Raw genomic sequence first — 72,089 nt, forward strand, 5'->3', positions numbered from 1 at the left:
GTTCAGTGGCTGTAATTAATGTCACTCTCCATGGATCCTAAATATCTCACTGGGGGGGCTTCCCAATGTTGTTAATAGGGGAGTCACTACATTGTGTTACCTCATATTGTCAGCGGGGGCATCAGCTCCCTGAGGAACAAGGACTCGCGGTTATAAGACAGGGAGAGAGGAATATCAGAATCTGAGAAGAATATATTGGAATGTTCCAACAATGGATCAGATTCTGAGAACAATGGATTGGAATGTTACAACAATGGATTGGGATCTGAGGACAATAGATCGGAATGTTACAACAATGAGTAGGAGTTTATTGGAGGCGCTTTATGAACTTTCTAATTGTTATAATTGGATGTCAGTGGAAAGCCGGATCTATCGGGCACTCCATGTTATTCAGGCGGGTTACTATCCCATCCTCGCTATTATTGGCATTCCTGGTAAGTCTCACTGTATATGGCTATTCATTCTATATTCCATGTTGAACTGAATTATTTCTAGCTCATCAGAATTACAAGTGATTTGGAGATTGCAAATTTATTTATACAAGTTATAGAATCCAGGGGGACAGGATAATGATTAACATCCGAGTTCAGCAATTTCAGTAACATATTTAATGCCATTTTTTGTCTATCGTCTTCCACCATATCAGAGACATTTCAGTCTTGTATTGCATGAACAGTAGTTTCAATATGGCACTGAATGCAGCAACATCTTGGAAAATTTCAACGGCTTCAGGCAAACTGATACTAGTTATTTACAAGTATTCTGATTTTTTATTGGGAATGCTTTCATTTCCTGCTGGTCATGCGTCTGTCTCATAACAATGCCGTCCTGCTTTATGCAGCCACTGGCCGTTGTGTGTGGTTCAGTGACTTTCACATTTGAACGGTTTGTGGCCATGTCTTTCCAGAAACTGAAAAGTAAATATTGCACCGTGATATTGGCTCTGAGAAGAATGACTGTGCTGAGATTTTTAAAGAATATTTTCTGGTATTTCACGTTACCAGATTCTGGTTTGCTGATGAACAACCCATTATTTTGTTTTGTAATGTTAGAATTTCAGACATAGATTAATGAGTCACAGTGGTCTGCCGCACAGAAAAGTCGGCCCATCGAGTCTGCGCCGGTCAAATAAGTTCCTATTTCAACCCCATTTTGCAGCAATACGCCCATAGTCTTTATTGCCAGGGCATCACAAGCGCACATCCAAATACTTCGTAAATGATGTGCAGTATTCTACCCCGAACACCCTTTCAGGCAGTGAGTTCCAGATGCCCACCACACTCTGGTGAAATAATTCTTCCTCACATTCTCTCTAAACCTCCTGCCCCATACATTAAATCTATGCCCTCTGGTTATTGGACACTCCACCAACGGGAAGAGTTCCATCCCGTCTACCCTATCTATGCCCCTCATTTTTTATACATGTCTATAATGTCCCCTCTCAATCTCCTCTGCTCCAGCGAAACTAACCCCAGTTTATTCAATCTCTCCTCATAACTAAAAATACCCATGCAACATCCTGGTAAATCTCCTCTGCATCTGATGCAAACATATCCCTCCTATAATGCAGAATCCAGGCTGCATGCAATACACTAGATGTGGACTAACCAGCGTTTTATACAGTTCGGCATAACCGCCCTGCTCTTTTATTCTATGCCTCGTCTAATAAAGGCAGGTATCCCATATGCTTTCTTAATCACCTTATCTACCTGCCCCACTACATTAATTGACCGCTGGACATGCACACCAGTGATCTCTCTGATCCACGGTACTTCCCAGGATCCTAACTTTCATCATATTCTCGTGTCTTGCTTGTCCTGCCCAAATGCATCACCTCACCCTTATCTGGATTAAATTACATTTTAAAATGATCAGCCCATCTAATCAACCTGTCTCTATACTCCTGTAACCTAAGGCCATCCTTCTTACTATTTACCACCCCAACAATTTTCATGTCATCCGCGAACATACTGATCAACCCCCCTACATTCTAATCTAAATCGTTTATGTAAACCAGAAACAGCACGGGACCCAAATCTGACCCATGTGTAACCCCACTGGGCACAGGCATCCAGTCACAAAAAACACCTCTATACCATCACCATGTGCTTCCTGCCACTCAGCTAATACTGGGTCCAATTTGCTAAATTGCCTTGGAGCCCAAGGGCTCTCAACTTCTATATCAGTCTCCTGACCATATCAAAAGCCGTGCTGAAGTCCACGTAGACTACGTCAAATGCATTGTCATAAATTACATACCTGGTCACCTCTTCGTAAAATTCAATCAAATTAGTCAGGCATGACATCCCTTTAGCAAAACCAATCTGATTGCCCTTGATTTTCCCTGCCTCTCCTAGTGTAGATAAACTAATGCCCTCAGAATTATTTCCAATGATGTACCCACTGATGTTGGACTGACTGGCCTCTATATCCCTAATAAATCCCTTCCTCCCTTCTTGAAGAACGGTGCCACATTGGCTGCTCTGGCAACTCTCCTGTGGTCAGAGAGTTGTTGAAAATTATTTCCAGCGCCCCTGTTGCCTCACTCAACAGCCTGCGATCAATTGCATCCGGTCCTGGAGATGCATATTATTTTATGCCTGTCAGACCGTTCAGACATTCTGTGCTAACTTATTTAATTTCTGTGCAAATTTATTTAATTAGCTCACAGCCCTTCTGCATAATTACTATCGCCCCTTTCATTTATCAACACCAATACAAGTCATTCATTTAGAACCTGACCTACGTCTTCTGGCTCCACAAACAATTTTCCACCATGGTCCTTAATGGGCTCTATTCTTTCCCTAGTTATCCTCCTACTCTTAATGAAATTGTAAAATAACTTCGTATTTTTCTTTATTTGTCCTGCCAATGATTTTTCATACCCCTTTTTGCTCCACTAATTTGCTTATTAAGTTGCCACTTATACACTCTATTTTCTTATAGGCTTCTGCTGTTTTGAGCTATCGTTAACTACCATCAGCCTCTCTTTTTCACTTTATCCAATCCTGTATATCCCTCGATTTATTGGTGCTGCCCTTTATTGTTATTGGTATATGCTGGTCCTGCACTCCCCATAGTTCCATCTTGAATGAGTCACATTGCTCTGAAGCAGATTTATCTAAAATAAGCTGTTCCCAGCCCACTCTTGTAAAAACATATCTGACCTTATTAAAATTGGCCTTCCTTCAATTTAGAACTCTGGTTTCTGGCACTCCCTTGTCCTTTTACATAACAACATTAATCGAATGGAGTTAAGATCAGTAAGCACAAAATGCTCCCCCACTGATACCTCGTCCACATGCCCGGCTTAATTACCTAAACGTAAGACCAGGAATGCCCCTACTTTGTAGGACCATCGACGTAATGGTTTAAAAAGCTCTCCCGGTTGCTGTGTCAGTATTGATCTCCCTCTAAACCTATCACACTCTGACTAACCCAGTTAATGTTGGGGAAATTCAAATCTCCCAATATTAATACCCTTTTAATTTTACACTGCTCTGAAATCTGCCTCGGTATCTTCTCGTCCATTTCTCTAGGAATGTTTGGCGGCCTGTAGTACACTCCCAGTAATGTGATTGCTCTTTTTTTTTGTTTATTTCACTTCTATCCATATGGCTTTTTCGAGGAGCTTTCTAGGATGTCATTCCTCTTTACGGCTGTCACTGATTCCTTGACCAATATTGCGAAACCTCCTCCTCTCTTACCTCATTCCTTGTCTCGGCTGAAGACCCTATACCCTCGGGTTCTGAATTGCTAATCATGCCCTCCCACAGCCATGAGTCTGCGGCAGCAAGGACATTATACTTCCATGTGTTAACTTGTGCCCTCAAATCTGCCTTATCTGTCAATTTTATAGCATTAAAATAAATACCATCCGAACTTGCCAAACTCGCTTCTGCCTTAATTGGCCTATGTGTTCTATGTCTTCAAGACTCACTTCCTCTCTCTTCCAATTTTTTCGAGGTGCAACTCTCACTTCTGGGCAACCTCTCAGGACCCCATTCTCCTGCCAAGTTAGTTTACACCCTCACTAACAACACCACCAAACCTCCCCAAAAGGATATTGTTCCCACTGCAGATCAGGTGCTACCTGTCTGCCTTTTACAGGTCCCATTTCCCCCAGAAACCATCCAAATATGCGAGAAATATAAAGTGCTCTCTCCTGCATCATCTATCCAGCCACGCATTCTTCTGGACTAACCCCCTATTTCTATACTCACCAGTGCGTGGCACTGGAAGAAGTCCAGTGATCACTACCTTTGAGGTCCTGTTTTTTAATCTGCTTCCTGGATCCCTAAGTTCCATTTCTAGGACCTCATCCCACTTTTCAGCGATGCCATTGGTACACATATATACAACGATCTCTGTCCATTTTCCCTCCCACTTTAGAATGCCCTTCAGCCAAAGAGTGAAATCCTTGATCCTGGCACCAGGGAGGCAACATGCCATGCTGGCCTAAGAAACGGCTGTCTGTTCACAATATTATGGACGCTCCTTCAAGTATTGTCCTTCCCCTCTTTTTCCTTCCCCATTATGCAGCTCAGCCACTCAGTGCCATGAGCGTGGCTGCAATCCTCAGTTGAACCATCACGCTCACCATTTTCCAACACAGAAAAATGGTTATCGAGCGAGATGCACCCTAGGGATTTCCTGACTACCTTTCTGACACATCACTTCAGACTGATGGTTACCAATCCAACTCTGTCTGCTTTGGGGTCACTCTGACCTTTCCTTAGCTTAACCTGGAGAAAACGCTTCCCTGTGACTCAGCAATCAGCTCTCATCTTTGTACTTTCGTCACCTTTTCAAGCATCCTCGCATTCGCGCTGTTTCAGATCTCCATCTCTCTTTCGCACTGTTTTTTGATGTCACTAATCTTATTCTAAAAAAATATCTGCAGGATGCTCTTTCCAGAGTGCTTCACAGTGATGCTGACTGCAGGATGCTCTTTCCAGACTGCTTCACCGTGATGCTGACTGCAGGATACTCTTTGCAGACTGCTTCACAGTGATGCTGACTGCAGGATGCTCTTTCCAGACTGCTTCACAGTGATGCTGACTGCAGGATGCTCTTTCCAGACTGCTTCACCGTGATGCTGACTGCAGGATACTCTTTCCAGACTGCTTCACAGTGATGCTAACTGCAGGATACTCTTTCCAGACTGCTTCACCGCGATGCTGACTGCAGGATACTCTTTCCAGACTGCTTCACCGCGATGCTGACTGCAGGATACTCTTTCCAGACTGCTTCACCGTGATGCTGACTGCAGGATGCTCTTTCCAGACTGCTTCACCGCTATGCTGACTGCAGGATACTCTTTCCAGACTGCTTCACAGTGATGCTGACTGCAGGATACTCTTTCCAGACTGCTTCACCGTGATGCTGACTGGAGGATGCTCTTTCCAGACTGCTTCACCGCGATGCTGACTGCAGGATACTCTTTCCAGACTGCTTCACCGCACTGCTGACTGCAGGGCACTCTTTCCAGACTGCTTCAAACTGATGCTGAATGCAGGATGCTCTTTCCAGACTGCTTCACAATGATGCTGACTGCAGGACACTCTTTCCAGACTGCTTCAAAGTGATGCTGACTGCAGGACGCTCTTTCCAGACTGCTTCACAGTGATGCTGACTGCAGGACGCTCTTTCCAGACTGCTTCACAGTGATGCTGACTGCAGGATGCTCTTTCCAGACTGCTTCACAGTGATGCTGACTGCAGGACATTCTTTCCAGACTGCTTCACAGTGATGCTGACTGCAGGATGCTCTTTCCAGACTGCTTCACAGTGATGCTGACTGCAGGACACTCTTTCCAGACTGCTTCACAGTGATGCTGACTGCAGGACACTCTTTCCAGACTGCTTCACAGTGATGCTGGCTGCAGGACACTCTTTCCAGACTGCTTCACAGTGATGCTGACTGCAGGATACTCTTTCCAGACTGCTTCACCGCGATGCTGACTGCAGGATACTCTTTCCAGACTGCTTCACCGCGATGCTGACTGCAGGGTACTCTTTCCAGACTGCTTCACCGCGATGCTGACTGCAGAATACTCTTTCCAGACTACTTCACAGTGATGCTGACTGCAGGGTACTCTTTCCAGACTGCTTCACAGTGATGCTGACTGCAGGATACTCTTTCCAGACTGCTTCACAGTGATGCTGACTGCAGGATACTCTTTCCAGACTGCTTCACAGTGATGCTGACTGCAGGATACTCTTTCCAGACTGCTTCACCGCGATGCTGACTGCAGAATGCTCTTTCCAGACTGCTTCACAGTGATACTGACTGCAGGATGCTCTTTCCAGAATGCTTCACAGTGATGCTGACTGCAGGGTACTCTTTCCAGACTGCTTCACCGTGATGCTGACTGCAGGATACTCTTTCCAGACTGCTTCACCGTGATGCTGACTGCAGGGTACTCTTTCCAGACGACTTCACAGTGATGCTGACTGCAGGGTACTCTTTCCAGACTACTTCACCGCGATGCTGACTGCAGGACACTCTTTCCAGACTGCTTCACAGTGATGCTCACTGCAGCGTACTCTTTCCAGACTGCTTCACGGTGATGCTGACTGCAGGGTACTCTTTCCAGACTGCTTCACCGCGATGCTGACTGCAGGACACTCTTTCCAGACTGCTTCACAGTGATGCTGACTGCAGGATACTCTTTCCAGACTGCTTCACGGTGATGCTGACTGCAGGATACTCTTTCCAGACTGCTTCACCGCGATGCTGACTGCAGGATACTCTTTCCAGACTGCTTCACCACGATGCTGACTGCAGGGTACTCTTTCCAGACTGCTTCACCACGATGCTGACTGCAGGGTAATCTTTCCAGACTGCTTCACCGCGATGCTGACTGCAGGACACTCTTTCCAGACTGCTTCACAGTAATGCTGACTGCAGGGTACTCTTTCCAGACTGCTTCACAGTGATGCTGGCTGCAGGATGCTCTTTCCAGACTGCTTCACAGTGATGCTGACTGCAGGGTACTCTTTCCAGACTGTTTCACCGTGATGCTGACTGCAGGGTACTCTTTCCAGACTGCTTCAAAGTGATACTGACTGCAGGATGCTCTTTCCAGACTGCTTCACAGTGATGCTGACTGCAGGACACTCTTTCCAAAACCATCTCCCATTTGGACAGCTGTCGTGTTCCTCCAACACATTATTGTTTCATTCATTCATGAAACGTGGGCTTCACTGGCTAGGCTGGCATTCATTGCACATCCCGAACTGCCCTTGTTCAGAGGCTAGTTAAGAGTCAACCACATTGCTGTGGGTCTGCAGGCACATGGTTCCCAACAGATTACCTTCTCTAATTTATTGACTTTAAATTCTATCATCTCCTAGAGCGGGATTCGAACGCCTGTTCCCAGAGCATGATGCCGGGTTTCTGGGTTACTACTGCAGCAACAATCCCTCTACACCATCACCCCACTTAAATTGCACCCTCTGTGTCCCATTTGTCCTGATTCTGTTGCTCAATGTCCTCAACGACACAGACATTTTCGTGAACAGCAGAGCCCGTAGGAGACTCCAGGCTCACAGCAGTCGGAAGAGACCCAGAGATGGAGAGTCGAACAAAATCCATGAGTTTACTGCGCGTTATCTCAGCCACTTTCATCCTGTTGTGAGCCATGTTAATATTGATTTATATGTGGAGCCTGATATCATTCTTGGGGAATGTACAAGTTGATCTAGATTATATTGTGTTGGAATGGGGCCTCATGCTGCAGCTCCTGAGTTGCTGCACTAACACTGGGATTTATGCTGTCACTCAGGTTAAGTTCAGGGAGCAGTTGACGAATGTGCTGAAATATCGCTTCACTCCAAATCTTTACTCCATCGGAGAATTTGAACATTGACTGATTGAGACTGTCCATTACGTATCCATGTTATTTTTCTTTCCATTGGCAGAGGGGATGTTTGCTGGACTGACAGCAGGCAGAGGGCGGAGCGAGAGGGAGTGCAGTCGTTATGGTGTCAGAACCGCGGGCAGAGTCTGTCCCAAAAGCTGTTAATTGCCAGCGCTGCACTGAGACCCATACAGACTGTAGAACAGGGGTGACAGGAGCGTCATCAGTGGTCCCGCAAAACCCTGATTGTGATAGCAATTAGTCCATCAACAAAAGCAGCAGCAACAATGAGGAATGATGTCTATCGCTCGCAGGGGGAGGGATAATACAGGTACATGAGGTTGGGTGTATTCCAGGCACACCAGGGCAGGAAGGTAATATAGCAGATACAGTGGGGGAGGTACCTGTTCCAGGTGCACCGGGGAAGTGAGAACATATAAAATGTACAACTTGTGATTGTGGTTGAGATTCCAGGTTCATGATTGCGGTTGGCTGTTATACCAAGTACACCAGCAGCAGGACTGCACCAATGTGATATGCCAGGTATACAGAGGGAGGAAAGGTGATATACCTGGCTTTTAACTCAGCACTGGCCCTGTGACAGTGCAGCACACCATCAGTCCTGATTCTCCAACAATGCACCTGTCCCTCAACACTTACCCTCCGACAATGCAGCATTGCTTCTATGCTGAATCTCTGACAGCTCAGTGCTAACTCACTGCTGATAGTTCGATAGTGCAACAATTCCTCAGTACTGACCCTCATACAGTGCAATTCTCCCTCCGTACTGCCCCTCTGACAGTGCAAGGTTCGCTATGTGCTGACCCTCTGACAATGCGGCACTTCCTCAGAAATGACAGACCTCATGCCACCCCGCGCATTGACCAACCACACCCCGTCTTCCCCACATCGGATTTAATGCACAACATTGAGGTGCGTTCAATAAATTGCTCTCACTGTCAAAATTTGGATGCGTGAAGGTAAATTCAGAATCACAGAATGATGGAATTGTGATGGTGCAGGAGGCCATTCTGCCCATCGTGACAAGGCTGGTTGTCCGAAAACGCATTATTACTCAGTGCCATCCTCCTGCCATTGCCGCACAACCCTACTCATTGTTTCTATTCAAATTCTCATCTAACGCCCTTTTGAATGGCCCAATTGTACATGGCTCCACCACAATTCCGGACAGTGCACTCCAGACCATTTCAAGCTGTTATATGAAAGAGGCTTTCTTTCCCCTGAGGCCAAATTTAACAGGCCGGATTAGAAAGGTAAGAGGCAGAAAACAGCAGGTACTAAACAATGGATGACTTCTCCTTGGCTTTTTGTGTGTAGAAATGGCAGGTACTATCAATTCTATCAGGGCCGACGGTCGAGGGTTTTTTTTTGAGGAATTAGATCTAAATTAGTTCAAACATAATCGACGTAGACTGAAGGTCTGTAAGATCTATGTATTGCTTCATATCAGTGAAATATTTTCCATTTAAGGATACATAAAAAAAGGTCCAGTTGAGAAGACACCTGAAGATTCCCCTCGGAGATGTGTGCAGTATTGTGAGAATCTCTGGTTTCTACTGATCTGCCTCTATTATGAAATTGTTTAGCTGCAACTGGAACACGTGCCATCGAGAGTTCACTTTGAGAAATTAACCAGTTGATGACACTTGCTTATGCTTGCGTAGTGAGTAGTGAAAACTCTAAATCCAAGATTCATCACGTGGAATGCAAGTGAGGTCCATCTCAGTCTGGACTGCATGAAGAAAAATAATCTGCAACTTTGTCTGGTTTGAAACTGAAAAAAAAAATCTACAGTGGTTCTCACAGAGTCTTGTGACAAAATATGGCTAATCGTGGATTGACATACAAATATGGAGGAGAAAACTGAAACAGGGAATGAGTTGCCTAAATGCATGTTAATTGAAAGTCTTAATGCTGAGGATGGCTGGAACTGAGAAGGTATAAAGCAAGCGACAGAGCACTGGAATTCTGGGTGATCCCTAAAGAAGTAAATAGCTTCAGAAGTTTTTATGTTCTAAGATAATTCTCTGGGGGAAGTAGCAAATTTGAGCGTTTAGCATCTCTGCTTATAAACTGTAGCATTCAGACAATTGTGCTTGTGTTACTGAACCATCTGTTTTTGTTTCCCAGCAAATACGGCAATTGGCACGTGGTCATTCTTAGTCCATATAGTTAACAAAAAAAAACATACTTTCATCATCAACCCTACCTGATACTTCATCAACGATGCCAATCGAGTTTGTCGGATGCATTTTTTTTCATTAATGTGTCTCTTCAGGCTGTTATTTATAAACACATGGTTTCTAATCAACAAACGCATTTTGCCACAAAGTATTGAGACTCTGATATAACACAACATCTCGCTAACAGTTCATTGATTATTCGGCAGATCCAAGGTTTATCCATGTGTCCTTCGATAAAGAGGGAGCAACATTGACAACACTTTGGGAATAGTCCGATATCCAAGGAGGATTTAAGTATAGCGTTAGTGTGTCCAAGATTTCCATCTTTCCTTCCCTTGTAAAACCTCAGACATCCCCGCAAAAGATGCAAAATAGCTGTTTCATTAGGGTTCAATTGAAAGGGGTTAAGTGAAACTTTTATTTTGTGGCATAATAGTATCAGTCTCGATGGACATTAATTGTGACAATAGAGCTAACGCCTCTTCAATTAAAATGCGAATGCTTCCAATAAGCCATCTCATCCTATAACACACATAATCAATGCGGCACTGTCAGGGAGCAGCAGCTCCAAAGCGAGGGAGAAGATATGTTAGAATCGGAGGACGATAGTTTGGACTATTAAAATGATCTCTCCGAATCTGACTGCAGCAGCTTGGAATTTTTCCATAATGGATCAGGATCTGAGAACAATAGATTGCAATGTAACAACAATGTATCACAATCTGAGAACAATAGTTCAGAATGTAACAACAATGGATCAGAATCTGATAACAATAGTTCAGAATGTAACAACAATGGATCAGAATCTGAGAACAATAGATTGCAATATTACAAAAAATCGATCAGAATCTGAGAAAGATAGATTGGAATAATTAAAAATGGATCAGAATCTGAGAACAATAGTTTGGAATTTTACAACAATGGAATAGGATCTGAGAACGATAGATTTGGTTTTTACAACATTGGATCAAAATCTGAGAACAATAGATTTGAATGTTACAACAATGGATCAGAACCTGATAACAGTAGCTTGGAAAGTTTGAACATTGCATCAGGACCTGAGAACAGTCGCTTGGTATCATACAAGAGGCAATGGGTTACGCTGGTATGTCCACTATGTGTTGACGATTTATAATGGAATCACATTCAAATATCGGGTGCCAAAAGTTCGTCAGGTTATTCAATGTTTTTACTATCAAATACTCGCTGTTGGTGGTGTGCTTCGTAAGCCTTTCTCTCTTCAGGTTTTAAGAACGTTCAATTGCAACGCTGTGCTTGAAATTCACATTCGTATCTTCGGTTCAGTTGATATCCCTGGATGTCTATCTCGCTATTATATCTGGAAGCCACATTTCACTGATCAGCTGTTCTTTTTTCTTACTTTTCAATTGAGCCTTGCGAGGATCAAAGCCAGGTTCACCTGACTGCAACCGAAAATCTGTCCTCCATCCACACATCCTCCACCAACCACCCACCACACCCCCTCCCCATATTGAGACCCAGCCCAATGCCTCATGTTCAACCAGAGCATTTGCTGATGCCCTGAGCTCAGTTGCTGCCCAATATACACCTTTCCAAAATACTGCCCACGGCCACCATCCTAATATCACATATCTCCAATCCTACCACGACCCATCTGCTACATAAACACAAAATCTGGGCTTTTTTTTTTCAAATTGAGACATATATGTTTATCTATTACAATGTTACACAGCCAGAATCGCCTCCTCTCACTCACCACCCACCACCCCCAGTCCCCCCGCCCCCCCCACCACCCCAGCGCCCCAGGCCACCATCTTCCTCAAAATTCACCTCCTCGTTACAAACCTTTATAAAACTCAACAGATATTACGTCCTGCTGCCTATAACCTAACTGGAATCAAAACAGACTTATCAACCGTTCCTGTGCTCAGAGAGTTACATGGGCTGCCAGGCTGAAAGCGAATATTTGCATTCTTATATTTTTGCCCCTCACCTCTTTAGAGAGTTTTTCCCTTCGAATGTGTAAAATATTCATGTTTGAAATGCAATACTAAATCAGGCAGAGCCGCATTATTGGTCAGTCTATTTCAAATGATACCACTGCTTCTTCTGCCAGTCAGATTATATCTGAGCCACCCGTTTGTCACCCATTCAGCAAACGGAAAAAGAACTGCATCTTTCCTCAATTTCTCTCAACTGGTCAAAATGTTGTACATCTTAATGTTAAGTTCCCAGAAAACAGTTCTGACATTGGTGAAGGAGCAGAGTGGTCTGTGTGTGAGTCAGTGAATGTGGGAGGGTGGGTTGAGACATTGGTTCATTGATCTTCCCGCATCCGGGGCTTTATCAGGAGGGGCATAGAGTACGAAAGGAAGATGGAGATGATAAATCTCCATAAAACACACTTTCGTCCTCAGCTGGAGCAATGTGTCCAGTCTGGAAATCTTATTTTAACAAGAATGATAAGGCACTAAAGAGGGAACAGAAAAGATCGACAACAATTAGCTCTGAGTTGACTAATCCCAGTTGTGGAGATAAATTGGAAAAGTTGTGTCTGTTCTCCTTGGAAAACACAAGTTTGAGGGGAGACTTGAAGCAATATTTAAAATTATAAATGTCTGGAAAAGGTAGGCATGGAGAAACACTTTCATTGTTGGAAGGATCGAGAATCAAAGGGTATCGATATAAGGTAATTGGAAAAAGAGGGGATGTCACCAAGAGGAAAACCTTTATTACAAAACTGAACCTGGATTGCGCTGGCTGAGAGTTTGGTGGAGCCAGGCCCAACCGAGGAAAACGGGCATCGAATTAGTAGCTGAAAAAGAGATAAGTGTAGAACAAGGGGGTAATAGCTGTGGAAGTGACAACAACGAATTGCTCTGTCAGTGGACCAGCATGGATAAGACGTACTGAATATCAACCTTCCATGCTGCACCCATTCTGTGATTGCGCTCTTCTTGATAATAACTAAGCTTCTCCAATCTATCCATGCTATTATAATCACTCACCTGCGGTGCCATTCTTTCCTGCGTCTTCTCTACCCTCTACAAATTATTCATCTTATTTCTAAAGTGAGCTGCACATTTTTTGGCAGAATACAATACGCTTGGCCAAACTAATGTTTTGAATAGTGTGAGAGTAGCTTCCTGGCGTTTGCATCTATTTATGAAGCAAAATGACCCAGCTGTTTTATTAACCGCTTTTGTTAATTTCGACTGACGCGTTCAAATGTTGGGAACAGGCACCCAAAGTAATGGTTCTCCTGCACCTCCAATAAAATTGATTTCTACATTATCAGTATTATACTTTGAATATTTAATATCTCCAGACGTACAATATCTTAATCCTCCACCATTTGTTATTTCAGGTAAATCAATTAAATGTATTAATTATTATAGTGACACAATCGAAAATGACAATAATTTATCAACTTTACTTTTCTGCTAACCTAATATATTCTTTCCCACTTTATTTTCCTTGCTCGCAGTTCTATCGGTGACAATTCTGATGATTTCCCGGGGAATGTGTGGTCTCTCCAAATCTGTAACTCACTACCTGTTGGCTATGGCATCAGCGGATCTAATGGTGATTATACTCGACATGGTATTGAGGCATATTCCAATTGTTCTTCGGGAGAAGTTTCAGTTCCTGTGGTTCCTTCGTATCTGTAATATCCATGCCGTGCTGCTTTATGCAGCCACTGATTGCTCAGTCTGGTTCACCGTCACTTTCACTTTTGACCAATTTGTAGCCATATCTTGCCGAACTCTGAAATGTAGATATTGTACCGAAAAGACAGCAGCTGTGGTTCTTGGAACAGTGTCTGTGCTGAGCTTTTTAAATAACCTTTTCTGGTATTTCATGTTCACAGGACCGTATCAACTGAGGAACCTGCCCTGGTTTTGTTCTGTAACACTAGATGTTTACTTGTCTAGGGTTTGGGTAACACTCGAGTTTGTCCATTACATTCTTACTCCCTGTGTCCCATTTGTCCTGATTCTGCTGCTGAATGTTTTCACCATCAGACACATTTTAGTGAGCAGCAGAGCCCGCAGGAGGCTCTGGGCTCAGAGCAGTGGAGAGGGACTCAGAGATCCGGAGATGGAGAGTAGAAGGCAATCCATGATTTTACTGTTTGCTATCTCGGCAAATTTCCTCCTGTTGTGGGCAATGATTATGGTATATTCTGTATGGATCCGCATGCAAAGTTTGGGTTATGATTCCGTATTACTGCATCCTTATGTCCAGGAACTGGGCTTCATGATGCAGCTCCTGAGCTGCTCCACAAATACTTGTGTTTATGCTGTGACCCTGGCAAAATTCAGGGAACAATTGAAGCATGTGCTGAAATGTCCCTTTGCACTAATTGTGGAATACATTCAAAAGGGAGAGAAGAAATGAATCAGGGAAAGTCCAGCATTTTCTCATTTTAATTCACATTCCCAGTGGGTGGGGGGGTTGTGCCGTTCGACAGTGTGACTGGAGGAGTTGTATAGCACAGCCACCGGTCTATGGTGTGGGGAAGGTACCTGATCCCCATGGTGACAGTATTGAGGTGAGGCACCTAAACCACACAGCTCCCGGGGAGCAGGTGGGTGGTGGGGTGGGGGTGGGGTGGGGTTTGTTTCCCATGATGAGGGCATAACAGGAGTTGCGGCACCTGTGACTGCACAATGCCTAGGGGGTGAGATCTGTTCCCCATGACAACGGCATAATATGGCAGGTGAGTCATGTGACGGCACAATGGCCAGGGGGTGGGACTGTTCTTCATAAGGACTGAATAATAGAAAGGGCAGGAACTGTGGCGGCATTGTAAGAAGGGCCTGCTCGCATTGATGACAGCTAAATTGGAGGGATGGTTCCTCCGGCTGCACAATGGAAATGAGAGCAGGACCTAGACCCATGATGACGTCATAACAAAGCGTGGAGGGTCCTGAAAATGCACAATGAATGGGGGAGTGACCTTGGCCCATTGATGACGGCACAATGGAAAGGAAAGGGGCTTGTCCTGGTTTCTTTGTCGGGCACAATGAATGGGTTTGGTGCAAATGTTCCTGCCGGCTTCGCCCATTACGCTCACCCATTGGTGCAGGCAGATAATGTGAGAGTGCAAAGGTTCAAAGCCAAGCCCCTCCACATGTGCTGTCCTGAACATCCAGGGGAACAGCAACAATATGAACAAAATTGGCGTTTGAAACTTTATGCTAAATATTTCTCCTGCACCGCCTACCATTGGGCTCTTTAATTGTACGCTTTAGTACTTTAATAATGCTGAGGAGAATGAATAAAGAGTAAAGTGATTAAAGCAAATCTAAATGTTTGCCAGTGAAAGCACAAAAATGTCTCTGAAACCCCTCTGCCATTTACACCGACAGACACTCACCAACATCAGACAGCAGCGAGTTAGCAACCACTGATCAGAAGTGATAAACATTTGAAGTGGAAGGAAATGAGATCCCCACGACACACACACACAGACACACACACAGGCACACACACACACACACACCCACACAGACATAAACACACACGCACAGACACACTCTCAAACAGCCACACACACAGGCACAGACACAGGCAGACACATGCACAGACACAAACACACAGGCACTTAAACACACATGTACACATGCGCATAGATATGCACACTCGCACACACGTATACACACATACACACAGGCACACACACACACACTGGCACGCCGACACACAGACACACACAGATGCACAGACCAACACGCAGACACACACGTACCCACACACATACACACAGATGTAGACACAGACACGCACTCGCACAGACACACACACACAGACACATTGGATGGAACTATAATGCAATCTGAAATAACGTGATCCGGTTTTCTTGATTCACACAGTGACTGGGAAATGAAAAGGACCCACTGACAGAGTTCACTTCCATCCACAGCTCACACTTCATCTGAATTCCTTTCAGTTCAATCTGTCTCTATCTCTCTCTCTGCTTCTTCCTGTGACCTGAATATTCCCGAATGCTTTGTAACCATGAATTCGAGATCCAGTCAGAGTCCCAAGTACTGATGTTGGGATTGTGAGATGAGGGAACAATCTTTCCTGGAGGCCGTCTAATAATTGTCCATTGCCAAGCTCACTGTGAGATGCAGAATAGTGGGAACTCCCCATGTAGCCTCATTATGATAAGCGCCTGTAGATTTGGCGCTTGTGCAGCCCAACCAGAAAAGTTGTGCAGCGCTGGTAGTTGGTGGCTACCAAAGTGCCACAACCTGCCGGCTCCGGCATTGTTCTTTATATCAATCACCAAATTTACATTTCTATATTGATGAAGAGGTAACCAGCCGCTCTATTTGTCTGAATACTCTTACAAGAGTAGACCACTCCTTTGGGCACTAATGGGACCAGGAACATTCAGCCCTCACACTCACCCCATGTTTGTGACTCTCTAAAACCATCTTTTTTCGCTCTCCAATTTTAAACACACTCCCTGTTGTCACTCGCTATCACACCATCTTTCTTTCCCTCATTTTTGCACTCTGACTCCCTGTTTGTCACTCTCCCTCAAACCATCTCTCTTTCTTGCACATTGCTTCACTCTCACTCCGACCCACTGATTGTTACTATCTCTCATACTATCTCTGTTCGTCTCACATTCTTTCACTCACACTCCATGTTTGTCAATCTCTCACACACCTCTCTTTCAATATTCCTTCACTCTCACTCTCTTTCCCATTAACTGCAGGTCTCTCCTACATTTTTTGTGTCACTGTCTCACTTTTTACTTGCCTATGTCTGTCCCAGATTATGGTTCCCGGACACATGCTGCGATATTGACCCTCTCTGTCTCCATCAGCAAGTGCCCTCCAATACTCTCTCTCCGACTCTGTATTAGTTTCACGATTGTTTTGGTTTGAGGATGTGTACTAGTTTCAAAATATGTATTAGTTTCAGGGCCTGCATTATTCTCAGGGTCTTTATTAGTTTCAGGATCTGTATTAGTTTCAGAATTTGTATTAGTTTCAAGGTATGCATTCGTTTCAGGTCGGTTTTAGATTCATTGTATGCATTTGTGTTTGTATTCATTTCAGGATCTTTATTCGTTTAAGGTTCTGTATTAGTTTCTGGGTCTTTATTCATTTCAGAATCTGTATTAATTTCATTGTCTGTACGAGGTGATTTATGGTCATGAACTTGAATAGTTTAAGGGCCTTTATAATGTCAGGATCTGTATTAGTTGCAGTTTCGGTAATACTTCCAGTGTCTGTATTATTTTCGGGATCAGTATTAGGTTCAGGTTCTGATTTAGTTTCAGGGTGCGCTTTACTGCCGCGAACTGTATTACTTTAAGGGTCTGTATTAGTTTCAGAGACTTTATTAATTTCAGGTCTGTTTAACATTCAGAGTTTGTATTTGTTTCAGGTTCAATATTAATTTCAGTATTTGTATTATTTTCAGGATCTGTATTATTTTCAGAGTGTGTATTAATTTCAGGGTCTGTATTAATTTCAGGTCTGATTTAGATTCAGGGTCTGTATTAAATTCAGGGTTCGTATGAATTTCAGGGTTTGTATGAGCTTCAGCGTCTATATTAATTTCAGAGCCTGCATTAGTTTCAGGATGTGTATTGGTTTCAGGGTATGTGTTAGTTTCAGATTCAGTATTAGTTTCAGGGTCGGTATTAGTTTCAGGATCAGCATTTATTTCAGGGTCTGCTTTTGATTTCAGAGTCTGTATTAGTTTCAGAGTAAGTTTCAGGATCTTTATTATTTTTCAGGGTCTGCATTATTTTCAAGATATGCATTAGTTTCAGAACCTGTTATTGTTATTGCATCTGTATGAGAGTCAGGACCTGTATTATTAACAGCATGTGTATTAACTTTGTATTCTGCATTACTTTAAGGTCGGTATTAGCTTCAGGATCTCTATTAGTTTCAAGATCTGTACCATCTTCATGATCTGTTACGCTTCAGAATTTGCATTAGTTTCAGGGTTTATATAAGTTTCAGGTTCTATTTCATTTTCAGGGGCTGCATTAGTTTCAGGGTCAGTATTAGTTTCACGATCTGCACTAGATAAAGAGTCTTATTAGTTTCACGATCTGTATTTGTATCAGGACCTTAATTAGTTTCGAGGCCTGAATTAGTTCCACGATTTTTATTTGCTTAAGGATCCGTATTTGTTCCAGGATATGAATTAGCTTCGCGGCCTGTGATAGCATCAGGGTCTCTATTCGTTTCATGGACTGCGTTAGCTTCAGGGTCTGTATTAGTTTCAAGATCTGTATCAGATTCAGGGCCTCTGTTAGTTTCCTTCGGGACCTGTGATAGTGTCAGGATCTCTATTAGTTTCATGACTTGTATTAGTTTCAGGGCCTGTATCAGTTTCAGGTTTTGAATTAGTTTAAAGGTCTGTATTAATTTCAGGATCGATATTAGTCTGTGGGTCTATATTCGTTTCAGATCTGTATTAGCTTAAGGGTCTGTGTTAATTTCAGGGCCTGTATTCCTTTCTGAGCTCGTACTAATTTCGCACTCCATATTAATTTCAGGCTCTGTATTGGATTCAGGGTCTGTATTATTTTCAGGGGTCTACATTATTGTCAGGATCTGCATTAGTTTCAGCATCTGATGAACAGCAATCAATGGGAGAGCTGCAACAAGCAGTCAAATGGAAGAGAAACAGCGGAGGTTTTGGCTGCCATTGTCTTCCAGCTGAGGCCTTCAAAGCTGTGTCCAAGTGCACACATCAAGGGCCCATGTGGTCATCCTACCTATTTGACAGGAACAGGAAATTAGCTTTGACTCCAAGGATGTGACTAATGTAACTATGTTCAGGAAGGGAGATACATTCTGCTGTGGAGGCTATCGAGGTCTTCCCCTCCTGCCCATTGTTTCAAGGCCTGTTGGACTTGAAGGGGCAGCGGTCGCTGCAGGGCCTGTATTCGTTTTAGGGTCCAGGTTATCTTCGGGTGGATTTTTGTTTCAGGGCCTGGAACATTTCCAGGATGTCTATTTTCTTTGGTTTCACACAGTACAAGACTAAGCTATTTGGCACACATTGCCAAACCGAGATCTTGGAAACATCTATCCCATTGGATGCTCACTCCTACCTTTTCCCATTAGCTCTGAAAATCCATCCCCGAATACCCTCCCCTACAAAACCACCCCCTCCAGGGCAAGTATTTACTCAATTCCATTTTGCAAGTTAGTGTTGTATCTGCTTCCAGCAGCGCCCCAGGCATTGAATTCCAGGTTTCAGTGTAAACACTGTCTCTGTGAGGAATCATCTCCCCTTTCCCTCTACCGATCTTTGTTAATCACCTTTAATCTGTTTCTCCTCGTTATTATCCAAGGTTCACGTAGAAATGGTCCTTCCTGATTAAGTCTTATCAAAACCCAACGTGGTTTAAAACGCTCCTGATGAACAGACAATTAGCCTGATCTTATCACAGAAAAACAATTCCTGATTCGCCAATCTCTCCACGTGACTACAACCCTTCATCCCTATGACCCTTTCTGTGAATCATCTCCACATCTTCCCGAAGGCCCTGACACCCTTTCCAAATTGCCGGGCCCAGAGTTAGAGACAATACTCAAGCGAAGGCCTACACTGTGTCTTGTCAATGTTCTGCATGATTTCCTGGTTTGTGCAATCTTCATCTCTTTATCAAGAGAAATATCTACATTGTTAAAAATCTAATTGTGTTGCTCTGCCACCTTCAAACATTGGAACATTTTCTCACGCTATCCTCAGCAACCCCCTTCCAAATTGCTCCAATTGTCGCTTTCACAATTCTTCATTTCATGTTTTGCCTTCTCTCCACCTCATCTTTTCACCGATCTCTCTGCGCCCTCGAAAAGCTTACTGCTACCCTCCTCACTACTTAGTAGTATTCACATCGTTGTGTCATCCCCAGGCCTCAATACCATATCCTTAATATATGAGGCTATGGCTTTTATATCACAAAGAGCAATGCTTCTAATAAGGCCCCCTGTGGAGTTCCACTGCATTCTCCCCTCCAGCCTGAACAACCACCGTTCACCAATTCCTTCTGCTTTATGTTTCACAGTCAATGGCACAACCGCTGACTGGCTCTAGTGACAGATTTGACCCCTCTCTTATTGCTTCTATTTCAGATGGGATATCATGTGTCTGCTGCAATTGTCCTTCTAGTTGGTAGTGGTCGTAGGATTGAAAGATGTTGTCGAAGGAGCTTTGATGAGCCGCTGTAGTACAACTTGTTGATGGTACACACAGCTGCTCCAGTACCTTGGTGGTGGAGAGAGTGAATGTTTGTGGATGTGGTGCCAAACAAGCGGGCTGCTTTGTCCTGGATGGTGTCGAGTGTCTTCAGTGTTGAGGGAGCTGTACTCATCCAGTCAAGTGGCGATTATTCCATCATACTCCTGACTCTTGCCTTGTAGATGATGGTTAGTCCTTGGGAAGTCCGGAGGTCAGTTATTCACGGCAGTATTCTTTGCCTCTTGGCCTCATTTAGCCGCAATATTAATATGCCTGGTCCAGTTCAGTCTCTAGTCAATGGTGGCTCCAAGGATGTTGATCGTGGGGGACTCAGCAATGGCAATTATGCTGAATGTCAAGGAGAGATATTAACATTCTTTCCAGTTTGACCTGTTCTTTGCTGACACTTGGTGTCGAATGCTAACTGCCACTTTTCAGCACAAGCCTGGATATTGTCCAGGGCTTGCTGTATTTGGACATGGACTGCTTCAGTGTGTGAGGAGCTGCGTATGATGCTGATCATTGTGTACTCATCAGCAAACACCCCCACTTCTGATATTATCATGAAGGGAAGGTCATTAGTAAAACAGATGAAGATGGTAGGGCTGAGGACAGTACCCTGTGGAACTCCTTCAGTGATATCCCTGAAATAAGATTATTAGCCTCAATAACCAATATCACTTTCCTCTGTGATAGGTATCTTTCCAAAATGTCTGGTGTTCCCCCCGCGACCACCATCTCCCCATTCTACCATCCATCTACCGCCACCAACCCTGACCCCTTCCCCACCAACCCTCCCACCACCCCATACCGCCATCTGCCCTATTGCTCCAACAACACAAAAAACCCCACCCCACAAACTTCCCCCAAACCCCTACCTTTCCCCACACAATCCTCCCTTATTATCTCAGGCTCGCTTTCCTGATTTCCAACACTCCTCAAACAGATCTATTTCAGCAAGGACATTGTCATCTTACCTAATATCTCCTTGTCTTGGTCAGCATTATACCTTATTTTATCTTGTTCCTGTGAATCACGGTGACATGTTTTATGTTATATTTTAAGTCCTACATAAATATAAGTCGTTTCTGTGCAAACACTGCAGTTTGCAAGTCTGAGAGAGAAGCAGAGTTAATATTTCAGCTCAGGGAGTCGTGGCCACTAAAGCATTGCGGCTCAGTCAGGATCCACACCTGGCTCCGGGTTACAAGGTCGGCATTGGGAACAACTCCTGGCCCTGCTGACCGCTCCAGAAGCCAGCCAATAATGCAGGAAATCCAGAATGCATGCTACCGTTCATCAGATCGGATAAATGTGGAGGGGAAGTGGCTGAAGGTGTGTCTGGCTTTTTAGTCAGGCGCAGAATCCAAAAATGATGTTTGGAATGTAACTTTAGAAAAGATAGAAGTAAGTTCCATTAGAACTTTGAGTGTTCAGATGGTGAGCAGAGTTTCAGTCAGACTTGGCACCAATGCGAGTATTAGGATCAACACTGAGTTCAAAGGCCATTTTCTCACATCATCTTTCCTCTGTACCTTCAGGTACAATCAGATCAGTGCATCACTACAATAAACTACACCAGTACAATGGACACTATATAAAGCTGGTTACGCCTGATTTCTAATCTCTACGATTATTTTCCCTTCCTCCCAGTTAGCTTACTTACGATTGTGATCGTAAAGTGTGGTCTCTCCAAATGTGTCACTCATTACCTGGTGGACATGGCAGCGCCAGATCTACTGGTCATTATCCTTGACCTAACAATGAAACACATTCCGATTGTTTACCTGGATCAGTTTATTTTCGTCGACTCTATCCCCCTGTGTAATATCCATGCTGTCCTGATTTATGCAGCCACTGACCGTTCAGTCTGGTTCACTGTCACTTTCACCTTTGATCGATTTGCAGCTATTTGTAGCCAGGAGCTGAAAACAAAATATTGCACTCAGCAAATAGCAGCTGCGGTTCTGGGAACTGTGACTGTGCTGAGCTGTTTAAAGCACATTACCTGGTATTTAATGTTTTTAGTAAAGTATTTGCTCTGCTATTTCCCCTAGTTTTGTGATACAACAGTCAAGGCTCAGCATTCTCTTGTTTGGGGAGTATAGAGCTCCTCCATTACATTGTAAAACCAACGGTCCCATTTTTCCTTTTTCTTAAGCTCACTGTTCTCACTGTCAGACACGTTTTAATGAGCAGCAGAGCTCGCAGGAGACTCCGGGCTCACAGTAGTGGGGAGGGACCACAGAGATGGAGAGTTGGAGGAAATCCATCATTTTATTGGCTGTTATCTCGGCCAATTTCATCCTGTTGTGGCTGTTGTTTACGGTGTATTCAATATCATTGCGGATATTGTATATTCACAAAAATAATGGAGAATTGTCATGGTTTGTGCAGGAATTGGGCTTCATGATGCAGCTCCTGAGCTGCTGCACAAACATTGGGATTTACACTGTGACCCAAACGAATTTCAGGAAGCAGTTGATGAATGTGCTGAAATATCCTTTTACTCGACTTGTTCAATTCATTCATCGATGCAAGAAATTGAATAACTGAATGTTTTCTCTACCTCCATCTCCAGCCCCTCTCCTCCTACAGACACCCTGCTAATATTCGAATACAGTTCAATTACTGAGCCCAATATGTGGACAGGATAAGGAGCACACACCCCATTGAACAAATACCCAGCAAGTGACAAATCCCTGATCCTATTATTAGGTCCATTCATAGCCAAATGCTTGCCAAAGCCTAAAAATAAATGTTGCTGTGAGAGATGCTTTGGGGTCACCACTTGCTTCCCCCTCACTCTCCGGTACAATCTGCCGTGAGTGTGTCAGTCTCTGCAACAACACATCCAACAGCGTTCATCACATGGGATTCATCTGCGACCATTGGCAATGCGGGTTGGCTGAACAATATCGTTCATCAATGATGCAGAATGTGACAAAATTTGTGCAAATTAAATATTATAAATAAAAGGAGCTGCGATAACAAAACAAGGAAACATCTCACCTGATAATTGGAACAGGTTTTTCCCCTATATCATAAGTTGCCTCCAGTTGCTGACCATGAATGGTTAAGGGGGGTGTTGGGGTGTGGGGGGAAGTGGTTGAAATTGACAGCAGGTCTGAAGATTTTATAGCCAACATTGTGTAATGGCCAGAATATATATTTCCATTGCTTCTTTGGAAGTGGGCTTCACTGGCTAGGCCAGCTTTTATTGCCCATCAGTAATTACCCTTGAGAAATTGGCGATGAGCCGCCTTATTGATCCAATGCAGTCCATGTGGTGTTAGGGAGTTCCATGATGTTGACCCAGCGACAGTCAAGGGACGGCCGATTAAGTTCCAAGTCAGGTTGGTGTGAGGCTTGGAGGGGAAATTCCAGGCCGTGTCTTTCCCATGAGCCTGCTGCCCTTATCCTTCTAATTGGTTTGTTTGATGAGATTGTGAGTTGCTGTCAAGGGAGCCTTGGAAAACTGTGAAGTCGAATCTTAACGAACACTGTTTTAGAGAGAGAACATTCACTGTATAAATCCTTGCAACTTTCACAATCTGCCAGTGGCTTTTATTGCTCCAGGCTGTGTGTATACAGCCTTGCTTTTAAATTCAAATTCTCACACCCCAGGGGTGAAATCTGAAGTCACACTCTCTGGATTAGTAGCCCTGTGACCTACTGAATCTCTATGACACTCCCAACTGTCCTTGTCCTGGTGCCTAATCATCTTCATCAATCGCCATTCTCATCAAATTTACAATATATGCCAATGATTTAATGAGGGGACTGAGTGTTCTGTGTCCAAGTACGGTCACATCACCAAGCTGGATACTAAATTGTCCTCAGCTTCGGCTGTCTCTCGATTCGATGATGATGTCTCCTCGTGCTGGCAAATTCCTGCTGTGGGTCTTCATGTGGATGAACAGGCTGATTGTCCAGCTGCAGAGCTTCAGGGACATTGGGCTGGATGTCTCACCAGGTAGTGGGATTCGCAGAGCAGGATTTGCTGTTGCCACTCTGCCTCATCATTAAGACATTGTGACTGAAAGCTTGATGCAGAATGATGGACACGTATTGGCCATTTTGACTGATTGGTAGCGACCTCCTCCCAGCGATTGATGTCAATGTGTTAACACTTCAAGCGTGAGGCCTGTAGGACTTCGTTGATAAGCATACTTTTCTCTTTGCCTTTCCTTATTAAATATGTGAAAAATTTGACTTCATTTAAAATGTTGATTGATGAGACTTTGATTGTTTCATAAGTGCATCGTTGTTTTATTATGCTTCGGTTGAATGAACGTCAGTATTATTGGCGAATTCAATTTCTGACAATCTGCCTGATGGTTCCAAACTATATGTGCTGTCTGAAAGGAGTGGGATGAAGTGACTGAGGGGAGCGGGATGAAGTGAATGAGGGGAGTGGGATGAAGTGACTGAGGGGGTGGGATGAAGTGACTGAGGGGAGTGGGATGAAGTGACTGAGGGGAGTCGGATGAAGTGACTGAGGGGAGTGGGATGAAGTGACTGAGGGGAGTGGGATGAAGTGACTGAGGGGAGATGAAGTGACTGAGGGGAGTGAGATGAAGACACTGAGGGGAGTGGCATGAAGTCACTGAGGGGAGTGAGATGAAATGACTGAGGGGAGTGGCATGAAGTCACTGAGGGGAGTGGGATGAAGTGACTGTGGGGAGAGGGGTGCAGTGACTGTGGGGAGAGGGGTGCAGTGACTGTGGGGAGAGGGGTGCAGTGACTGTGGGGAGAGGGGTGCATTGACTGTGGGGAGAGGGGTGCAGTGATTGACGGGAGAGGGATGTTGTGACTGACGGGAATGGCATGCAGACTTGATGGGAGTTTGATGTAGTGACTGAGGGGACTGGGATGCAGTGACTGAGGAGAGTGGGATGCAGTGACTGAGGAGTCTGGGATGTAGTGACTGAGGAGACTGGGATGCAGTGACTGAGGAGGGTGGGATGCAGGGACTAAGGAGAGTGGGATGCGGTAACTAAGGATAGCGGGATGCAGTGATTGATGGTACTGGGATGAAGTGACTGAGGGTACTGGGATGGAGTGACTGAAGGTACTGAGATGAAGTGACTGAGGGGAGTAGGATGTAGTGAATGATGGGAGTGGGATGCAAAAAGTGAGGGGAGTGGGATGCAGTGAGTGCAAGGTGTGAAATGCAGTGAGTGAGGGGTGTGAAGTGCAGTGAGTGAGGGGTGTGAAGTACAGTGAGTGAGGGGTGTGGTCTGCAGTGCCTGTTGACCTTCAGGGAGGAGAAAGCACAGTGATAGTGTTGTGATCCAGACTGGATAAATGGAGAGGTGAATCATTTTCTAAACTTTTCTACCAATTAAATGCTATCTTGAGATTCTCCACACTTGTCAATCTCCCATGTCTCCTTACTTCATTGCAGATCCAGGGGTATCAACAACTCCAAAATCTGAGGAACATATGACTAAAAGTTGCAGTGCTCATGTATAATCCAGTCCAACAGCGTCTGAAATAAGAGTTATCATTCTGCAGGGGATATTCTACAAAATACAATGTATGACTGAGGGGAGTGGGGTCCAGAGACTGAGGGAATGGGGTCTCATGGGTCAGTAGACTGGCATGAAGTGACTGAGGGGGAGGAAGGCAGTGATTGAGGGGAGTTGGTATTAGTGACTGAGGGGAGCGGGATGAAGTGACTGAGGGCAGTGGGATGAAGGGACTGAGGGGAGTGGGATGTAGCGACTGAGGGGAGTGGGATGTAGCGACTGAGGGGAGTGGGATGTAGCGACTGAGGGGAGTGGGATGAAGTGACTGAGGGGAGCGGGATGAAGGGACTGAGGGGAGCGGGATGAAGTGACTGAGGGCAGTGGGATGAAGGGACTGAGGGCAGTGGAATGAAGTGACTGAGGGGAGCAGGATGAAGTGACTGAGGGCAGTGGGATGAAGTGACTGAGGGCAGTGGGATGAAGGGACTGAGGGGAGTGGGATGTAGCGACTGAGGGGAGTGGGATGCTATGAGTGAGGGCAGTGGGGTGAAGTGACTGAGGGGAGTGGTATACAATAAGAGAAAGGAATAGGATGCAAAGAGTGAGCAGAGTGGGATACTGAGACTGAAGGGAGTCGGGAGCAGTGACTGAGGGTTGTTGGGAGCAGTAACTGAGGGGAGTCGGGTGCAGTGACTGAGTGGAGTGGGGTGCATGACTGAGGGGACTGGGAGTTAGTGACTGTTGGACATTCAGAGGGGAGAGAGCACAGTGACATTGGTGTGTTTCAGACTGTATAAATTGAGAAATGAATCGTTTTCTAAACTTTCCAAACAATTAACTGCTATCTTGAGGTTCTCCACACTTGTCAATCACCCATGTCTCCTTACATCATTGCAGATCCAGGGATATCAACATCTCCTAAATCTGAGGAACATACAACTAAAGATTGCAGTGCCCGTGTATTACCGAGCTCAACAGCGTCTGAAATAAGAGTTCTCATTCTGGAGGGGATATTCCACAAAATACAATGTATGACTGAGGGGAGTGGGGTCTCTTGGGGCAGCTGAGCTGGATGTAATGACAGACAGGAGTGGGATGAAGTGACTGAGGGGAGCGGGATGAAGTGACTGAGGTGAATGGGATGAAGTGACTGAGGGGAGTGGGAAGTAGCAACTGAGGGGAGCGGGATGAAGTGACTGAGGTGAGTGGGATGAAGTGACTGAGGGGAGTGGGATGAAATGACTGAGGTGAGTGGCATGAAGTGACTGAGGGGAGTGGGATGAAGTGACTGAGGGCAGTGGGATGAAGTGACTGAGGGGAGTGGGATGTAGCAACTGAGGGGAGTGGGATGCAATGAGTGAGGGGAGTGGGATGCAGTGAGTGAGGGGAGTGGGATGCAGTGAGTGAGGGGAGTGGGATGCAGTGAGTGAGGGGAGTGGGATGCAGTGAGTCAGGGGAGTGGGATGCAGTGAGTGAGGGGAGTGGGGTGCAGTGAGTGAGGGGAGTGGGATGCTGAGATTGTGGGGAGTTGGATGCAATGAGTGAGGGGAGTGGTATGCTGCGATTGTGGGGAGTGGGATGCAGTGTGTGAGGGGTGTGGGATGCTGAGATTGCGGGGAGTGGGATGCTGAGATTGTGGGCAATGGGATGCAGTGTGTGAGGGGAGTGGGATGCAGTGAGTGAGGGGAGTGGGATGCAATGAGTGAGGGGAGTGGGATGCAGTGAGTGAGGGGAGTGGGATGCTGAGATTGTGGGGAGTGGGATGCAATGAGTGAGGGGAGTGGGATGCTGCGATTGTGGGGAGTGGGATGCAGTGTGTGAGGGGTGTGGGATGCTGAGATTGTGGGGAGTGGGATGCAATGATTGCGGGGAGTGGGATGCAATGAGTGAGCGAGTGGGATGCAGTGAGTGAGGGGAGTGGGATGAAGTGACTGAGGGGAGTGGGATGCAGTGACTGAGGGGAGTGGGATGAAGCGACTGAGGGGAGTGGGATGCAATAACTGACGAGAGTGCGATGTTGGGACTGACGGGAGTGGGATGTCGGGACTGAGGGGAGTGGGATGCAGTGACTGAGGGGAGTGGGATGCAGTAACTGACGAGAGTGCGATGTTGGGACTGGCGGGAGTGGGATGTCGGGACTGAGGGGAGTGGGATGCAGTGACTGAGGGGAGTGGGATGAAGTGACTGAGGGGAGTGGGATGCGGTAACTGATGAGAGTGCGATGTCGGGACTGGCGGGAGTGCGATGTCAGAACTGGCGGGAGTGCGATGTCGGAACTGGCGGGAGTGGGATGCAGTGACTGACAGGAGTGGGATGCAGTGACTGACGGGAGTGGGATGCAGTGACTGACGGGAGTGGGATGTAGGGACTGACGGGAGTGGGATGTCGGAACTGATGGGAGTGGGATGTAGGAACTGACGGGAGTGGTATGCACTGCGTGAGTTATTGACTGTTGGACATTCAGTGGTGAGAGTGTAGAGTGACATTGGTGTGTTTCAAACTGTATAACTGGAGACGTGAATCATTATGTAAACTTTCCTACCAATTAATTGCTATTTTGTGGTTCTCTGCACTGTTCAATCTCTCATGTCTCCTTAGTTCATTGCAGATTCAGGAATTTCAAGAACTCCGAAATCCGAGGAACATACAATTGCAGTGCCCGTGTATAATCCAGCTTACAGCATCTGGAATAAGAGTTATCATTCTGCAGGGGATATTCTACAAAATACAATGTAGTGACTGAGGGGAGTGGAGTCCACTGACTGAGGGCAGTGGGGTCTCGTGGGGCAGCAGAGTAGGATGAAGTGACTGAGGTGTGTGCATCTGGTTGACTGAGGGTGGAGGGAGGTAGTGACTCAGGGGATTTGGATGAAGTGACTGAGGGGAGCGGGATTAAGTGACTGAGGTAATTGGGATTCAGGGACTGAGGGTGGTGGGATGAAGTGTCTGAAGGAGTGTGATGCAGGGACTGAGGGGAGTTGTCATTAGTGAGTGAGAGCAATTGGCATTAGTGACTGAGGGGAGTTGGTATTAGTGACTGAGGGGAGCTGGTATTAGTGACTGAGGGGAGCTGGTATTAGTGACTGAGGGGAGCTGGTATTAGTGACTGAGGGGAGCTGGTATTAGTGACTGAGGGGAGTTGGTATTAGTGACTGAGGCGACTTTGACGCAGGGACTGAGGGGGGTGTGACATCCGGACTGAGGGGGGTGGGATGTCGGGGCTGAGGGGATTGGAATGTAGGGACTGACAGGAGTGGGATGTAAGGACTGACGGGAGTGGAACGTAGGGGCTGAGGGGAGTGGGATGCAGTACGTGAGGGGAGTGGCATGTAGGGACTGAGGAGAACGGAACACGTCAGGGAGGAGACTGGGAGGTAGTGACATGTGTTCAGTGAGGGGTGTCAGAACAGACTGGCATTGGTGGGTTTCAGATCGTATGAAAGTTGCAATGAATCATTTTCTGAACTTTCCTACCAAGTAAATGCTCTCTTGAGATGAAACACAGTTTGAATTCTTCCATGTCTCCTTACCTCATTATTGATCCAGAGACAACACCAACTCCGGAACCTAAGGAACACTTGACTAGAGAATCCACTGTCCCTGCATCATCGACCGCAACAGGATCTGAAATAACACGTATTAGTCTGGAGGGGATATTCTGCAAAAAAAATCTTCACACGACATCACTGCAAACTCATACTGAAGGGAGTGGGATGGAATTACCAAGTGGGATGGGACTTGGACTGATGGGAGTGTAAATCAGTGAGCGACGGTAGTGGGTTGTAGTGAGTGGGGGAGTGCGTTGCAGTGAGTGAGGGTAGTGGGATGTACTGGCTGAGGGTAGTTTGTGGTAGTGAGTGAGAGGAGTGGAATATAGTGAGTAAGGAGACTGGGAGTTATTGACTGTGGTACATTCAGGAGTGACATTGGTGGGAGTCAGACTTTGGTGGGGTTCGGACTTTGGTGGGGTTCAGACTGCGTAAATAATGAAGTGAATCATTTTCAAAACTTTCCTATCAAGTTAAAAATCTCTTGAGGTGATCCACACTCTGCAATCTCCCATGTCCACTTACTTCATTTCAGGTCCAGGGACAACACCAACTCCGGAATCTGAAGGACACTCAACTCCAAAATCCACAGTCGCTGTATCATCTGGCCCGACAGGATCAATAATAACAGGTATCAGCCTGGAGTGAATATTCTACAAAATATCTTTCACACAATCCGGTCGCTGTAAACTCACACATAAGGGAATGGGATGGAGAGGCTGAGGGGAGAGAGCTGGCGTAACTGAGGGGAGTGGGATGCAGTAGCTAAGGGTTGTGTGATTTAGCAACTGAGGGGAGTCAGATGTCATGACTGAGGGGGGGTATGATGGAGCAACTGAGGGAAGTCAGATATCATGACTGAGAGTTCTGTGATATAGCAACTGAGGGGAGTCAGATGTCCTGACTGAGGAGAGTGTGATGTAGCAACTGAGGGAAGTCAGATATCATGACTGAGAGTTCTGTGATATAGCAACTGAGGGGAGTTAGATGTCATAACTGAGGGGAGTGTGATGTAATGAGTGAGGGGAGTGGGTGGTAGAAACTGAGGGGAGTCAGATGCCGTTACTGAGGGGAGTGTGATGCAGTGAGTTAGTGCAGTGGGATGCAATGAGTGAGGGGAGTGGGATGTAATGACTGGTTTACAGTTAGGAGTGACAGAGTAGGGTGACATTGGTGGGTTTCAGACTGCATTAATGATTAAATGAATCATTTTCTAAACTTTCCTCCCAATTAAATGTTCTCTTGCGGTGATTAAAACCAGGGACATTTGCTGTAACTATTTAACTTACTGAAACATCTGTTAGTTCCAGGCCGGAATCTGACTAACTCCACAACTGAACCTGAAGCACATTTACCGTTTTAATTCTCACTTTAAACCAAATTCATACATATACTCACTCAGTCTGTGTATCACTCAGGCCAATGTCTCCTCTCACTGACTGTGTGTCCATTATTGACTGCACACTGTAGAAGCCCCTGTGATATACTGAGCTGTGATGAGGCCCTCTCTACCTGTGGTTCCTGCTACAGTCATCAAAAACTATTCAGGCAAAGGTGATTTAAACCAGAGACAATTGTTTATCCAGTTATCCTACTTAAAAATCTGCAAGCTCATGGCCAGAATCTGACCCTTACTCTAAACATCAACGTGAAACATATTTACCATCTAAATTCTCACAATGAACCAAATTGCCAAACACACACTTTTGGATCTGTCTCAGAAATGTCCACCCTTCTTAAGGCAGCTGCCTGCTTAACAGAATATTTCTAGGTCAGAATCAGACTCTTACTCGACAATTCAACTTGAAACAGATTTACCATTCAAATTCTCACTTTGAAGCAAATTCCAACTTCACTAATATACTCATTCAGTTGTGTATCACTCAGGCCAATGTCTCCTCTCACTGAATGTGTGTCCATTACTGACTGCACAGTGTAAAATTCCCTGTCTTATACTGAGCTGTGATGAGTAACTCTCCAGCTCAGCTTCTTGCTACAGTCATAAAAAACTATTCAGACAACAGAGGTTGACAGTTAACAAAAACTCAGGCTGACCGTTCCATCTCAGTATCTGACTATCTCTCTAAATTTCAACTTGAAACAATATTCAGTGTTCTGGCGTTTGGGTTTTCAGTGTTTTGGGGTTCAGTCTTAGTTGGTGTTTAGGGGTTTCAATGTCAGTGGAGTTTGGGGATTCAGTGTTTGTGGGTTTTATGATTCAGTGATGTTGGGGTTTAGTGTTTCGGAGTTTCATGGCTCAGAATTTTTTGGGTATGAGGGGGTCTAAGTTTTTGGGATGTTTTGGTACAGTGCTTTGGGGATTTGGGGGTTCAGCAAGCACTTGAGTAACATTCCCTTGTTCTATCACAGACCGGGAGACATCACACAATGAGAGATCTGAGGAACAAAGTAGTGGAGATTCCACTCGGCGTCCATCCTTTGTCAGAGTCGGATCATCAGATTCAGGTACCTGACTCGTCAACTCAATTTGAGGATAAACTTCTCCCAATACAACTTCATCACAGGGATTCATTCAGTCTGTCAGCGAGGGGAGTGGACAGAGACTGACCCTCAAGCCTTGCCCCACCCCTCTCCCTCACCCCTACACAACCCCTCCCCTCCAATCCACCTCCGTACCCAGTTCTCACTCCCACCTCTAACCCTGCCCAGGGGCTTTGTGTGGGTGTGTCTGAAGCCTTGTCCTCTCGATGTTACAGTGGTCCTGGACCTCAACAACGTGAATTGTGACCAAATCAATACCGAAGTCCAAGTGATGTACAACGGCAAGAACACACTTGACACCCTGGACAGGAAAAGGAAGCCCATCTCCAGCAGGTGAGGGGATTCATCCTGCTGTCATTCTCGGGCTGTGGGCATCACCCATTCAATAACCCGAGTCAGCATTATTTAACCATTTCATTGATTGGCCATCTCCAGTTGGCGTTGAGACGAGTGTAGGGGTAAGAATTCCCTTCCTCACCCTCTGGTAGCTGTTTGATTGAACTGATAGAGGGAGGAGTGGGGAGTGAATTTCCCAGATGTTAAATGGGAAGAGAGTGAGCTGGTGTGTAGGGGGCAGGGATTGTTTGGGTGTAGAGGGGGGGGTTCACGTTTCCCCCTTGTGTTCAGGGAAGGAATTTCCCTCGTGCTAAGGGGCCCGTCCATGTCTCCTGAGATCCCCTTGTCAGTTGCTCAGTAACAGCGTTCCCATTCTCTCCGACTTTACTCCTCAATTGTCCATTCCCAGGTACATGAAATGCTAAAAAAATATCTTCCCTGCAAGAAGCTGGTGCCAAAATTACAAGAGGATCCCGGCGAGGAGAAGAAGAAATGACCCGGAAGATCTGGGTTGGACGGTGAGTGGGTTGCAACCTGATTTCTGGACTGAGGGAAAGTCTCCGGGAGCATGAGGTGTGGGCTCATTGATGGTGGTGTGTGGGATGCGGTGCTGTGTTTCAGGATTATTATTTAATTTTTGATTTGGGTGCTGAATCATCGTCTGTGATAGCTTTGGATGTAACTCGAGATTTTTTTTTATGATTTAAGATCATAAGAGGTAGGAGCAGAAATAGGCCATTCGGCCCATCGAGTCTGCTCCAGCATTCAATGTGATTACACCTGACCTGATATTCCTCAACTCCACTTTACTGCCTTTGCCCCATACCGCTTGATTCTCTTACTGCTTAACAATCTGTCTGTCTGTCTCAGTTTTGAATATACTCAATGACCCAGCCTCTACAGCCCTCTGCGGTAAAGAATTCCACTGATTGACTACTCTGTAAGAGAAGAAATTGCTCCTCATCTCTGTTATAAATGTGAGCCTCCTTACTCTGAGATTATGCCCTCTGCTCCTAGACTCTCCCACAAGGGGAAAAAGCCTCTCAGCATCTACTCTCTCAAGCCTCCTAAGAATGTTATGTTACAGTGAGGTTGCATGACATTCCTCTAAACTCCAGTGAGTACAGGCACGACCTACTTGAGCTCTCCTCATAAGGAAATCCCTCCATTCCCGGGATCAACCTAGTGAACCTTCTCTGGACTCCCACCAATGCCAGTACATCTTTCCTTCGATAAGCGGACCGAACCTGTTCACTGTATTCTATGTGTGATCCAACTAACGTCTTGTACAGTTGAGATAATCAGACCCCTGAAAGGTTGGGTATTGTAACTGGTAGTTAGCAATTCAGTTACTATAAATTTTGTCCTATTCACTTTAGAAAGGGGCAGATCACATGAGAAGCCGTTGAGAGAGGATTCACTGGGCTGAGTCCTGGGATGAAGGGAGCTGCCTTATGGAGGAAAGGTTGGCCCACGTTGGGCCTGTGTCCATTGGAGTTTAGAAGAATGAGAGACGACCTTATTGAAACAAAGATACTGAGAGGATGTTTCCCCATCGTGTGGGGTGGCGGGGGCCCTAAGGGTGGGGGGGGGGGGGGGGGCACTGTTTCAGAACAAGGGGTCTCCCATTGAAGATGGAGATGAGAAGGAATTTCTTCTCTCAGAGAGTTGTTAGTCTGTGGATGGATTTCTCTCCCCCACAGAGCAATGGAGGCCGGGTCATTGAATATATTGAAGGCTGAGTTAGACAGATTTCTGATCGACAAGGGGGTCAAATCGTAATTTGGCTGGCGGGTGGGGACACAGGCAGGAAAGTGGAGATGAGGCCCCAAGCAGTTCAGCCACGATCTTGTTGAAAGGTGGAACATGCTCGAAGTGCTGAATGGCCTACTCCTGCTCCTCACTCCCATGTCCGTATGGTCCAATTGATTTGGATTCTGACCTGGTGACTTACCCGTTTGAAATCTCAACCAAAAACTGGCAGCTTTTTGCCTGAAGCTTTGCCTCTTGCGTTTTATTCACTGATTAACGTTTGCTGAATAAACCTGTGACATCTGGCACCCAGAGCTGTGAATCCATCTGATTTGAGAGGTGTGTTATCAGTGAGAGAATGATTTAGCCCTCCTATTAGATGGGAGTCGGCCAGATTCCAAAACCACGATGTATGATGTGGATCTACACCCTGAAATCCTAATCCACACATGGAGGTTTCATGGTCTGAATCACCCTCTGACCACCAGCTCCTGAGGTCCTCCACCATTGCCTCATTGACCCTGCCACCCTCACCCAGGAGCGGGAGCAGCCAATGCCAGTCTCACCTTCAAACAACGCAGCACACATTGCTCAGCAGCCTAGTTCAACAGGCAACTGGATTTTTGGCAGTTCACTGCCAATCACCCTTGACTGAATATTTTTGATGACTGCAGTAGAGAGTGACTCTTCACAGCTCAATTTAAGACAGGGACTTTTAAATTGCACAGTCAGTAATGGACACACAGTCAGTGAGGGAAGACATTAGCCTGAATGAGACAGACTGAAATGAGTATTTTTGTGAATCTGGTATGAAGTGATAATTCGAAAGGTAAATCTGATACAAGTTTAATTTTAGAATGAGAGTAATTTTAGAGTAAGAGTCTGATTCTGACCTAGGGATAACCAGTTGAACTGTCACCTGCTATAAGAAGTAAGAGTGGAGATTTCTGAGAGAGAGCCAAGGGTGAGTATGCTTGGGATTTTGGTTTAATGTGAGAATTTGAATGGAAAAGCTGATTCAAGTTTAGCTTGTTATGAGAGTCAGTTTCAGATATGGAGCTAGCAGAATTTTAAGTGAGTTAAATAGTTAAACCAGCAACTCCTAAACAGAGTGACTTGTCACAGCTCGATATACGATAGGGACCTTTAAAGTCTACAGTTAAAGCGCACAAAGATTACATATGATTGTTAAATGTTCAACAAAATCCCCAAATATGTACATAAGACGTTAAATATTAGGCTTGTTGACTGACTGACAATTGATAGTTACACAGAATAATGAATTGATCATTACACACAGGGGGAAACACACACAGCAGGGGTGGTGAACGCACACAGGGTGGGGATTTGTAAAGGTGTGTGTGTGAGACATTCAGGCAGTATATTTGTAAAGGTGTGTGTTTCTATGTCATTCTGAGAGTTCTGCTGCAGAGGGATGATTGTTAAAGGTGTTTGTGTGTGTGTGTGTGTGTGTGTGTGTGTGTGTGTGTGTGTGTGTGTGTGTGTGTTTATGTAATTCTGACTGTATCTTGCAGAGTGTAGATTGGTAAAGGAGTGTATGTGTGTGTGAGTGAAAGTGCATGTCTGAGTGTATGATTCTGACAGTATCCAGCAGAGGCTAGATTGCTCAAGACAGCTCACCAGCACCTTCTCAAGGAGCAATTAGGGATGGGCTACAAGTGCTGGCAGAGGCAGCAACACCCACATGCAGAGAATGAATAAATAATAAGTACCTAAACTGCTGACCAGGAAACACACATACACACTCACACACACACACAGACACACACACACAGACAGACACACAGACACAAACACACACAGACACACACACACACACAGACAGGCACACAGACACACATACACAGACACAAACTTCAGCATTTCATCTTCTCCATGTTATTGCAAGTCCTCCCCCGGCCACCCCTCTTTGTGTTAATCTTAATTGTCTGTCTCTCACCTTCAGCATCCTCTGTGCTTCCGCCGTGTGGTGCTTTTTGCATCGAATCGTAAGACAATGTCGTTCACCTCCTTGTGGAATCTGCCTTTGCAAAGTTCTGGAGAGAGTTGCGGTGTTTTTTGCTGGGGTTCATCCCGAGCAGTTCTGTCGCACAGGACACTGTGCTCCATGCGCTTTTCCCAGGGAATCACACTGAGACAAACAACAGCTGCAGCTGGAGAATCACCAACTCGATGAAAGACGCTCTTTGCTCTGCCTGAAACCTGCTGGTCCTCCAGTGAAAATACTTGTTCTTGAACGAATACTGCAAGGTCCAGGACTACGTGCTGAGAGATGCAATCTATATTTTTGACAGATAAAAACAATGGAAATTGTTAGACTGCCAAAAGACAGGAAGTGGTATTTGCTCTCTTGCTCTATTTTTAATTGTTCTCTCTTTCTACTTTATTATTTGCATTTACCTATTTGCGCACTGAGTTGCTTTCACTCTCTATCTCTCTAATTTATTAGTTGTATTCTACTTCTATTTGTACAATGGTTGCTCCCTCTCCATTTTATTAATCACATTCCCGCTCCATTTGCACAACGTGTTTCTCTCTCTAATTGATTAATTACATTCAACCTCTATTTACACACTAGGTTTCACACTGTCCCCTCTTAGTTATTAATTAAATTCTTCCTGAATTTGTACACTGTGTTGCTCTGTCTCTCTCTCTCAAATTTATTAATTGCATTCCCTTATTTTTATGCACTGGGTTGCTTTCTCTCTCTCACTATTCATTTTTACACCTCCAATAGCACACTGCATTGATCTCTCCCTCTCTCTCTCTCTCATTTATTCATTACCTTCCTTCTATCTTTGCACACTGGGTCGCTGTCGCTGTCTCTATCTAATTCATCGTTTGCATTTTCCTCTACATTTACACTGGGTTCCTCTCTCTTTCTCTAATTCATTAACACATTCCTCCTCTCTTTGCAATTTGGGTTGCACTCTCTCTCTAATTTATGAATTACATTCTTCCTCTATTTTCACACTGGGTTACTCTCTCTCTCTAATTTATGAATGACATTCCTCCTCTATTTTCACACTGGGTTGCACTCTCGCTCTATTTTATCAATTATATTTCTACTCTATTTTCAAACTGTGTTGCCCTCTCTAATTTATTAATTACATTCCTCCTCTATTTTCACACTGGGTTGCTCACCCTCTGTTATTTATTAATTAAATTCCTCTATTTTCACACTGGGTTATTCTCTCTCTCTCTAATTTATCAATTAATTTCCTCCTCTATTTTCACACTGGGTTACTCTCTCTCTCTAATTTATTAATTAATTCCCTCTATTTTCACACTGGGTTACTCTCTCTCTATATCTAATTTATTAATTAATTTCCTCTATTTTCACACTGGGTTTCTCTCTCTCTCTCTCACTCTCTAATTTATTAATTAATTTCCCCCTCTATTTTCACACTGGGTTACTCTCTCTCTCTCTCTCTCTCTAATTTATTAATTAATTTCCTCCTCTATTTTCACACTGGGTTTCTTTCTCTCTCCCTAATTTATTAATTAATTTCCTCCTCTATTTTCACACTAGGTTACTCTCTCTCTCTAATTTATTAATTAATTCCCTCCTCTATTTTCACACTAGGTTACTCTCTCTCTATCTCTAATTTATTAATTAATTTCCTCCTCTATTTTCACACTGGGTTACTCTCTCTCTATCTCTAATTTATTAATTAATTTCCTCCTCTATTTTCACACTGGGTTTCTCTCTCTCGCTCACTCTCTAATTTATTAAGTAATTTCCCCCGCTATTTTCACACTGGGTTACTCTTTCTCTCTCTCTAATTTATTAATTAATTTCCTCCTCTATTTTCACACTGGGTTTCTCTCTCTCTCCCTAATTTATTAATTAATTTCCTCCTGTATGTTCACACTGGGTTACTCTCTCTCTCTCTAATTTATTAATTAATTTCCTCCTCTATTTTCAGACTGGGTGCTCTCTCTCTCTCTCGCTAATTTATTAATTAATTTCCTGCTCTATATTCACACTGGGTTACTCTCTCTCTCTCTAATTTAATAATTAATTTCCTACTCTATTTTCACACTGGGTTACTCTCTCTCTCTCTCTAATTTATTAATTAATTTTCTCTCTATTTTCACACTGGGTTACTCTCTCTCTCTCTAATTTATTAATTAATTTCCTCCTCTATTTTCAGACTGGGTGCTCTCTCGCTAATTTATTAATTTATTTCCTGCTCTATTTTCACACTGGGTTACTCTCTCTATCTCTCTCTAATTTAATAATTAATTTCCCACTCTATTTTCACATTGGGTTACTCTCTCTCTCTCTTATTTATTAATTAATTTTCTCCTCTATTTTCACACTGGCTGCTCTCTCTCTCTCGCTAATTTATTAATTAATTTCCTGCTCTATTTTCACACTGGGTTACTCTCTCTCTCTAATTTAATAATTAATTTCCTACTCTATTTTCACACTGGGTTACTCTCTCTCTCTCTCTAATTTAATAATTAATTTCCTCCTCTATTTTCACACTGGGTTCCTCTCTCTCTCTCTCTATAATTTATTAATTAATTTCCTCCTCTATTTTCACACTGGGTTCCTCTCTCTCTCTCTCTATAATTTATTAATTAATTTTCTCCTCTATTTTCACACTGGGTTACTCTCTCTCGCTCTCTCTAATTTATTAATTCATTTCCTCCTCTATTTTCACACTGGGTTACTCTCTCTCTCTCTCTCTCTCTCTCTCTCTAATTTATTAATTAATTTCCTCCTCTATTTTCACACTGGGTTACTCTCTCTCTCTCTCTCTCTCTCTAATTTATTAAGTAATTTCCTCCTCTATTTTCACACTGGGTTACTCTCTCTCTCTCGCTCTCTAATTTATTAATTAATTCCTCCTCTATTTTCACACTGGGTTACTCTCTCTCTAATTTATTAATTAATTTCCTCCTCTATTTTCACACTGGGTTACTCTCTCTCTCTCTCTCTCTCTAATTTATTAATTAATTTCTCCTCTATTTTCACACTGAGATATTTTCACCATCTGGTGTCCATGGGAATCTTCGCTGCGCGCGCAGCGCTTTACCTTATGCTATGTCTGACGCAACAGACGCTTGTCTAACGTCATGTCCGCCTCTGACCACGCCCTTTTACGGCCTCTCACCTGGTGACCTCCTTTTCCGGTCCCATCCTTACCTAAGATGGCGGCGGTTGTGTTTCGCCTTGGAGCCGGGCGGCGCGGGCTGGTCGCGGCCTAACTACCCCTGGCAGCGCGGGGAGAGGCCGAGGCTCTTTTTGCGGCCTGGTCCCGGAGGCAGCCTCTATCGAGAGGGAGGGATTATCAGAGGGAGGATTATCCAATAAATGATAGAAATTAGCCGGAGGGCAACCGATAATCGTCAATTAACCATTAACATCCCCTCAACTCAAATGGTCAAAAATACTAATTAATTCCCCCAAATATTAACATAATCCAACATTCAGCAATTTCCCTGAGGGATCCTGATACTTTCTATCAGATAATTACCATTCAAAGCTTCAATTCATCATTTGGCGGCTTTAATTTCAATATTAAATTAATATCCATTCAATATCTATTGTATTTCAGTCACATTTAACCAGGTTTAATGTTAATGTTTACATAAAACTGACATTTACCTCAATTAAACAGTTTTAATGATCACATTCAGTTTAATTTTGTGAATTAAGATATGGACAAATTTAATTGCAACATTTAACTTTCATTGACCAGTTTGTCCAAACTCCTCTTTGTTTCACTCTGTCGATTAACACATTTAATAATCATATTGGAACATGCTTCTTTCATCTGTCAGTTGACATATTTAATGTTAATATTTACTACACAATCAGCCTAAACTTGATTTTATTCCATCGGTTACCATATTTAATAATTAGATTTAATTTACATCAACTGGAATTTGTTCTGCCAGTGAACCTATTTAGTATTCGTCTTCATGTTGTCTAAAATTATGTCCTCTGTCAATTAACATGGTCAGTACTAACATCAAATTCATCTAACTCGTGCTGTTTCCTATTGATTAACCAAGTAATCATATTTAAAACGTGTTTGTGTGTTCTGTCAATTAATGCATATAGTATTGAGATTTAATTTAGCTGAACTTTTGCGTTGGAATCATTTGGAAGATTTAATTATCATATTCCTTTTAAACGTGCATTTGTTCTGTTAATTCAATTTACTATATTTTGACAGATTTAATTAATTTAATTTTCAAATGTAATATATTTTCGATGATTTATTTAAATCGATATATTCCTGTCAATTTACATGTTTAATAGTCGTTTTTGCTCTGTTTAAACTTGTGGTGGTTCTGCCCCTTAACTCATGGTAATAATATTCAATCCTAAATGTGTATGCCTTCAGCGAATTAATATAAACTTTCAGCAGATTTATTCAATGTTGATGTTAAATTTAATATATTTTAGTAGATATGTTTAATTTCAATAGGCACTTGGATAACATTTTATTATTTAATTTCAGTAATAAATTTAATATGTTTTCGCATAAGTATTTTCAGTATTCACTTTAATATATTTTGGCAGATTCATTTTCAATATTAAATTTAATACCTGGTCAGTTTCTTACCATAAATAACCGTCTCCAGCTCCTGAACACCTTCAACATCTTAGTAAATCTTCACCAAATAATTCACTTCTTGCTCTTCTAAACCGTCAACAATCATCAAATGACCGGCGCAGCCCAAATAACAATTTGGCTGAACATCTAATCTTCCGGTTTACTTTGTCCAGCTTTGCATTTTTTCAGCAAATTACCGCATTTAATAAGCAACTCTGCTTTTACCCCGTCATTGAAAATATTTAGTACACACATTTGTTATACCTAAACTTGGATTTGTCCTGTCAGTCAATAAATTAATAGTTAGATTTACTTTATCTAAACTTGCGGTTGTTTTGTCATTTAACACATTTAGTATTAATAATCAAGTTATCTAAACGGGTATACCTTCTGTCTATTAATGTACTCAAGCGTAATATTAAATCATTCAAAGTAGTGCTTTTTTCTCTCGATTCAAAGATTTAATAATTAAATTTAAACGAGTAATTGTTTTCTCAATTCATTAATTTAATGTTAATATTTAATTTATCTAAACGTGCATTTGTATCAATTGGCATATTTGAAACATTCGATTTACACTTGCGTTTGTTCTGTTAATTTCTTAAACATATTTAATTTTGTTTAAAATTGTTTTTATTCAATCAATTAACTTATTTAAATAATCCAGTACGTTCAATTAACCAAATTAATCTGTAAACAACAGCGGATTCTAAATTTAAATGAAAATTGATTTTAATAATAACTTGGCTTCATGCTGAAACGCATTTATGTTTCCTAAACTTCCCTTTGTTTTATATATCACAAGTTTTCAATAAATGACTGATATTTTCATCTTGATAAGATTGTAATGGTTTGTAAGAATTAGCATAACCTAATAATAACTCAGCTACATATTTACTAACGGTAGTTATGCAAATTTGTGTTGTTCCAATACATTATCACCATTTACTGTTTATTAGCCTAGCTAAGTCTTTAATAATAAGTACACATTTGCACAATCAATGGTATAATTCATCTTAATACATAACACTCAAAATATAACTGATCGGAACTTGCCCTTTTTCTGCCAAAATAATACATTGGTCAGGATTTTAGTATTTATAACTAATTTATCAAAATTTGAGTTTTTTCTCGAAATCAACTCGTTCATTAAATAACCCATCATTAATTTTCTCAGTCTGTATTTTCAATAGTTAGACAACAAAAAAGTATTTAGTACTTTTTGTACACATTAAGAATTATATTAAATATTTCATAATCATATTTAACCTTTGTATTCAAGAAATATTTATTATTCTGCATAGACCTGTGCTCATCACTATATAATCTGTAAATAATTGCACAGACTAAATGCTAACTTCGTTTCTTAATTAATAATCATAGTTAATTTCATTAAATGTGGATTCATTTAATATATTAACACATGCAAATTATTTCTCGACCTCGTTGATTACTTTGGAATAATTAATTGATCATCACCCGCGCTATCCAAATATTCAATGTTTGGCCCTTCGATCGTTTTGGCTAAATATTTAATAATTAATCATACTATTTCAGAATCAGGGTGCTCAATAAATAATTCCCAACCGATCAGAAATAATCTAACAAAATACTTTATGATTTAGGTGAACGTTTAATAATTTAATGTAATATTTAAAACTCAGCCTCAACCTTTGTGAAGCTATTTTTAAAAAAAATCTCGTAATGATACGGCAATGATTCCGAACATTTAATCTGTATTTAATTCAACTTGTTAATTCAGAAATAAATAATTAATCACGTTAGCCTTTAACATATATCGGCAAACCAAATCCAATCACATCACAATTGAAACTATTAATTATTAATTCCAAATACAGGATAATCTGCAGTAAATAATCCAAGTATTTTGAGAGATTAGCTTGAATTGGCCGTTAATAATTAATGGTTAACCTAAATAACGAGTCTCATTGAAAAGTGAGGCACAGGGCATGGTTCGTTCGAAACCCGATTTAGTGCAAGCGATTGTAGATATAGAACAATAATCCCCTCCTTCACTGGCCGAATTGATATTTATAACAAACAGGGAGTGTGGTTGATGTGAGTGAGAAAACTGGAGTGAAGAATGTGGAGACATGTGTAAAAGGACCGCTGCAACACTCGGTCTGAACTGATTAGTAAATCAGTCAAGGGGGGGTTGCAGAGGATGAGAGCTATCTCCAAATGGCGGATGATGGTGTAGAGCGAGCATTATTCTGTATCTAACCCCGTGTTGTACCTGTCTCGGGAGTATTTGATGGGGACGGTGTAGAGGGAGCCTTACTCTGTATCTAAACCCATGCTGTACCCGTCCTGGGAGTGTTTGATGGGAACAGTGTAGAGGGAGATTTACGCTGTATCTAACCCCGTGCAGCACCTGGCCTGGGAGTGTTTGATGGGGAGAGTGTAGATGGAGCCTTACTCTGTATCTAACCTCGTGCTGTACCTGTCCTGGGAGTGTTCGATGGGGCCAGTGTAGAGGGAGCTTTACTGTGTATCTAACCCCGTGCTGTACCTGTCCTGGGGTGGTTTGATGGAGACAGTGTAGAGGGAGCTTTACTCTGTATCTAACCCCGTGCTGTAACTGTCCTGCGAGTGTTTGATGGGGTCACTGTAGAGGGAGCTTTACACTGTATCTGACCCCGTGTTGTACCTGTCTCGGGAGTGTTTGATGGGGACGGTGTAGAGGGAGCTTTACTCTTTATCTAACCCCGTGCTGTACCTGTCCTGGGAGTGTTTGATGGGGACAGTGTAGAGGGAGATTTACTCTGTATCTAACCCCGTGCAGCACCTGTCCTGGGAGTGTTTGATGGGGACAGTGTAGATGGAGCCTTACTCTGTATCTAACCCTGTGCTGTACCTGTCCTGGGAGTGTTTGATGGGGTCAGTGTAGAGGGAGCTTTACTGTGTATCTAACCCCGTGCTGTACCTGTCCTGGGGTGGTTTGATAGGGACAGAGTAGAGGGAGTTTAACTCTATATCTAACACCGTGCTGTAAAAGTCCTTGGAGGGTATGATGGGGACAGTGTAGAGGGAGAGTTACTCTGTATCTAACCCCGTGCTGTACCTGTCCTGGGAGTGTTTGATGGAGACAGTGTAGAGAGAGATTTACGCGGTATCTAACCCTGTGCTGTACCTGTCCTGGGAGTGTTTGATGGAGACAGTGTAGAGGGAGCTTTACTCTGTATCTAACCCCGTGCTGTACATTTCTCGGGAGCGTTTGATGGGGACGGTGTAGTGGGAGCCTTACTCTGTATCCAACCCCGTGCTGTACCCGTCCTGGGAGTGTTTGATGGGGACAGTGTAGAGGGAGCCTTACGCTGTATCTGACCCTGTGCAGTACCTGTTCTGGGAGTGTTTGATGGGGACGGTGTTGAGGGAGCCTTACTCTGTATCTAAACGCGTGCTGTACCTGTCCTGGGAGTGTTTGATGGGGACAGTGTAGAGGGATCTTTACTTTGTATCTAAACCCGTGCTGTACCTGTCCTGGGGCTGTTTGATAGGGATATTGTAGAGGGAGCTTTACTCTGTATGTAATTCCGTGCTGTACCTGTCCTGGGAATGTTTGATGGGGAGAGTGGAGAGGGAGACTTACTCTGTATCTAACCCCGTGCTGTACCTGTCCTGGGAGTATTTGATGGGGACATTGTGGAGGGAGATTTACTCTGTATCTAACCCCGTGCTGTACCTGTCTCGGGAGTGTTTGATGGGGACAGTGTAGTGGGTGCCTTACTCTGTATCTAATCCCGTGCTGTACCTGTTCTGGGAGTGTTCGATGTGGACGGTGTAGAGGGAGCCTTACTCTGTATCTAACCCCGTGCTGTACCTGTCCTGGGGTTTTTTGATAGGGACAGTGTAGAGGGAGTTTTACTCTGTATCTAGCACCATGCTGTACCTGTCCTGGGAGTGTTTGATGGGGACAGTGTAGAGGGAGATTTACTCTGTATCTTACCCCGACCTGTACCTGTCCTGGGAGTGTTTGATGGAGACAGTGCAGAGGGAGCTTTACTCTGTCTCTAAGCCCGTGCTGTACCTGTCCTGAGAGTGTTTGATGGAGACTGTGTAGAGGGAGCTTTACTCTCTATCTAACGCCGTGTTGTACCTGTCTCGGGAGTGTTTGATGGGGACGGTGTAGAGGGAGATTTACTCTGTATATAACCCCGTGCTGTACCTGACCTGCGAGTGTATGATGGGGACAGTGTAGACGGAGCCTTATTCTGTATCTTACCTCGTGTTGTAACTGTCCTGGAAGTGTTTGATGGGGACAGTGTAGAGGGAGCTTTACTGTGTATCTAACCCCGTGCTGTACCTGTCCTGGGGTGGTTTGACGGAGACAGTGTAGAGGGAGCTTTACTCTGTATCTAACCCCGTGCTGTACCTTTCTCGGGAGCGTTTGATGGGGACGGTGTAGTGGGAGCCTTACTCTGTATCCAACCCCGTGCTGTACCCGTCCTGGGAGTGTTTGATGGGGAGGGTGTAGAGGGAGCCTTACTCTGTATCTGACCCTGTGCAGTAACTGTCCTGGGAGTGTTTGATAGGGACAGTGTAGAGGGATCTTTACTTTGTATCTAACCCCATGCTGTAACTGTCCTGCGAGTGTTTGATGGGGTCACTGTAGAGGGAGCATTATTCTGTAACTAACCCCGTGTTGTACCTGTCTCGGCAGTGTTTGATAGGGACGGTGTAGAGGGAGCTTTACTCTGTATCTAACCCCGTGCTGTACCTGTCCTGGGAGTGTTTGATGGGGACAGTGTAGATGGAGCCTTACTCTGTATCTAACCTCGTGCTGTACCTGTCCTGGGAGTGTTCGATGGGTTCAGTGTAGAAGGAGCTTTACTGTGTATCTAACCCCGTGCTGTACCTGCCCTGGGGTGGTTTGATAGGGACAGTGTAGAGGGAGTTTAACTCTATATCTAACACCGTGCTGTAAATGTCCTTGGAGGGTTTGATGGGGACAGTGTAGAGGGAGATTTACTCTGTATCTAACCCTGTGCTGTACCTGTCCTGGGAGTGTTTGATGGAGACAGTGTAGAGGGAACTTTACTCTGTATCTAACCCCGTGCTGTAACTTTCTCGGGAGCGTTTGATGGGGACGGTGTAGTGGGAGCATTACTTTGTATCCAACCCCGTGCTGTACCCGTCCTGGGAGTGTTTGATGGGGACAGTGTAGAGGGAGATTTACTCTGTATCTAACCCCGTGCTGTACCTGTCCTGGGAGTGTTTGATGGGGACAGTGTAGAGGGAGCCTTACGCTGTATCTGACCCTGTGCAGTACCTGTCCTGGGAGTGTTTGATGGGGACGGTGTTGAGGGAGCCTTACTCTGTATCTAAACGCGTGCTGTAACTGTCCTGGGAGTGTTTGATAGGTACAGTGTAGAGGGATCTTTACTTAACCCCGTGCTGTACCTGTCCTGGGGCTGTTTGATAGGGACAGTGTAGAGGGAGCTTTACTCTGTATGTAATTCCGTGCTGTACCTGTCCTGGGAATGTTTGATGGGGAGAGTGGAGAGGGAGACTTACTCTCCATCTTACCTCGTGATGTACCTGTCCTGGGAGTGTTTGATGGGGTCACAGTAGAGGGAGCCTTACTCTGTATCTAACCTCGTGCTGTACCTGTCCAGGGAGTGTTTGATTGGGACAGTGTAGAGAGAGCTTTACTCTGTATCTAACCCCGTGCTGTACCTGTCCTGGGGTTTTTTGATAGGGACAGTGTAGAGGGAGTTTTACTCTGTATCTAGCACCGTGCTGTACCTGTCCTGTGAGTGTTTGATGGGGACAGTGTAGAGGGAGCTTTACTCTATATCTAACCCCGACCTGTACCTGTCCTGAGAGTGTTTGATGGAGACAGTGTAGAGGGAGCTTTACTCTGTCTCTAAGCCCGTGCTGTACCTGTCCTGAGAGTGTTTGATGGAGACTGTGTAGAGGGAGCTTTACTCTGTATCTAACGCCGTGTTGTACCTGTCTCGGGAGTGTTTGATGGGGACGGTGTAGAGGGAGATTTACTATGTATATAACCCCGTGCTGTACCTGTCCTGCGAGTGTTTGATGGGGACAGTGTGGAGGGAGCCTTATTCTGTATCTTACCTCGTGTTGTACCTGTCCTGGAAGTGTTTGCTGGGGACAGTGTATAGGTAGCATTACTCTGTATCTAACCCCGTGCTGTACCTGTCCTGGGAGTATTTGATGGGGACATTGTGGAGGGAGATTTACTCTGTATCTAACCCCGTGCTGTACCTGCTCGGGAGTGTTTGCTGGGGACAGTGTAGTGGGTGCCTTACTCTGTATCTAATCCCGTGCTGTACCTGTTCTGGGAGTGTTCGATGTGGACGGTGTAGAGGGAGCCTTACTCTGTATCTAACCCCGTGCTGTACCTGTCCTGGGAGTGTTTGATGGGGACAGTGTAGAGGGAGCCTTATTCTGTATCTTACCTCGTGTTGTACCTGTCCTGGAAGTGTTTGTTTGGGACAGTTTATAGGGAGCATTACTCTGTATCTAACCCCGTGCTGTACCTGTCCTGGGAGTATTTGATGGGGACATTGTGGAGGGAGATTTACTCTGTATCTAACCCCGTGCTGTACCTGTCTCGGGAGTGTTTGATGGGGACATTGTAGTGGGTGCCTTACTCTGTATCTAATCCCGTGCTGTACCTGTTCAGGGAGTGTTCGATGTGGACGGTGTAGAGGGAGCCTTCCTCTGTATCTAACCCCGTGCTGTACCTTTCCTGGGGTTTTTTGATAGGGACAGTGTAGAGGGATTTTTACTCTGTATCTAGCACCATGCTGTACCTGTCCTGGGAGTGTTTGATGGGGACAGTGTAGAGGGAGATTTACTCTGTATCTTACCCCGACCTGTACCTGTCCTGGGAGTGTTTGATGGAGACAGTGCAGAGGGAGCTTTACTCTGTATCTAACCCCGTGCTGTACCTGTCCTGAGAGTGTTTGATGGAGACTGTGTAGAGGGAGCTTTACTCTCTATCTAACGCCGTGTTGTACCTGTCTCGGGAGTGTTTGATGGGGACGGTGTAGAGGGAGATTTACTCTGTATATAACCCCGTGCTGTACCTGTCCTGCGAGTGTATGATGGGGACAGTGTAGAGGGAGCCTTATTCTGTATCTTACCTCGTGTTGTAACTGTCCTGGAAGTGTTTGATGGGGACAGTGTAGAGGGAGCTTTACTGTGTATCTAACCCCGTGCTGTACCTATCCTGGGGTGGTTTGACGGAGACAGTGTCGAGGGAGCTTTACTCTGTATCTAACCCCGTGCTGTACCTTTCTCGGGAGCGTTTGATGGGGATGGTGTAGTGGGAGCCTTACTTGTATCCAACCCCGTGCTGTACCCGTCCTGGGAGTGTTTGATGGGGAGGGTGTAGAGGGAGCCTTACTCTGTATCTGACCCTGTGCTGTAACTGACCTGGGAGTGTTTGATAGGGACAGTGTAGAGGGATCTTTACTTTGTATCTAACCCCATGCTGTACCTGTCCTGCGAGTGTTTGATGGGGTCACTGTAGAGGGAGCATTATTCTGTAACTAACCCCGTGTTGTACCTGTCTCGGCAGTGTTTGATAGGGACGGTGTAGAGGGAGCTTTACTCTGTATCTAACCCCGTGCTGTACCTGTCCTGGGAGTGTTTGATGGGGACAGTGTAGAGGGAGATTTACTCTGTATCTAACCCCGTGCAGCACCTGTCCTGGGAGTGTTCGATGGGGTCAGTGTAGATGGAGCCTTACTCTGTATCTAACCTCGTGCTGTAACTGTCCTGGGAGTGTTTGATAGGTACAGTGTAGAGGGATCTTTACTTTGTATCTAACCCCGTGCTGTACCTGTCCTGGGGCTGTTTGATAGGGACAGTGTAGAGGGAGATTTACTCTGTATGTAATTCCGTGCTGTACCTGTCCTGGGAATGTTTGATGGGGAGAGTGGAGAGGGAGACTTACTCTCCATCTTACCTCGTGATGTACCTGTCCTGGGAGTGTTTGATGGGGTCGCTGTAGAGGGAGCTTTATTCTGCAACTAACCCCGTTTCGTACCTGTCTTGGGAGTGTTTGATGGGGACGGTGTAGAGGGAGCCTACTGTGTATCTAATCCCGTGCTGTACCTGTCCTGGGAGTGTTTGATGGGGTCACTGTAGAGGGAGCCTTACTCTGTATCTAACCTCGTGCTGTACCTGTCCAGGGAGTGTTTGATTGGGACAGTGTAGAGAGAGCTTTACTCTGTATCTAACCCCGTGCTGTACCTGTCCTGGGGTTTTTTGATAGGGACAGTGTAGAGGGAGTTTTACTCTGTATCTAGCACCGTGCTGTACCTGTCCTGTGAGTGTTTGATGGGGACAGTGTAGAGGGAGCTTTACTCTGTATCTAACCCCGACCTGTACCTGTCCTGAGAGTGTTTGATGGAGACAGTGTAGAGGGAGCTTTACTCTGTCTCTAAGCCCGTGCTGTACCTGTCCTGAGAGTGTTTGATGGAGACTGTGTAGAGGGAGCTTTACTCTGTATCTAACGCCGTGTTGTATCTGTCTCGGGAGTGTTTGATGGGGACGGTGTAGAGGGAGATTTACTCTGTATATAACCCCGTGCTGTACCTGTCCTGCGAGTGTTTGATGGGGACAGTGTAGAGGGAGCTTTACTCTGTATCTAACCCCGTTCTGTACCTGTCCTGGGAGTGTTTGATGGGGACAGTGTAGAGGGAGCCTTATTCTGTATCTTACCTCGTGTTGTACCTGTCCTGGAAGTGTTTGTTGGGGACAGTGTAGAGGGAGCATTACTCTGTATCTAACCCCGTTCTGTACCTGTCCTGGGGCTGGTTGATGGGGACAGTGTAGAGGGAGCTTTCCTCTGTATCTAACACCGTGCTGTACCTATCCTGGGAGTGTTTGATGGACAGTATAGAGGGAGCTTTACTCTGTTTGTTACCCCGTGCTGTACCTGTCTTGGGAGTGTTTGATGGGGAGAGTGGAGGGAAAATTTACTCTGTAAATAACCCTGTGCTGTATCTGTCCTGGGAGTGTTTGAGGACACATTGTGGAGGGAGCTTTACTCTGTATCTAACCCCGTGCTGTACCTGTCCTGGGGTTTTTTGATAGGGACAGTGTAGAGGGAGTTTTACTCTGTATCTGACCCCGTGCTGTACCTGTCCTGGGAGTATTTGATGGGGACAGTGTAGAGAGAGTCTTACTCTGTATCTAACCCCGTGCTGTACCGATCCTGGGAGTATTTGATGGGGACAGTGTAGAGGGAGCCTTAGTCTGTATCTTACCTCGTGCTGTACCTGTCCTGGGAGTGTTTGATGGGGTCACTGTAGAGGGAGCATTATCCTGTATCTAACCCCGTGCTGTACCTTTCTCGGGAGCGTTTGATGGGGACGGTGTAGTGGGAGCCTTACTCTGCATCCAACCCCGTACTGTACCCGTCCTGGGAGTGCTTGATGGGGACGCTGTAGAGGGAGCCTTACTCTGTATCTGACCCTGTGCAGTAACTGTCCTGGGAGTGTTTGATAGGGACAGTGTAGAGGGATCTTTACTTTGTATCTAACCCCCTGCTGTACCTGTCCTGCGAGTGTTTGATGGGGTCACTGTAGAGGGAGCATTATTCTGTAACTAACCCCGTGTTGTACCTGTCCCGGGAGTGTATGATGGGGACGGTGTAGAGGGAGCTTTACTCTGTATCTAACCCCGTGCTGCACCTGTCCTGGGAGTGTTTGATGGGGACAGTGTAGATGGAGCCTTACTCTGTATCTAACCTCGTGCTGTACCTGTCCTGGGAGTGTTCGATGGGGTCAGTGTAGAGGGAGCTTTACTGTGTATCTAACCCCGTGCTGTACCTGTCCTGGGGTGGTTTGATAGGGACAGTATAGAGGGAGTTTAACTCTATATCTAACACCGTGCTGTAAATGTCCTTGGAGGGTTTGATGGGGATAGTGTAGAGGGAGATTTACTCTGTATCTAACCCCGTGCTGTCCCTGTCCTGGGAGTGTTTGATGGAGACAGTGTGGAGGGAGATTTACTCTGTATCTAACCCTGTGCTGTACCTGTCCTGGGAGTGTTTGATGGGGACAGTGTAGAGGGAGCTTTACTCTGTATCTAACCCCGTGCTGTACCTTTCTCGGAGCGTTTGATGGGGACGGTGTAGAGGGAGAATTACTCTGTATCCAACCCCGTGCTGTAACCGTCCTGGGAGTGTTTGATGGGGACAGTGTGAGGGAGATTTACTCTGTATCTAAACGCTTGCTGTAACTGTCCTGGGAGTGTTTGATAGGGACAGTGTAGAGGGATCTTTACTTTGTATCTAACCCCGTGCTGTACCTGTCCTGGGGCTGTTTGATACGGACAGTGTAGAGGGAGCTTTACTCTGTATGTAATTCCGTGCTGTACCTGTCCTGGGAATGTTTGATGGGGAGAGTGGAGAGGGAGACTTACTCTCTATCGTACCTCGTGATGTACCTGTCCTGGGAGTGTTTGATGGGGTCGCTGTAGAGGGAGCTTTACTCTGTAACTAACCCCGTGCCGTACCTGTCTTGGGAGTGTTTGATGGGGACGGTGTAGAGGGAGCCTACTGTATATCTAATCCCGTGCTGTACCTGTCCTGGGAGTGTTTGATGGGGACAGTGTAGAGGGAGCTTTACTCTGTAACTAACCCCGTGCTGTACCTGTCTTGGGAGTGTTTGATGGGGACGGTGTAGAGGGAGCCTAATCTGTATCTAATCCCGTGCTGTACCTGTCCTGGGAGTGTTCGATGTGGACAGTGTAGAGGGAGCCTTACTCTGTATCTAACCTCGTGCTGTACCTGTCCAGGGAGTGTTTGATTGGGACAGTGTAGAGGTAGCTTTACTCTGTATCTAACCCCGTGCTGTACCTGTCCTGAGAGTGTTTGATGGAGACTGTGTAGAGGGAGCTTTACTCTGCATCTAACGCCGTGTTGTAGCTGTCCCAGGAGTGTTTGATGGGGACGGTGTAGAGGGAGATTTACTCTGTATATAACCCCGTGCTGTACCTGTCCTGCGAGTGTTTGATGGGGACAGTGTAGAGGGACCCTTATTCTGTATCATACCTCGTTTTGTGCCTGTCCTGGAAGTGTTTGTTGGGGACAGTGTAGAGGGAGCTTTACTCTGTATCTAACCCCGTTCTGTACCTGTCCTGGGGCTGGTTGATGGGGACACTGTAGATGGAGCTTTCCTCTGTATCTAACACCGTGCTGTACCTGTCTTGGGAGTGTTTGATGGTGAGAGTGGAGGGGAAATTTACTCTGTAAATAACCCTGTGCTGTATCTGTCCTGGGAGTGTTTGATGGGGACATTGTGGAGGGAGCTTTACTCTGTATCTAACCGCGTGCTCTACCTGTCCTGGGGTTTTTTGATAGGGACAGTGTAGAGGGAGTTTTACTCTGTATCTGACCCCGTGCTGTACCTGTCCTGGGAGTATTTGATGGGGACAGTGTAGAGAGAGTCTTACTCTGTATCTAACCCCGTGCTGTACCTATCCTGGGAGTATTTGATGGGGACAGTGTAGAGGGAGCCTTAGTCTGCATCTTACCTCGTGCTGTACCTGTCCTGGGAGTGTTTGATGGGGTCACTGTAGAGGGAGCATTATCCTGTATCTAACCCCGTGCTGTACCTTTCTCGGGAGCGTTTGATGGGGACGGTGTAGTGGGAGCCTTACTCTGTATCCAACCCCGTGCTGTACCCGTCCTGGGAGTGTTTGATGGGGACGGTGTAGAGGGAGCCTTAATATGTATCTGACCCTGTGCAGTAACTGTCCTGGGAGTGTTTGATAGGGACAGTGTAGAGGGATCTTTACTTTGTATCTAACCCCCTGCTGTACCTGTCCTGCGAGTGTTTGATGGGGTCACTGTAGAGGGAGCATTATTCTGTAATTAACCCCGTGTTGTACCTGTCTCGGGAGTATATGATGGGGACGGTGTAGAGGGAGCTTTACTCTGTATCTAACCCCATGCTGTTCCTGTCCTGGGAGTGTTTGATGGGGACAGTGTAGAGGGAGATTTACTCTGTATCTAACCCCGTGCAGCACCTGTCCTGGGAGTGACTGATGGGGACGGTGTAGAGGGAGCTTTACTCTGTATCTAACCCCGTGCTGTACCTGTCCTGGGAGTGTTTGATGGGGACAGTGTAGAGGGAGCTTTACTCTGTATCTAACCCCGTGCAGCACCTGTCCTGGGATTGTTTGATGGGGACAGTGCAGATGGAGCCTTACTCTGTATCTAACCTCGTGCTGTACCTGTCCTGGGAGTGTTCGATGGGGTCAGTGTAGAGGGAGATTTACTGTGTATCTAACCCCGTGCTGTACCTGTCCTGGGGTGGTTTGATAGGGACAGTGTAGAGGGAGTTTAACTCTATATCTAACACCGTGCTGTAAATGTCCTTGGAAGGTTTGATGGGGACAGTGTAGAGGGATATTTACTCTGTATCTAACCCCGTGCTGTACCTGTCCTGGGAGTGTTTGATGGAGACAGTGTAGAGGGAGATTTACTCTGTATCTAACCCCGTGCTGTACCTTTCTCGGGAGCGTTTGATGGGGACGGTGTAGTGGGAGCATTACTCTGTATCCAACCCCGTGCTGTACCCGTCCTGGGAGTGTTTGATGGGGACAGTGTAGAGGGAGATTTACTCTGTATCTAAACGCGTGCTGTAACTGTCCTGGGAGTGTTTGATAGGGACAGTGTAGAGGGATCTTTACTTTGTATCTAACCCCGTGCTGTACCTGTCCTGGGGCTGTTTGATACGGACAGTGTAGAGGGAGCTTTACTCTGTATGTAATTCCGTGCTGTACCTGTCCTGGGAATGTTTGATGGGGAGAGTGGAGAGGGAGACTTACTCTCTATCTTACCTCGTGATGTACCTGTCCTGGGAGTGTTTGATGGGGTCACTGTAGAGGGAGCTTTACTCTGTAACTAACCCCGTGCTGTACCTGTCTTGGGAGTGTTTGATGGGGACGGTGTAGAGGGAGCCTACTCTGTATCTAATCCCGTGCTGTACCTGTCCTGGGAGTGTTCGATGTGGACGGTGTAGAGGGAGCCTTACTCTGTATCTAACCTCGTGCTGTACCTGTCCTGTGAGTGTTTGATTGGGACAGTGTAGAGGGAGCTTTACTCTGTATCTAACCCAGTGCTGTACCTGTCCTGGGGTTTTTTGATAGGGACAAGGTAGAGGGAGTTTTATTCTGTATCTAGCACCGTGCTGTACCTGTCCTGTGAGTGTTTGATGGAGGCAGTGTAGAGGGAGATTTACTCTGTCTCTAAGCCCGTGCTGTACCAGTCCTGAGAGTGTTTGTTGGAGACTGTGTAGAGGGAGCTTTACTCTGTATCTAACGCCGTGTTGTACCTGTCTGGGGAGTGTTTGATGGGGACGGTGTAGAGGGAGCCTTACTCTGTGTCTGACCCTGTGCAGTAACTGTCCTGGGACTGTTTGATAGGGACAGTGTAGAGGGATCTTTAATTTGTATCTAACCCCATGCTGTACCTGTCCTGCGAGTGTTTGATGGGGTCACTGTAGAGGGAGCATTATTCTGTAACTAACCCCGTGTTGTACCTGTCTCGGCAGTGTTTGATGGGGACGGTGTAGAGGGAGCTTTACTCTGTATCTAACCCCGTGCTGTACCTGTCCTGGGAGTGTTTGATGGGGACAGTGTAGAGGGAGATTTACTCTGTATCTAACCCCGTGCAGCACCTGTCCTGGGAGTGTTTGATGGGGACAGTGTAGATGGAGCCTTACTCTGTATCTAACCTCGTGCTGTACCTGTCCTGGGAGTGTTCGATGGGTTCAGTGTAGAGGGAGCTTTACTGTGTATCTAACCCCGTGCTGTACCTGCCCTGGGGTGGTTTGATAGGGACAGTGTAGAGGGAGTTTAACTCTATATCTAACACCGTGCTGTAAATGTCCTTGGAGGGTTTGATGGGGACAGTGTAGAGGGAGATTTACTCTGTATCTAACCCTGTGCTGTACCTGTCCTGGGAGTGTTTGATGGAGACAGTGTAGAGGGAGCTTTACTCTGTATCTAACCCCGTGCTGTACCTTTCTCGGGAGCGTTTGATGGGGACGGTGTAGTGGGAGCATTACTCTGTATCCAACCCCGTGCTGTACCCGTCCTGGGAGTGTTTGATGGGGACAGTGTAGAGGGAGATTTACTCTGTATCTAACCCCGTGCTGTACCTGTCCTGGGAGTGTTTGATGGGGACAGTGTAGAGGGAGCCTTACGCTGTATCTGACCCTGTGCAGTACCTGTCCTGGGAGTGTTTGATGGGGACGGTGTTGAGGGAGCCTTACTCTGTATCTAAACGCGTGCTGTTACTGTCCTGGGAGTGTTTGATAGGGACAGTGTAGAGGGATCTTTACTTTGTATCTAACCCCGTGCTGTACCTGTCCTGGGGCTGTTTGATAGGGACAGTGTAGAGGGAGCTTTACTCTGTATGTAATTCCGTGCTGTACCTGTCCTGGGAATGTTTGATGGGGATAGTGGAGAGGGAGACTTACTCTCTATCTTACCTCGTGATGTACCTGTCCTGGGAGTGTTTGATGGGGTCGCTGTAGAGGGAGCTTTACTCTGTAACTAACCCCGTGCCGTACCTGTCTCGGGAGTGTTTGATGGGGACGGTGTAGAGGAGCCTACTGTGTATCTAATCCCGTGCTGTACCTGTCCTGGGAGTGTTTGATGGGGTCACTGTAGAGGGAGCCTTACTCTGTATCTAACCTCGTGCTGTAACTGTCCTGGGAGTGTTTGATTGGGACAGTGTAGAGAGAGCTTTACTCTGTATCTAACCCCGTGCTGTACCTGTCCTGGGGTTTTTTGATAGGGACAGTGTAGAGGGAGTTTTACTCTGTATCTAGCACCGTGCTGTACCTGTCCTGTGAGTGTTTGATGGGGACAGTGTAGAGGGAGCTTTACTCTGTATCTCACCCCGACCTGTACATGTCCTGAGAGTGTTTGATGGAGACAGTGTAGAGGGAGCTTTACTCTGTCTCTAAGCCCGTGCTGTACCTGTCCTGAGAGTGTTTGATGGAGACTGTGTAGAGGGAGCTTTACTCTGCATCTAACGCCGTGTTGTACCTGTCTCGGGAGTTTTTGATGGGGACGGTGTAGAGGGAGATTTACTCTGTACATAACCCCGTGCTGTACCTGTCCTGCGAGTGTTTGATGGGGACAGTGTAGAGGGAGCCTTATTCTGTATCTTACCTCGTGTTGTACATGTCCTGGAAGTGTTTGTTGGGGACAGTGTAGAGGGAGCTTTACTCTGTATCTAACCCCGTTCTGTACCTGTCCTGGGGCTGGTTGATGGGGACAGTGTAGAGGGAGCTTTCCTCTGTATCTAACACCGTGCTGTACCTATCCTGGGAGTGTTTGATGGGGACAGTGTAGAGGGAGCTTTACTCTGTTTGATACCCCGTGCTGTACCTGCCTTGGGAGTGTTTGATGGGTAGAGTGGAGGGGAAATTTACTCTGTAAATAACCCTGTGCTGTATCTGTCCTGTGAGTGTTTGATGGGGACAGTGTAGAGGGAGATTTACTCTGTATCTAACCCCGACCTGTACCTGTCCTGAGAGTGTTTGATGGAGACAGTGTAGAGGGAGCTTTACTCTGTCTCTAAGCCCGTGCTGTACCAGTCCTGAGAGTGTTTGTTGGAGACTGTGTAGAGGGAGCTTTACTCTGTATCTAACGCCGTGTTGTACCTGTCTGGGGAGTGTTTGATGGGGACGGTGTAGAGGGAGCCTTAGTCTGTCTCTGACCCTGTGCAGTAACTGTCCTGGGAGTGTTTGATAGGGACAGTGTAGAGGGATCTTTAATTTGTATCTAACCCCATGCTGTACCTGTCCTGCGAGTGTTTGATGGGGTCACTGTAGAGGGAGCATTATTCCGTAACTAACCCCGTGTTGTACCTGTCTCGGCAGTTTTTGATGGGGACGGTGTAGAGGGAGCTTTACTCTGTATCTAACCCCGTGCTGTACCTGTCCTGGGAGTGTTTGATGGGGACAGTGTAGAGGGAGATTTACTCTGTATCTAACCCCGTGCAGCACCTGTCCTGGGAGTGTTTGATGGGGACAGTGTAGAGGGAGATTTAATCTGTATCTAACCTCGTGCTGTACCTGTCCTGGGAGTGTTCGATGGGTTCAGTGTAGAGGGAGCTTTACTGTGTATCTAACCCCGTGCTGTACCTGCCCTGGGGTGGTTTGATAGGGACAGTGTAGAGGGAGCTTAACACTATATCTAACACCGTGCTGTAAATGTCCTTGGAGGGTTTGATGGGGACAGTGTAGAGGGAGATTTACTCTGTATCTAACCCTGTGCTGTACCTGTCCTGGGAGTGTTTGATGGAGACAGTGTAGAGGGAGCTTTACTCTGCATCTAACCCCGTGCTGTACCTTTCTCGGGAGCGTTTGATGGGGACGGTGTAGTGGGAGCATTACTCTGTATCCAACCCCGTGCTGTACCCGTCCTGGGAGTGTTTGATGGGGACAGTGTAGAGGGAGATTTACTCTGTATCTAACCCCGTGCTGTACCTGTCCTGGGAGTGTTTGATGGGGACAGTGTAGAGGGAGCCTTACGCTGTATCTGACCCTGTGCAGTACCTGTCCTGGGAGTGTTTGATGGGGACGGTGTTGAGGGAGCCTTACCATGTATCTAAACGCGTGCTGTTACTGTCCTGGGAGTGTTTGATAGGGACAGTGTAGAGGGATCTTTACTTTGTATCTAACCCCGTGCTGTACCTGTCCTGGGGCTGTTTGATAGGGACAGTGTAGAGGGAGCTTTACTCTGTATGTAATTCCGTGCTGTACCTGTCCTGGGAAGGTTTGATGGGGAGAGTGGAGAGGGAGACTTACTCTCTATCTTACCTCGTGATGTACCTGTCCTGGGAGTGTTTGATGGGGTCGCTGTAGAGGGAGGTTTACTCTGTAACTAACCCCGTGCCGTACCTGTCTTGGGAGTGTTTGATGGGGACGGTGTAGAGGGAGCCTACTGTGTATCTAATCCCGTGCTGTACCTGTCCTGGGAGTTTTTGATGGGGTCACTGTAGAGGGAGCCTTACTCTGTATCTAACCTCGTGCTGTACCTGTCCAGGGAGTTTTTGATTGGGACAGTGTAGAGAGAGCTTTACTCTGTATCTAACCCCGTGGTGTACCTGTCCTGGGGTTTTTTGATAGGGACAGTGTAGAGGGAGTTTTACTCTGTATCTAGCACCGTGCTGTACCTGTCCTGTGAGTGTTTGATGGGGACAGTGTAGAGGGAGCTTTACTCTGTATCTCACCCCGACCTGTACCTGTCCTGAGAGTGTTTGATGGAGACAGTGTAGAGGGAGCTTTACTCTGTCTCTAAGCCCGTGCTGTACCTGTCCTGAGAGTGTTTGATGGAGACTGTGTAGAGGGAGCTTTACTCTGCATCTAACGCCGTGTTGTACCTGTCTCGGGAGTGTTTGATGGGGACGGTGTAGAGGGAGATTTACTCTGTATATAACCCCGTGCTGTACCTGTCCTGCGAGTGTTTGATGGGGACAGTGTAGAGGGAGCCTTATTCTGTATCTTACCTCGTGTTGTACCTGTCCTGGAAGTGTTTGTTGGGGACAGTGTAGAGGGAGCTTTACTCTGTATCTAACCCCGTTCTGTACCTGTCCTGGGGCTGGTTGATGGGGACAGTGTAGAGGGAGCTTTCCTCTGTATCTAACACCGTGCTGTACCTATCCTGGGAGTGTTTGATGGAGACAGTGTAGAGGGAGCTTTACTCTGTTTGATACCCAGCGCTGTACCTGTCTTGGGAGTGTTTGATGGGGAGAGTGGAGGGGAAATTTACTCTGTAAATAACCCTGTGCTGTATCTGTCCTGGGAGTGTTTGATGGGGACATTGTGGAGGGAGCTTTACTCTGTATCTAACCCCGTGCTGTACCTGTCCTGGGGTTTTTTGATTTGGACAGTGTAGAGGGAGTTTTACTCTGTATCTAGCACCGTGCTGTACCTGTCCTGTGAGTGTTTGATGGGGACAGTGTAGAGGGAGCTTTACTATGTATCTGACCCCGTGCTGTACCTGTCCTGGGAGTATTTGATGGGGACAGTGTAGAGAGAGTCTTACTCTGTATCTAACCACGTGCTGTACCTATCCTGGGAGTATTTGATGGGGACAGTGTAGAGGGAGCCTTAGTCTGCATCTTACCTCGTGCTGTACCTGTCCTGGGAGTGTTTGATGGGGTCACTGTAGAGGGAGCATTATCCTGTATCTAACCCCGTGCTGTACCTTTTTCGGGAGCGTTTGATGGGGACGGTGTAGTGGGAACCTTACTCTGTATACAACCCCGTGCTGTACCCGTCCTGGGAGTGTTTGATGGGGAGGGTGTAGAGGGAGCCTTACTCTGTATCTGACCCTGTGCTATAACTGTCCTGGGAGTGTTTGATAGGGTCAGTGTAGAGGGATCTTTGCTTTGTATCTAACCCCATGCTGTACCTGTCCTGCGAGTGTTTGATGGGGTCACTGTAGAGGGAGCATTATTCTGTAACTAACCCCGTGTTGTACCTGTCTCGGCAGTGTTTGATGGGGACGGTGTAGAGGGAGCTTTACTCTGTATCTAACCCCGTGCTGTACCTGTCCTGGGAGTGTTTGATGGGGACAGTGTAGAGGGAGATGTACTCTGTATCTAACCCCGTGCAGCACCTGTCCTGGGAGTGTTTGATGGGGACAGTGTAGATGGAGCCTTACTCTGTATCTAACCTCGTGCTGTACCTGTCCTGGGAGTGTTCGATGGGGTCAGTGTAGAGGGAGCTTTACTGTGTATCTAACCCCGTGCTGTACCTGCCCTGGGGTGGTTTGATAGGGACAGTGTAGAGGGAGTTTAACTCTATATCTAACACCGTGCTGTAAATGTCCTTGGAGGGTTTGATGGGGACAGTGTAGAGGGAGATTTACTCTGTATCTAACCCTGTGCTGTACCTGTCCTGGGAGTGTTTGATGGAGACAGTGTAGAGGGAACTTTACTCTGTATCCAACCCCGTGCTGTACCCTTCCTGGGAGTGTTTGATGGGGACAGTGTAGAGGGAGATTTACTCTGTATCTAACCCGGTGCTGTACCTGTCCTGGGAGTGTTTGATGGGGACAGTGTAGAGGGAGCCTTACGCTGTATCTGACCCTGTGCAGTACCTGTCCTGGGAGTGTTTGATGGGGACGGTGTTGAGGGAGCCTTACTCTGTATCTAAACGCGTGCTGTTACTGTCCTGGGAGTGTTTGATAGGGACAGTGTAGAGGGATCTTTACTTTGTATCTAACCCCGTGCTGTACATGTCCTGGGGCTGTTTGATAGGGACAGTGTAGAGGGAGCTTTACTCTGTATGTAATTCCGTGCTGTACCTGTCCTGGGAATGTTTGATGGGGAGAGTGGAGAGGGAGACTTACTCTTTATCTTAGCTCGTGATGTACCTGTCCTGGGAGTGTTTGATGGGGTCGCTGTAGAGGGAGCTTTACTCTGTAACTAACCCCGTGCCGTACCTGTCTTGGGAGTGTTTGATGGGGACGGTGTAGAGGGAGCCTACTGTGTATCTAATCCCGTGCTGTACCTGTCCTGGGAGTGTTTGATGGGGTCACTGTAGAGGGAGCCTTACTCTGTATCTAACCTCGTTCTGTACCTGTCCTGGGAGTGTTTGATTGGGACAGTGTAGAGAGAGCTTTACTCTGTATCTAACCCCGTGCTGTACCTGTCCTGGGGTTTTTTGATAGGGACAGTGTAGAGGGAGTTTTACTCTGTATCTAGCACCGTGCTGTACCTGTCCTGAGAGTGTTTGATGGAGACAGTGTAGAGGGAGCTTTACTCTGTCTCTAAGCCCGTGCTGTATTTGTCCTGAGAGTGTTTGATGGAGACTGTGTAGAGGGAGCTTTACTCTGTATATAACCCCGTGCTGTACCTGTCCTGCGAGTGTTTGATGGGGTCAGTGAAGAGGGAGCCTTATTCTGTATCTTACCTCGTGTTGTACCTGTCCTGGAAGTGTTTGTTGGGGAGAGTGTAGAGGGAGCTTTACTCTGTATCTAACCCCGTTCTGTACCTGTCCTGGGGCTGGTTGATGGGGACAGTGTAGAGGGAGCTTTCCTCTGTATCTAACACCGTGCTGTACCTATCCTGGGAGTGTTTGATGGAGAGAGTGTAGAGGAAGCTTTACTCTGTATCTAACCCCGTGCTGTACCTGTCCTGGGGTTTTTTGATAGGTACAGTGTAGAGGGACTTTTACTCTGTATCTAGCACCGTGCTGTACCTGTCCTGTGAGTGTTTGATGGGGACAGTGTAGAGGGAGCTTTACTCTGTCTCTAAGCCCGTGCTGTACCAGTCCTGAGAGTGTTTGATGGGGACAGTGTAGAGGGAGCTTTACTCTGTATCTAACGCCGTGTTGTACCTGTCTTGGGAGTGTTTGATGGGGACGGTGAAGAGGGAGCCTTACTCTGTATCTGACCCTGTGCAGTAATTGTCCTGGGAGTGTTTGATAGGGACAGTGTAGAGGGATCTTTACTTTCTATCTAACCCCATGCTGTACCTGTCCTGCGAGTGTTTGATGGGGTCACTGTAGATGGAGCATTATTCTGTAACTAACCTCGTGTTCTACCTGTCTCGGCAGTGTTTGATGGGGACGGTGTAGAGTTAGCTTTACTCTGTATCTAACCCCGTGCTGTACCTGTCCTGGGAGTGTTTGATGGGGACAGTGTAGATGGAGATTTACTGTTTATCTAACCCCGTGCACCTGTCCTGGGAGCGTTTGATGGGGACGGTGTAGTGGCAGCATTACTCTGTATCCAACCCCGTGCTGTACCCGTCCTGGGAGTGTTTGATGGGGACAGTGTAGAGGGAGATTTACTCTGTATCTAACCCCGTGCTGTACCTGTCCTGGGAGTGTTTGATGGGGACAGTGTAGAGGGAGCCTTACGCTGTATCTGACCCTGTGCAGTACCTGTCCTGGGAGTGTTTGATGGGGACGGTGTTGAGGGAGCCTTACTCTGTATCTAAACGCGTGCTGTAACTGTCCTGGGAGTGTTTGATAGGGACAGTGTAGAGGGATCTTTACTTTGTATCTAACCCAGTGCTGTACCTGTCCTGGGGCTGTTTGATAGGGACAGTGTAGCGGGAGCTTTACTCTGTATGTAATTCTGTGCTGTACCTGTCCTGGGAATATTTGATGGGGAGAGTGGAGAGGGAGACTTACTCTCCATCTTACCTCGTGATGTACCTGTCCTGGGAGTGTTTGATGGGGTCGCTGTAGAGGGAGCTTTACTCTGTAACTAACCCCGTGCCGTACCTGTCTTGGGAGTGTTTGATGGGGACGGTGAAGAGGGAGCCTACTGTGTATCTAATCCCGTGCTGTACCTGTCCTGGGGTTTTTTGATAGGGATAGTGTCGAGGGAGTTTTACTCTGTCTCTAGCACCGTGCTGTACCTGTCCTGTGAGTGTTTGATGGGGACAGTGTAGAGGGAGCTTTACTCTGTATCCCACCCCGACCTGTACCTGTCCTGGGGTTTTTTGATAGGGACAGTGTAGAGGGAGCTTTACTATGTATCTGCCCCCGTGCTGTACCTGTCCTGGGAGTATTTGATGGGGACAGTGTAGAGAGAGTCTTACTCTGTATCTAACACCGTGCTGTACCTATCCTGGGAGTATTTGATGGGGACAGTGTAGAGGGAGCCTTAGTCTGCATCTTACCTCGTGCTGTACCTGTCCTGGGAGTGTTTGATGGGGTCACTGTAGAGGGAGCATTATCCTGTATCTAACCCCGTGCTGTACCTTTCTCGGGAGCGTTTGATGGGGACGGTGTAGTGGGAGCCTTACTCTGTATCCAATCCCGTGCTGTACCCGTCCTGGGAGTTTTTGAAGGGGACGGTGTAGAGGGATCCTTACTCTGTATCTGACCCTGTGCAGTAACTGTCCTGGGAGTGTTTGATAGGGACAGTGTAGAGGGATCTTTACTTTGTATCTAACCCCCTGCTGTACCTGTCCTGCGAGTGTTTGATGGGGTCACTGTAGAGGGAGCATTATTCTGTAACTAACCCCGTGTTGTACCTGTCTCGGCAGTGTTTGATGGGGACGGTGTAGAGGGAGCTTTACTCTGTATCTAACCCCGTGCTGTACCTGTCCTGGGATTGTTTGATGGGGACAGTGTAGAGGGAGATTTACTCTGTATCTAACCCCGTGCAGCACCTGTCCTGGGAGTGTTTGATGGGGACAGTGTAGATGGAGCCTTACTCTGTATCTATCTCGTGCTGTACCTGTCCTGGGAGTGTTCGATGGGTTCAGTGTAGAGGGAGCTTTACTGTGTATCTAACCCCGTGCTGTACCTGCCCTGGTGTGGTTTGATAGGGACAGTGTAGAGGGAGTTTATCTCTATATCTAACACCGTGCTGTAAATGTCCTTGGAGGGTTTGATGGGGACAGTGTAGAGGGAGATTTACTCTGTATCTAACCCTGTGCTGTACCTGTCCTGGGAGTGTTTGATGGAGACAGTGTAGAGGGAGATTTACTCTGTATCTAACCCTGTGCTGTACCTGTCCTGGGAGTGTTTGATGGAGACAGTGTAGAGGGAGATTTACTCTGTATCTAACCCTGTGCTGTACCTGTCCTGGGAGTGTTTGATGGAGACAGTGTAGAGGGAGATTTACTCTGTATCTAACCCCGTGCTGTACCTTTCTCGGGAGCGTTTGATGGGGAATGTGTAGTGGGAGCATTACTCTGTATCCAACCCCGTGCTGTACCCGTCCTGGGAGTGTTTGATGGGGACAGTGTAGAGGGAGATTTACTCTGTATCTAACCCCGTGCTGTACCTGTCCTGGGAGTGTTTGATGGGGACAGTGTAGAGGGAGCCTTACGCTGTATCTGACCCTGTGCAGTACCTGTCCTGGGAGTGTTTGATGGGGACGGTGTTGAGGGAGCCTTACTCTGTATCTAAACGTGTGCTGTTACTGTCCTGGGAGTGTTTGATAGGGACAGTGTAGAGGGATCTTTACTTTGTATCTAACCCCGTGCTGTACCTGTCCTGGGGCTGTTTGATAGGGACAGTGTAGAGGGAGCTTTACTCTGTATGTAATTCCGTGCTGTACCTGTCCTGGGAATGTTTGATGGGGAGAGTGGAGAGGGAGACTTACTCTCTATCTTACCTCGTGATGTACCTGTCCTGGGAGTGTTTGATGGGGTCGCTGTAGAAGGAGCTTTACCCTGTAACTAACCCCGTGCCGTACCTGTCTTGGGAGTGTTTGATGGGGACGGTGTAGAGGGAGCCTACTGTGTATCTAATCCCGTGCTGTACCTGTCCTGGGAGTGTTTGATGGGGTCACTGTAGAGGGAGCCTTACTCTGTATCTAACCTCGTGCTGTACCTGTCCTGGGAGTGTTTGATTGGGACAGTGTAGAGAGAGCTTTACTCTGTATCTAACCCCGTTCTGTACCTGTCCTAGGGTTTTTTGATAGGGACAGTGTAGAGGGAGTTTTACTCTGTATCTAGCACCGTGCTGTACCTGTCCTGGGAGTGTATGATGGGGACGGTGTAGAGGGAGCTTTACTCTGTATCTAACCCCGTGCTGTACCTGTCCTGGGAGTGTTTGATGGGGACAGTGTAGAGGGAGATTTACTCTGTATCTAACCCCGTGCAGCACCTGTCCTGGGATTGTTTGATGGGGACAGTGTAGATGGAGCCTTACTCTGTATCTAACCTCGTGCTGTACCTGTCCTGGGAGTGTTCGATGGGGTCAGTGTAGAGGGAGCTTTACTGTGTATCTAACCCCGTGCTGTACCTGTCCTGGGGTGGTTTGATAGGGACAGTGTAGAGGGAGTTTAACTCTATATCTAACACGGTGCTGTAAATGTCCTTGGAGGGTTTGATGGGGACAGTGTAGAGGGAGATTTACTCTGTATCTAACCCTGTGCTGTAACTTTCCTGGGAGTGTTTGATGTAGACAGTGTAGAGTGAGCTTTACTCTGTATCTAACCCCGTGCTGTACCTTTCTCGGGAGCGTTTGATGGGGACGGTGTAGTGGGAGCATTACTCTGTATCCAACCCCGTGCTGTACCCGTCCTGGGAGTGTTTGATGGGCCAGTGTAGACGGAGATTTACTCTGTATCTAAACGCGTGCTGTAACTGTCCTGGGAGTGTTTGATAGGGACAGTGTAGAGGGATCTTTACTTTGTATCTAACCCCGTGCTGTACCTGTCCTGGGGCTGTTTGATAGGGACAGTGTAGAGGGAGCTTTTCTCTGTATGTAATTCCGTGCTGTACCTGTCCTGGGAATGTTTGATGGGGAGAGTGGAGAGGGAGACTTACTCTCTATCTTACCTCGTGATGTACCTGTCCTGGGAGTGTTTGATGGGGTCACTGTAGAGGGAGCTTTACTCTGTAACTAACCCCGTGCTGTACCTGTCTTGGGAGTGTTTGATGGGGACGGTGTAGAGGGAGCCTACTGTGTATCTAATCCCGTGCTGTACCTGTCCTGGGAGTGTTTGATGGGGACAGTGTAGAGGGAGCTTTACTCTGTATCTAACCTCGTGCTGTACCTGTCCTGTGAGTGTTTGATTGGGACAGTGTAGAGGGAGCTTTACTCTGTATCTAACCCCGTGCTCTACCTGTCCTGGGGTTTTTTGATAGGGAAAAGGTAGAGGGAGTTTTACTCTGTATCTAGCACCGTGCTGTACCTGTCCTGTGAGTGTTTGATGGGGACAGTGTAGAGGGAGATTTACTCTGTACCTAACCCCGACCTGTACCTGTCCTGAGAGTGTTTGATGGAGACAGTGTAGAGGGAGCTTTACTCTGTCTCTAAGCCCGTGCTGTACCAGTCCTGAGAGTGTTTGTTGGAGACTGTGAAGAGGGAGCTTTACTCTGTATCTAACGCCGTGTTGTACCGGTCTGGGGAGTGTTTGATGGGGACGGTGTAGAGGGAGCCTTACTCTGTGACTGAACCTGTGCAGTAACTGTCCTGGGACTGTTTGATAGGGACAGTGTAGAGGGTTCTTTAATTTGTATCTAACCCCATGCTGTACCTGTCCTGCGAGTGTTTGATGGGGTCACTGTAGAGGGAGCATTATTCTGTAACTAACCCCGTGTTGTACCTGTCTCGGCAGTGTTTGATGGGGACGGTGTAGAGGGAGCTTTACTCTGTATCTAACCCCGTGCTGTACCTGTCCTGGGATTGTTTGATGGGGACAGTGTAGAGGGAGATTTACTCTGTATCTAACCCCGTGCAGCACCTGTCCTGGGAGTGTTTGATGGGGACAGTGTAGATGGAGCCTTACTCTGTATCTAACCTCGTGCTGTACCTGTCCTGGGAGTGTTCGATGGGTTCAGTGTAGAGGGAGCTTTACTGTGTATCTAACCCCGTGCTGTACCTGCCCTGGTGTGGTTTGATAGGGACAGTGTAGAGGGAGTTTAACTCTATATCTAACACCGTGCTGTAAATGTCCTTGGAGGGTTTGATGGGGACAGTGTAGAGGGAGATTTACTCTGTATCTAACCCTCTGCTGTACCTTTCCTGGGAGTGTTTGATGGAGACAGTGTAGAGGGAGCTTTACTCTGTATCTAACCCCGTACTGTACCTTTCTCGGGAGCGTTTGATGGGGACGGTGTAGTGGGAGCATTACTCTGTATCCAACCCCGTGCTGTACCCGTCCTGGGAGTGTTTGATGGGGACAGTGTAGAGGGAGATTTACTCTGTATCTAACCCCGTGCTGTACCTGTCCTGGGAGTGTTTGATGGGGACAGTGTAGAGGGAGCCTTACGCTGTATCTGACCCTGTGCAGTACCTGTCCTGGGAGTGTTTGATGGGGACGGTGTTGAGGGAGCCTTACTCTGTATCTAAACGCGTGCTGTTACTGTCCTGGGAGTGTTTGATAGGGACAGTGTAGAGGGATCTTTACTTTGTATCTAACCACGTGCTGTACCTGTCCTGGGGCTTTTTGATAGGGACAGTGTAGAGGGAGCTTTACTCTGTATGTAATTCCGTGCTGTACCTGTCCTGGGAATGTTTGATGGGGAGAGTGGAGAGGGAGACTTACTCTCTATCTTACCTCGTGATGTACCTGTCCTGGGATTGTTTGATGGGGTCGCTGTAGAAGGAGCTTTACTCTGTAACTAACCCCGTGCCGTACCTGTCTTGGGAGTGTTTGATGGGGACGGTGTAGAGGGAGCCTACTGTGTATCTAATCCCGTGCTGTACCTGTCCTGGGAGTGTTTGATGGGGTCACTGTAGAGGGAGCCTTACTCTGTATCTAACCTCGTGCTGTACCTGTCCTGGGAGTGTTTGATTGGGACAGTGTAGAGAGAGCTTTACTGTGTATCTAACCCCGTGCTGTACTAGTCCTGGGGTTTTTTGATAGGGACAGTGTAGAGGGAGTTTTACTCTGTATCTAGCACCGTGCTGTACCTGTCCTGTGAGTGTTTGATGGGGACAGTGTAGAGGGAGCTTTACTCTGTATCTCACCCCGACCTGTACCTGGCCTGAGAGTGTTTGATGGAGACAGTTTAGAGGGAGCTTTACTCTGTCTCTAAGCCCGTGCTGTACCTGTCCTGAGAGTGTTTGATGGAGACTGTGTAGAGGGAGCTTTACTCTGCATCTAACGCCGTGTTGTACCTGTCTCGGGAGTGTTTGGTGGGGACGGTGTAGAGGGAGATTTACTCTGTACATAACCCCGTGTTGTACCTGTCCTGCGAGTGTTTGATGGGGACAGTGTAGAGGGAGCTTTCCTCTGTATCTAACACCGTGCTGTACCTATCCTGGGAGTGTTTGATGGAGACAGTGTAGAGGGAGCTTTACTCTGTTTGATACCCCGTGCTCTACCTGTCTTGGGAGTGTTTGATGGGGAGAGTGGAGGGGAATTTTACTCTGTAAATAACCCCGTGCTGTACCTGTCCTGGGAGTGTTTGATGGGGACAGTGTAGAGGGAGATTTACTCTGTATCTAACCCCGACCTGTACCTGTCCTGAGAGTGTTTGATGGAGACAGTGTAGACGGAGCTTTACTCTGTCTCTAAGCCCGTGCTGTACCAGTCCTGAGAGTGTTTGTTGGAGACTGTGTAGAGGGAGCTTTACTCTGTATCTAACGCCGTGTTGTACCTGTCTGGGGAGTGTTTGATGGGGACGGTGTAGAGGGAGCCTTAGTCTGTGTCTGACCCTGTGCAGTAACTGTCCTGGGAGTGTTTGATAGGGACAGTGTAGAGGGATCTTTAATTTGTATCTAACCCCATGCTGTACCTGTCCTGCGAGTGTTTGATGGGGTCACTGTAGAGGGAGCATTATTCTGTAACTAACCCCGTGTTGTACCTGTCTCGGCAGTGTTTGTTGGGGACGGTGTAGAGGGAGCTTTACTCTGTATCTAACCCCGTGCTGTACCTGTCCTGGGAGTGTTTGATGGGGACAGTGTAGAGGGAGATTTACTCTGTATCTAACCCCGTGCAGCACCTGTCCTGGGAGTGTTTGATGGGGACAGTGTAGATGGAGCCTTACTCTGTATCTAACCTCGTGCTGTACCTGTCCTGGGAGTATTTGATGGGGTCGCTGTAGAGGGAGCTTTACTCTGTAACTAACCCCGTGCCGTACCTGTCTTGGGAGTTTTTGATGGGGACGGTGTAGAGGGAGCCTACTGTGTATCTAATCCCGTGCTGTACCTGTCCTGGGAGTGTTTGATGGGGACACTGTAGAGGGAGCTTTACTCTGTAACTAACCCCGTGCTGTACCTGTCTTGGGAGTGTTTGATGGGGACGGTGTAGAGGGAGCCTAATCTGTATCTAATCCCGTGCTGTACCTGTCCTGGGAGTGTTCGATGTGGACGGTGTAGAGGGAGCCTTACTCTGTATCTAACCTCGTGCTGTACCTGTCCAGGGAGTGTTTGATTGGGACAGTGCAGAGGGAGCTTTACTCTGTCTCTAAGCCCGTGCTGTACCTGTCCTGAGAGTGTTTGATGGAGACTGTGTAGAGGGAGCTTTACTCTGCATCTAACGCCGTGTTGTAGCTGTCCCAGGAGTGTTTGATGGGGACGGTGTAGAGGGAGATTTACTCTGTATATAACCCCGTGCTGTACCTGTCCTGCGAGTGTTTGATGGGGACAGTGTAGAGGGAGCCTTATTCTGTATCATACCTCGTTTTGTACCTGTCCTGGAAGTGTTTGTTGGGGACAGTGTAGAGGGAGCTTTACTCTGTATCTAACCCCGTTCGGTACCTGTCCTGGGGCTGGTTGATGGGGACAGTGTAGAGGGAGCTTTCCTCTGTATCTAACACCGTGCTGTACCTATCCTGGGAGTGTTTGATGGAGACAGTGTAGAGGGAGCTTTACTCTGTTTGTTACCCCGTGCTGTACCTGTCTTGGGTGTGTTTGATGGGGAGAGTGAAGGGGAAATTTACTCTGTAAATAACCCTGTGCTGTATCTGTCCTGGGAGTGTTTGATGGGGACATTGTGGAGGGAGCTTTACTCTGTATCTAACCGCGTGCTGTACCTGTCCTGGGGTTTTTTGATAGGGACAGTGTAGAGGGAGTTTTACTCTGTATCTGACCCCGTGCTGTACCTGTCCTGGGAGTATTTGATGGGGACAGTGTAGAGAGAGTCTTACTCTGTATCTAACCCTTTGCTGTACCTATCCTGGGAGTATTTGATGGGGACAGTGTAGAGGGAGCCTTAGTCTGCATCTTACCTCGTGCTGTACCTGTCCTGGGAGTGTTTGATGGGGTCACTGTAGAGGGAGCATTATCCTGTATCTAACCCCGTGCTGTACCTTTCTCGGGAGCGTTTGATGGGGACGGTGTAGTGGGAGCCTTACTCTGTATCCAACCCCGTGCTGTACCCGTCCTGGGAGTGTTTGATGGAGACAGTGTAGAGGGAGATTTACTCTGTATCTAACACCGTGCTGTAAATGTCCTTGGAGGGTTTGATGGGGACAGTGTAGAGGGAGATTTACTCTGTATCTAACCCCGTGCTGTACCTGTCCTGGGAGTGTTTGATGGAGACAGTGTAGAGGGAGATTTACTCTGTATCTAACCCTGTGCTGTAACTTTCCTGGGAGTGTTTGATGGAGACAGTGTAGAGGGAGCTTTACTCTGTATCTAACCCCGTGCTGTACCTTTCTCGGGAGCGTTTGATGGGGACGGTGTAGTGGGAGCATTACTCTGTATCCAACCCCGTGCTGTACCCGTCCTGGGAGTGTTTGATGGGGACAGTGTAGAGGGAGATTTACTCTGTATCTAAACGCGTGCTGTAACTGTCCTGGGAGTATTTGATAGGGACAGTGTAGAGGGATCTTTACTTTGTATCTAACCCCGTGCTTTACCTGTCCTGGGGCTGTTTGATAGGGACAGTGTAGAGGGAGCTTTACTCTGTATGTAATTCCGTGCTGTACCTGTCCTGGGAATGTTTGATGGGGAGAGTGGAGAGGGAGACTTACTCTCTATCTTACCTCGTGATGTACCTGTCCTGGGAGTGTTTGATGGGGTCGCTGTAGAGGGAGCTTTACGCTGTAACTAACCCCGTGCCGTACCTGTCTTGGGAGTGTTTGATGGGGACGGTGTAGAGGGAGCCTACTGTGTATCTAATCCCGTGCTGTACCTGTCCTGGGAGTGTTCGATGTGGACGGTGTAGAGGGAGCCTTACTCTGTATCTAACCTCGTGCTGTACCTGTCCTGTGAGTGTTTGATTGGGACAGTGTAGAGGGAGCTTTACTCTGTATCTAACCCAGTGCTGTACCTGTCCTGGGGTTTTTTGATAGGGACAAGGTAGAGGGAGTTTTATTCTGTATCTAGCACCGTGCTGTACCTGTCCTGTGAGTGTTTGATGGAGGCAGTGTAGAGGGAGATTTACTCTGTCTCTAAGCCCGTGCTGTACCAGTCCTGAGAGTGTTTGTTGGAGACTGTGTAGAGGGAGCTTTACTCTGTATCTAACGCCGTGTTGTACCTGTCTGGGGAGTGTTTGATGGGGACGGTGTAGAGGGAGCCTTACTCTGTGTCTGACCCTGTGCAGTAACTGTCCTGGGACTGTTTGATAGGGACAGTGTAGAGGGATCTTTAATTTGTATCTAACCCCATGCTGTACCTGTCCTGCGAGTGTTTGATGGGGTCACTGTAGAGGGAGCATTATTCTGTAACTAACCCCGTGTTGTACCTGTCTCGGCAGTGTTTGATGGGGACGGTGTAGAGGGAGCTTTACTCTGTATCTAACCCCGTGCTGTACCTGTCCTGGGTGTGTTTGATGGGGACAGTGTAGAGGGAGATTTACTCTGTATCTAACCCCGTGCAGCACCTGTCCTGGGAGTGTTTGATGGGGACAGTGTAGATGGAGCCTTACTCTGTATCTAACCTCGTGCTGTACCTGTCCTGGGAGTGTTCGATGGGTTCAGTGTAGAGGGAGCTTTACTGTGTATCTAACCCCGTGCTGTACCTGCCCTGGGGTGGTTTGATAGGGACAGTGTAGAGGGAGTTTAACTCTATATCTAACACGGTGCTGTAAATGTCCTTGGAGGGTTTGATGGGGACAGTGTAGAGGGAGATTTACTCTGTATCTAACCCTGTGCTGTACCTGTCCTGGGAGTTTTTGATGGAGACAGTGTAGAGGGAGCTTTACTCTGTATCTAACCCCGTGCTGTACCTTTCTCGGGAGCGTTTGATGGGGACGGTGTAGTGGGAGCATTTCTCTGTATCCAACCCCGTGCTGTACCCGTCCTGGGAGTGTTTGATGGGGACAGTGTAGAGGGAGATTTACTCTGTATCTAACCCCGTGCTGTACCTGTCCTGGGAGTGTTTGATGGGGACAGTGTAGAGGGAGCCTTACGCTGTATCTGACCCTGTGCAGTACCTGTCCTGGGAGTGTTTGATGGGGACGGTGTTGAGGGAGCCTTACTCTGTATCTAAACGCGTGCTGTTACTGTCCTGGGAGTGTTTGATAGGGACAGTGTAGAGGGATCTTTACTTTGTATCTAACCCCGTACTGTCCCTGTCCTGGGGCTGTTTGATAGGGACAGTGTAGAGGGAGCTTTACTCTGTATGTAATTCCGTGCTGTACCCTTCCTGGGAATGTTTGATGGGGAGAGTGGAGAGGGAGACTTACTCTCTATCTTAGCTCGTGATGTACCTGTCCTGGGAGTGTTTGATGGGGTCGCTGTAGAGGGAGCTTTACTCTGTAACTAACCCCGTGCCGTACCTGTCTTGGGAGTGTTTGATGGGGACGGTGTAGAGGGAGCCTACTGTGTATCTAATCCCGTGCTGTACCTGTCCTGGGAGTGTTTGATGGGGTCACTGTAGAGGGAGCCCTACTCTGTATCTAACCTCGTGCTGTACCTGTCCTGGGAGTGTTTGATTGGGACAGTGTAGAGAGAGCTTTACTCTGTATCTAACCCCGTGCTGTACCTGTCCTGGGGTTTTTTGATAGGGACAGTGTAGAGGGAGTTTTACTCTGTATCTAGCACCGTGCTGTACCTGTCCTGTGAGTGTTTGATGGGGACAGTGTAGAGGGAGCTTTACTCTGTATCTCACCCCGACCTGTACATGTCCTGAGAATGTTTGATGGAGACAGTGTAGAGGGAGCTTTACTCTGTCTCTAAGCCCGTGCTGTACCTGTCCTGAGAGTGTTTGATGGAGACTGTGTAGAGGGAGCTTTACTCTGCA

At 46.3% G+C, this 72,089-nt stretch overlaps 1 long non-coding RNA gene across 1 annotated transcript; it reads right to left on the reverse strand.

Moving 5' to 3' along the window:
- Window positions 1-21,970: 21,970 nt before the first annotated feature.
- LOC121274762 lies at window positions 21,971-36,179 on the reverse strand. Its single transcript, XR_005942293.1, has 3 exons — window positions 35,859-36,179; window positions 29,291-29,384; window positions 21,971-22,211 (listed from the first exon to the last, which is right to left on the reverse strand). It is a non-coding gene; the product is annotated as an uncharacterized LOC121274762 (long non-coding RNA).
- Window positions 36,180-72,089: the final 35,910 nt, after the last annotated feature.

The sequence above is a fragment of the Carcharodon carcharias genome (genome assembly GCF_017639515.1).
Source record: "Carcharodon carcharias isolate sCarCar2 chromosome 38 unlocalized genomic scaffold, sCarCar2.pri SUPER_38_unloc_1, whole genome shotgun sequence".
Lineage (NCBI taxonomy): Eukaryota > Metazoa > Chordata > Chondrichthyes > Lamniformes > Lamnidae > Carcharodon > Carcharodon carcharias.